Consider the following 72089-nt stretch of genomic DNA (forward strand, 5'->3'; position numbering starts at 1 on the left):
TCTGTGTCTCTCTCTGTGTGTCTGGTGTGTCTCTGTGTCTCTCTCTGTGTGTCTGGTGTGTGTGTCTCTGTGTCTTTCTGTGTGTGTGTGTGTGTATGTGTGTGTCTCTCTGTGTGTCTGGTGTGTGTGTCTCTGTGTCTCTCTCTGTGTGTCTGGTGTGTCTATGTGTCTCTCTCTGTGTGTCTGGTGTGTGTGTCTCTGTGTCTTTCTGTGTGTGTGTGTGTGTATGTGTGTGTCTCTCTGTGTGTCTGGTGTGTGTGTCTCTGTGTCTCTCTCTGTGTGTCTGGTGTGTCTCTGTGTCTCTCTCTGTGTGTCTGGTGTGTGTGTCTCTGTGTCTTTCTGTGTGTGTGTGTGTGTATGTGTGTGTCTCTCTGTGTGTCTGGTGTGTGTGTCTCTGTGTCTCTCTCTGTGTGTCTGGTGTGTCTATGTGTGTGTCTCTGTGTGTCTCTATCTCTGTGTTAACCCTGCGACGAGCTGGCCTCTGTCCAGAGTGAACCCCGCCTAAGGTCAAAGTCACTGGGAGGGGCTTCTGTGTAAACATTATACTAGTCTGTGATTCATTATTAATTAGTTTTTGTTTGAAATAATGCTATGGAAGTTCAAATCCTTTATTTTATTATTAAATAAATTCTTACAACTACTAGTTGAACTAATACTTCATGTTGAAACAGAATATATTCCTAACATTTATCTTGATCTACTTGTTGTGATGTGTTAAGGGAGGATTTTAATCCTCCAAACTTTGAGTGATTTGATACAAGCCAAAGCAGGAGTGTAAACGCCTTCACAACTTTTCCCCTACATGTTGTGATGTGAGATTATTTAAATTGTCCAACTTAGTCATTATTTGACACCAAAGTAGGAGTTCTTGATTGAAATGAAAGCAATATAAAATACATTATTTGTTGACTTTATATTATCAAATAGGCTGAATACCTAACACAACTATTTTGTCTTTCGCTCTGTTGTTTGTGTGTAGTGGGAGTTACTAAATACTGCCTCAAGGTCTTGTAAATAAAAGCAGGAATGCATTGATTATTTTCAAATCAAGAGTTTATAACTACTGTTCCTCCCTCTGATGTCTATGGATGGTTGAAATGTGTAAACCTGTGGGTGCACAGAGAAAAAAGGATTACAAAATAGTTCAACGTTGTAATTACACAACAATACACACAAAGTAGGAGGCCTTGTTGAACTGACGTTGACATGTCTTAAGATCAAAACCACTGTCTGTCCTTCTCCAAACAGCACCGCTCCCAGGACGCTCTCGCTCTGCACATTTCCTCTGGCTGAAGTCATCGCGCCCGCGGCCAAGAGTTAACAGTTTAGCATCTCAATTCTGGCACTGAAACGATGGAGAAACATGTTACGATTCAAAAAGCGCTGACTCTGTGATTCTAAGTGTGGCGAGCGATAACGGGAAGTAAACACTGACCACACGAATGAAAAACACGAGGTGGATTTCTGTGGAATGACATTAACGCAGGTCTGTGTCCAAATATGTGAAAGAAAACATGTCAAGGCCAGAAAGATACGAACGAGAATGAGATCTGGGCAAGCAAACGTCTGCTGCAACAAAGATGTATTTAAGATGAATGGTGCGATATATGAAGTGCAGACTCTGGGAAAATACAACTTGTGACCCCATGATGAGTAAAAAGCATTTAAACAAGGAAAACAATGAACTACAACTGACACTAACATATACTAGACCCTTTAAAATGCTCATCTTTGTTCCTAAATGGAGGCGACTGGAGGAAAAATTGAGTAAATAATATTATATTTTGCTTAATCAATGATAAAATATGTAATTTTTCTTGGTTTGTTTGTTGTTAGTTTGCACGGAATGTTCCACTGGGTAGGATTTAGCGTATCTATCTCCATGAGGACAAGCCAGACCAAGTTACAGTGCAGATCTGTGGAGAGGCGAGCCCGTTCACATGGGAATGCATGTTTTTCAAGGTATTTTTTGAGCAATAAAAAATCTTAAGACATAAAAAAATTAAAAATAAAATAAAATAAAATACAAGAGCCCAATTTCTCCATTTAAATAATGTTCCACTTCACTTCATCGTCTATTCCAAAACGTACAATATTTTTGTTTACAATCTGTTTATAAGTGTCTAGAAGCAGGATATAACAAGGCTACACATATTAACTTATTGAAATGTGCAGGATATCTGACAATTAGGTTGTGATAGTAGAAGAACAATATTTGTGTGTGTGAAATAAAAACAATAAAAAACACACTACTTGGTCATTTCCAGACAAAAGTTGTTGTGAAATTGAGTGTAAATGAAGTCACGCTTATTTCCCATGGCCATGTGCATAAATCAAGTGCATATTCAACCAATATCCTTCATACTTGGTTGTCACTTTCTTTTTATGATGATCTGAAATGAATTAAAATCAATAAAAACAACATGATTAACCTTTGGAGCTGTTTGAGTTTGTTTCTCTGCAAAAATCCTGCAAAAACATTTGACCGCGAAGTAGACGCACGTTCTCCCCGCGCTGCGTCACCAAAGATCGTGTATAAACAAGTTATTCTCTCCCGTCTCATTTTACCGTTCATATTTATACAGATTTTCATATTAAAATGTATACATAATATATTTATAATTTGAGTAAGTAAGTTCTAAACATACTTAAATGTAATATCGGAAGATTTGTTTTAGAAAGCGTGTGCAAAACAGAGTTGTATATCTGCACCTTTCATGATCTTCGTAGCCATGCACGTTGCGCTTCCTGAGAGAGTTGTTTTGGATTTACAATGGACTAAATAACTCAACTCAACAACGTCTTAAAGCGGTTTAAGTTGTCTTTTTGCTCGTTTAGACTTAATAGCTTGCTGAACATGGCGGGAGTAATAAAGAGACTGGAGGAGACGGTTGTGAACAGAATCGCTGCAGGAGAAGTCATCCAGAGACCTGCGAACGCCGTCAAAGAAATGATTGAAAACTGGTAACGTCGATTTTCCACTTCAGTAAAACACGAATAAAACTACTTAAGTTTGATTTAATCGTCTGTTTCCAGCCTCGACGCCAAGTCCACGAACATCCAGGTGACGGTGAAGGACGGAGGGCTAAAGATGCTGCAGATTCAGGACAACGGCACCGGGATCAGAGTGAGGGACAAAAACAAACACATTTGCACTTAATAAATGCATTAAACAAATCTAAATGTACCTGTTAATGTCGTGGTTGAGGTTCAAGTATCGCATGAAACGTAAATGAACCACAAAAGTGCAGAAATATTGCTGTGTACTCCTGATTTATGAGATTACACAAGAATTCTGTTTATTTTTGTAGTCATTTTAACAACTTTTTGACTATATTCTCTATTAGTTATTCTAATTTTCATATTGCAAAACTATTATTGCGATATGATCAATTAGCAAATCACATTTTAACTATGTATTGGTTTAAAAGAAAGATACTATTGATGTGCCAATTGGACAAAGTGGAAGATAAATAAATAAATAAAAAGTTTGCAGATAGCGCGCTGATATGGGAAAGAATCAATCTAAAAGTGATGTGTCCATCCCGGAGACGCTTGTCATGCTGGCAATGTCAAATAAATATGGGAAAGAGTGTCTGGAATGCTCTGTATGTGCTCTGTGAGTTTAATGCACTTTTCCTGTTGTGTGAAGCACTTTGAATTGCCTTGTGTATGAAATCTGCTCTACAAATAAACTTGTCTATTTGTCATGGTCATAAACGAGGCTGGATAGATGGAAATGCAGTATTATTATTAGCGTAACCTACGTGTTATTTGGTGTGTTTCCTTTTTGTACAGAAAGAAGACATGGAGATCGTGTGCGAGCGATTTACAACCAGCAAATTACAGACGTTCGAAGACCTTTCCACCATTTCCACCTATGGATTCAGAGGAGAGGTGAGGCCTTTTGTCCGACATGTTTACACACGTTTAACTCTCGTATCTTATTGTAACTTGGACTCTTTGATTTTGTTCTCCACCACAGGCTCTGGCCAGTATAAGCCACGTCGCCCACGTCACCATAACGACGAAGACTGCTGACGCCAAATGCGCTTACAAGTACGGGGAAAAACGCACTACGAAACTACAGTGTGCGACGAAAGAAAGCCGCGATCGCGATACGGCAACGTGCTCATTGAAAAGGGAGAATGAATACCGGATTTTCCGGAATATAAGTCGCACCTTTTTTCATAGTTTTGGCCGGGGTGCAACTTATACTTGTATTCATACTTATGTACTTATACTCCGGAGCGACTTATATGTGATACTATTTGTTATTTTCACACTTGCAACCGCATTTTATACTCCAGTGCAACTTATATGTGTTTTTTTTTTTCTCTAATGTGCATTTTTTGGCTGGTGCGACTTATACTCCATAGTCCGGAAAATACGGTGTTTGATTCGTCAAAGGGAAATTTGACCCAAAACGTTTGTGACTATTCTCTGTGGGGTTTGTCCTTTAGATTTCTACATCTATTATCTTGTATCGCTGCATTATGTTTTGACCTTTTGGGACGAACACGATCCAGGCAGGTTAACTCGGCACGTAACGTTTGTATTCACGAGTAAAGTGCATTATTGTAGTTATTGTTATGTATAATAATGGAGCATCGAGAGCTAGATTCCCCTTGGTTCATGCAGTTTTAAGAACGTGTGTCCACTTAAAAAGCACATTATGAATCCTAATGAAATCGATTTTTTTTGGTAGAATTCAGCAAACAAAAATATACCTGTTGACTAAAAAAAGAGGAAATCATTGGGTGCGTAGTGAGTAACAGTTGAACACGGATTTTTTGTGACAATTTTTCTCGTTGCAGAGCTTGTTATAGCGACGGTAAACTCAAAGCACCGCCTAAACCCTGCGCCGGAAACCAAGGCACACAAATCCTGGTAACTCAAGTACAATTTTATTATAATTTGTCACATTTTACATTCGGCTTCATTTGATCCGACGGCACAGTTGAAAACGAGACATGGCGATGTTTATTTGTGTGTTTGTCTTCGTACCTTTTGTTTTGTGTCCTTTGTCTCGCCCGCTTGTCTCCATGGAGATGGAGTTATTTCTTTGCCCAGTAATGTATTTTCCGGACTATAAGTCGCACCTTTTTTCATAGTTTTGGCCGGGGTGTGACTTATACTTATATTTATACTTATATACTTACACTCCGGCGCGACTTATATGTGATATTATTTGTTAATTTCACACTTGCAACCGCATTTCATACTCCAGTGCGACTTATATATGTTTTTTTCTTCTCTATTATGCATTTTCTGGCTGGTGCGACTTATACTCCAGTGCGACTTATAGTCCAGAAAATACGGTATGTTCCGCATTATGGCATTAAATCTCTTGAGATAAGTGTGGAGCGGCCCATTCACAGTCAGAGTGTCGTTCGAGGTCATTTCTTTAGGTTAAACTTGATAATTGAATAGGTCAGATGTGTTTAATGCTGTACTGCGGAACATGAGCAAAGCCAGACATCCACCAGAAAAGTGACACTGTGCACCTTTAATGTGTTGGGACTCCTGTTTTAGGCGGAAGATCTGTTTTACAACATTTCAACCAGAAGAAAAGCTTTGAAGAGCCCGAGTGAAGAGTATTCAAGGATCGTAGACGTCGTCAGCAGGTAAACAATATCATACTTTAATAGTAACTTACTCGCTAATACAAGTACACAGATTGTACAGTTTCTTACAGTATGTGCAGTCCATACGGTAAATAGTATATTGTTGTTCTGCAGATACGCCATACACAACTCTGGCAAAAGTTTCTCGGTGAAAAAGGTAATATTTGGATTCTGCGAGTATCATCTGGCGGTGTGTTTTATATTGTATTCCGCTTTTATTTTGGCAGCAAGGAGAGACGGTGGCAGACGTGAGGACGCTGCCCAACGCCTCTGTGGTCGATAACATTCGGGGGGTTTTTGGGAACGCAGTCAGCAGGTAAAATGTGTAGAAACATTAGAGCTGGGTTTCGATTCAAATTTCAAGAATCGATTCGATTCCGATTTTTACGTTTCAAAATCGATTTTTTTTTTCCCCGATTTCTCAGATTCCATCCGATACGCTCCGATTTTCGATTCGATCCGGGGGTTAATGTTATTAAAAATGAAAAACGTATTTGAACCGTTTCCTTCACTTCATGACTGTGTAGAGAAGCAACATATTACAACTAGTATTATATCAATATTAAACAGCAAATCTTACAAGTATTGATAGTTACTGATGAAAAGGTCAAGGGTCAATCTACCTTCAAGAAAGATAATCCAGGAGTCCTGAATTATCTTTCTTGAAGGTAGATTGAAGTTCACTGAGGGAAATGTAGAAAATAATTTTAATAAAAAAAAAATAAAATAAAAGATCTTTGGACGTACAATCGATAATCGTTCATTAAAGGCGCAATGGACGATTTTTCGGCGATTTGAGAACGCAGGCAGAAGTGCACATGCCACTCCCCCGTGTGGACTTCATTTTGCCCCGTACACTGAGGGAACTATATTATGATAGATCCATGCGCTTAGGCACGCGGAAACGTGGGGACAAACCGCACGCGGCTGCAGGTGAGCGGTAGGTGCGTTTTATGATTGATACAGTGGCAGGACAAATGATTTATCCACGCCACGAGGAAATATGATAAAAAATTTACTGAAAAAAATCGTCCATTCTACCTTTTAATATGCAAATCGATTAAAAATCGATTATTTCAACCCAGCTCTAAGAAACATTGTGATGATACGATTATATTAGAGTTCAGGAGGGCGTGGCCCGAGCAGCGACGAGATCACGTGTGCTTTTGTTTTCATTTCACATTCTGTTTTGGTCACGTGACACTTCCTCCTCCACTTGTTACAAATCTGTCCAGAAATTGGCATGTGCGTGTGTGGCCCGTGTTTGGCTTTATTAGACAGGACAGTGCAGTGTGAAGTGGGTATGAGACTGGGGAAGGACATACAGCAAACTGTCGAGAGCCGGATTCAAACACAGAATCGAATGGAACGCACAAAATCCTCTATTTATTAGTTTAACTCTGGGTAAGTAACTCTGGGTTAGTACTAGATTAACTCTGGGTTAGTACTTGTTTAACTCTGGGTAAGTCACTCTGGGTTAGTACTAGTTTAACTTTAGGTTAGTACTAGATTAACTCTGGGTAAGTAACTCTGGGTTAGTACTAGTTTAACTTTAGGTTAGTACTAGATTAACTCTGGGTAAGTAACTCTGGGTTAGTACTAGTTTAACTTTAGGTTAGTACTTTTTTAACTCTGGGTTAGTCACTCTGGGTTAGTACTAGTTTAACTTTAGGTTAGTACTTGTTTAACTCTGGGTAAGTCACTCTGGGTTAGTACTAGTTTAACTTTAGGTTAGTACTAGATTAACTCTGGGTAAGTAACTCTGGGTTAGTACTAGTTTAACTTTAGGTTAGTACTTGTTTAACTCTGGGTAAGTCACTCTGGGTTAGTACTAGTTTAACTTTAGGTTAGTACTAGATTAACTCTGGGTAAGTAACTCTGGGTTAGTACTAGTTTAACTTTAGGTTAGTACTTTTTTAACTCTGGGTTAGTCACTCTGGGTTAGTACTAGTTTAACTTTAGGTTAGTACTTTTTTAACTCTGGGTTAGTCACTCTGGGTTAGTACTAGATTAACTCTGGGTTAGTACTTTTTCCAGTTCCAGTGTTGCAACACAGATTAGGCACTGAAGTAAATAATAAAAAACAGATCACTTATAAAAACACTGTTGTAGAAAAACCCCTTATACTTTTAATAAGAATAATAACAACACCCTTATTTCTTTTATGCTCTTGTCATGCGTTTTAGAGTCTTTGTAATCCAGATAACTATTGTATTTATTCAGATTATTATTATTATTCAGACTTTTGGAATGGGGTGACAGACCAAAAGACACATTACTTATTACATTATTATCATTTTTTAAATATATCTACGTATTAACCTTTATTTAACCAGGCAAAAATACATTGAGATTCACATTTCTTTCGACATTTCCTGCCTTAAACGTAATGAAATCCGTAAACGTTATAAATGTGAGTGATGTGGAGCTCCCGAGCCGCCGATGTGTTTTGAAGTGAGTATTTGTGTATTTGACAGGGAGCTGATCGAAGTCGGCTGCGAGGATCACAAACTGGCCTTTAAGATGAAGGGACACATCTCCAACGCAAACTACTCCATGAAGAAATGCATCATGGTCCTGTTCATCAACCGTAAGTCACTTCACGCTCACTCACCACTTACTCTTTGGTTTATTGGTACGTTTATGGCAGAGTATGTAGTACACTCATATAGTAGTATGTAGTATTTATTATGTACAGGGATATGTAGATGCAGTAGAGTAGATGCAGTAGAGTAGATGCAGTAGAGTAGATGCAGTAGAGTAGATGCAGTAGAGTAGATGCAGTAGAGTAGATGCAGTAGAGTAGATGCAGTAGAGTAGATGCAGTAGAGTAGATGCAGTAGAGTAGATGCAGTAGAGTAGATGCAGTAGAGTAGATGCAGTAGAGTAGATGCAGTAGAGTAGATGCAGTAGAGTAGATGCAGTAGAGTAGATGCAGTAGAGTAGATGCAGTAGAGTAGATGTAGTAGAGTAGAAGTAGATGCAGTGAAGTAGATGTAGTGAAGTAGATGCAGTAGAGTAGAAGTAGATGTAGTGAAGTAGATGCAGTAGAGTAGAAGTAGATGTAGTGAAGTAGATGCAGTAGAGTAGAAGTAGATGCAGTGAAGTAGATGTAGTGAAGTAGATGCAGTAGAGTAGAAGTAGATGCAGTAGAGTAGAAGTAGATGCAGTAGAGTAGAAGTAGATGCAGTAGAGTAGAAGTAGATGCAGTAGAGTAGAAGTAGATGCAGTGAAGTAGAAGTAGATGCAGTAGAGTAGAAGTAGATGCAGTGAAGTAGATGTATTGAAGTAGAGTAGAAGTAGATGCAGTAGAGTAGAAGTAGATGCAGTGAAGTAGATGTAGTGAAGTAGATGTAGTGAAGTAGATGTAGTGAAGTAGATGTAGTGAAGTAGATGTAGATGCAGTAAAGTACATCAGCCTCAGCTCATTATGAGCACAGGAAACAGTATCTGGTCTGGTTTAGTTTGCGTCTCTTTCAGATCGTCTCGTGGAGTCGAGCTCCTTGAAGAAAGCCGTGGAGACGGTTTACGCCGCGTATCTGCCCAAGAACACTCACCCCTTTCTGTATCTCAGGTGACTCCACGACAAAACAACCTTCAATCAACTAAAAGAATAATCGTCAGACTAATCGATTTCTATAGGGATCATTAGTTGCAGCTCTAATCACGTTTTCATAGAGCCAGATTACAGTCGATCAGATCACGATTCATGTGCAGTTAGCGTCCTTAAAATTAATTTAACTTACATATTCATTATATCAAATCAATGAACACAACACCTGAAACACTTAACGAAGCAAATTAAACAAAGAAGTCAGTTTTCTTATTTAAGCTTGGAAAGATCAAAAGATTAAACTAAACAGTAAAGATTAAACTAAAGATTAACAAATGAACTAAAGTCATCTACCGCTTCACTGCGATTGGTTAAATCCACCTGTCACTCATGCAGAACTTTACAAAGACTGACCAATAGGAGGCCGAAGTGGGAGAAAGTGTTGTTTGAGCTGGATTAAATGGAAAACCAGTGAATCGCAGTTATGATGTCAAGATATGTAAAACTTTAGTGTGACGATAATTGCGAGAAAAACATCACAATTTGACGAGATTTGTTCACAATTATCGAGATCGTGACCAAACAACAGTGAAATATATAATTGTCTTTCATTCTCATTGTCTAACATGTTCCTCAACTTGTCAGTGTGTGAAAAAATAGAAAAAATGCCAAAAATGTGTGGTGCTTTAGTCCAAAAAATGCATGAAAACGTAACGATTGAATTAAAAAAACACTTAATTTTGCTTTAAAAACTGTCACGATTAGTATTTTTTATTTCTTACGATTGACTACGTTGTGACCTGAATAATCGCGCTCATCGATAAACCGAACAAACCGAGCGTAATCCGCCGTTCTCCGCTCGCAGTCTGGAGATCGCCCCGCAGAACGTGGACGTGAACGTTCACCCGACCAAACACGAGGTCCACTTCCTGCACGAGGACGCCGTGATCGAGAGCGTCCAGAAGCACGTGGAGAGCAAACTCCTGGGCTCCAACTCGTCGCGGACGTACTTCACTCAGGTATGAGCGGGAAACCAACGCCTCGGACAGCAACGTCTTTGTCATTCTGTCACGGGAACTATTTTAACGAGACGCCGCGCCCTGCGAGCTGGTTCGGCAAATGGAAAACACAGGCCTAATTATGTTTGTCATTGCAGTTTGGCACAAGAAACAAGAAACGGTAGCAATAAAGCAGGACTGTCACAAAAGAAAATGCATTAAAACATTCAAACTGCTGCACAATGTAATTAGAAAAGTTGCAATAAATAAATAAATGGCTAAATGAAAGTAGTTAAAAGACTCATTATAGATAATGAATGATTTATTTGACCTTTTTAAAGCTCAAATCAAACTAAAATAACAAAACGTTCCGCACTAGAGCAAAGAAAAGCTGTCATTTACTGAACGATAAGTCGATATAGTACTTATTGTGGCGTATATCGTGTAGTTGGATGAATAAGTTACTACTGCTACTTTGTTTTGGTCAATCGTTTTTATCCAGATTCAAAAACTTTTATCTACTTTACGAGAAGTGGTTTTCGCTGGTGAATTCCTTTCATGTTGCAATTTGTAAAACGTTTTTCCGTAAACAAAATCGGCATTTATCGTTTTAGTTTGATTCAAATGTTGCTCTGCAAAGAACCACTTTCTAGTTTATTTTTACGTGTTATTGAGGACAGAAAGCGTGCTCAGTAAAGTTATGTCTAATTAGATGATAATCAGGAACTAATCGATAGGAAAATAGTCTCAAAACTTGATACTAATTTGTAGCTTTACATAAAAAAGTGCACAAAAAGGACAGAACACAACAAATCTTAAATAGTTTTCGAATGGTCTTAATTTAAATTAGACGTTACAGAAGATCACATGTAAATCTTAAAGAAAAACTCAAAAAAAAAGTATTTGAGTCATAAAAAGGTGGTATTTTTATGTTTTTTTACAAGTTTGTGTTCCTGTTTCTTTTTGAAAAATGAGTCGCTTTATGTCTTTCCTCTGCAGACTTTACTCCCAGGTCTGTCCGTGTCCGATGGCGCCGAGGTCAAACCCTCCACGTCAGAATCCGCCGAGCGCGTTTACGCCCATCACATGGTGCGCACCGATCACCGCGCACAGAAACTGGACGCCTTCCTCCAGCCCAGAGACAAACCCGCCGCGCAGTCGCCCAAACCCTCCCACGGTTTGGACGAGCAGGACGATTTGGATCTGCTGCAGGCCGCGGAGGAAGCGGAGATGCAAACGGGAGACGGAGAGCGGGACGGAGGAGGAGGAGGAGGAGCGCAAAGGTCGGTGCAGAACGTAGGACAATTAGGGCTGCAACAAGTTTATATTAAATGTGAATTACAGAAATAGTTGTCTTCTGTTTAAATAATGGAATAATTGTAAACTGGTCTGAACTCGGACTCCAAATCGTGCCGTGATCGAAGAAAAGAAGCTTTTGTTACTCAGACTGAGCAAGAATCACATAAGAATCCAATCCAACTTTATTTTTACAGCACATTTTACCAACACAAAGTCACAAAGTGCTGCCCAGAGTACAAAACAAGCAGAAGTAAAATATGTTCAAAATAAAATGAATACAATAATAAATAAATACGTACAAACCGAATAAAAACTAATTAAAAACAACATAAAAGACAGCCAGAGGACCACACAATTCTCAAACCGGGTTAAAAGCCAGTGAATAAAAGTGCGTTTTTAAACAAGACTTAAAAGCATCAACTGAAGGTGCATTAAACATGACACGGGAAATGTGTAAATGTTGTTTTTTTGATGAAAAGTCCCGCAGGTAAAACGGAGTAAAAATCTCACATTCCCTTTTCGTTCCAAACAACAATTTAATAATATTAACCGCTAGACTAATCCATTACCCAAATAATTGTTTGTTGCAGCCCGACAATTAAGACTATATTAAGTCTATCTTGAAAAATGTATTCAAATAACATCAGATTTAACGATCATTCACGATTACTGATCACTGATGACCAAACAGCAGTGAAATCTTTAATTTTCCTCAAGTTTGTGACCGGCTTTATGAAATGTAAACTTTCTGAAAGACTAAATCAAGTGAAACGTGACAAAGAAATGGTGATGAATTTGCGTCGTCATAGCCCTGTTTCCACACCTGCAGGTTTGGGTCACGACGTCTTTGCCAGTCTCGGGACGATTCGCTCTTTTCGCTCGATTACTCGGCGCCTCGAGTGGTCCGGGACAGGATTCGTCTTGTCAAATTTAAGTTCCAAAAAGCAAAACGAGCTCAAACATTCCCCTGAAGCGAGTGAGTCAGAGCTGTCGAGTCAAACGAGTGTCATAATCTGCCTCCAGGCCAATCTCACTATGTTGTCAGCTTTACAGAGGAAACCAGGTCAGTGCAATAGTTTGTCTCTGCTGCCCCTCGGTGGTGCAACACGGAACTGCAGTTGTATTTCACGGGGAAAAACACATTGCTCCTCTCTGCTAGAAAAGCTCTCAAAACTATGAAGTATTTCCACAATCTGATCATTTATCCCTGACCCAGAACACACACAAATGATCTTATTATTGCGAGAATTTAGTCAACATAAACTTTACATATAGAAAAGTACAAAAAAAACAAGAATGAATGGATCTGTCTCTACAAAACTCACAGTGTGTCTTCTCCATTTAGTTGTGGTCAGTGTAAATCTTTATGATCCCAAGAAACTAAACTAAAGACTAAACTTAAAGGTCTAGTCCCGGTTTAGGGTCAAATCCATGTTTAGGTTACAGTAAAGTCCCAGTTTAGTACCAATTAAATCCCGGTTTAGTCCCGGTTTAGCCCCGGTTTTGATTTGGTGTGAGCAGAAGTGTGAACGCGGCTCTTGGTAATTTACTAAAGTTGTATCATAATTATACATTTAAACTTATAATTAGAAACTGGAACTGGCATCTTTCTCTTCTCAATATAAAGTATAAAATAAGTCATTTTTTATGAAGAACAGATGGACCTGTCTAATTTTGTCAGTTGTCCAAAGTTCCCTGGAGGTGCTAAAAACATTTCTCCACATAATAAAACAAATACTTTCGTGTTTGTGTGTTTGTGCGGTCGATCCAGGAAGCGTCCGAGGAAGGAGCATCAGTGTGAAGAAGAGGAGGAGGAGCAGCAGGAGGAGCAGCAGGAGGAGCAGCAGGAGGAGCAGCAGGAGGAGCAGCAGGAGGAGCAGAAGGAGGAGCAGAAGGAGGAGGCGAACGCAGCGGAAACTCCAAAAAGACGAGTGATTAAACTGAACAGCATCAAAGGGCTCAGAGCAGAGATCACGGACGACACTCACAAAGGTACAACAAGAACAGAAGACGCAAGAAACAACTCATTTAGGCTCAACTTGAGGTTCTTTACACACAGTTTATTCCAGACAGAAGAATAGAGTATTACTTTGGACCAAACACATGTAAATATAAGTATAAAACACATATTTCCTCGTTAACTTTAGTAAGGAAACATTATATTCAGTTCATGGTTGTTCTGTCATCGTTCTACAAGACAATGTTTTAGGCCACGGTCAACAAGTTCAATAACCCTTTACTAGTTAAATATGTAAAGCAAATAAAACATGAATCAATTTAAATACATTAATACATTTAAAACACAAACGTTACAAGTACTTATGTTCCGTTTTGTAATTGTGAAATGCAAAAATCAGCTTCAAAATGACGTGAAATGTGTATTATGTGTATTAGTGTCAAGTCAATGATTGTAAACTGAAAAGCAGCCACAGTCGTTCCTCTTTTTGATTCGAGGCCTTCAAGAAATGCTGCAGAATCACTCGTTTGTGGGCTGCGTGACTCCACAGTGGACTTTAATCCAGCATCTCACCAAACTGTACCTGCTCAACACCACCAAACTCAGGTACAAACCTCCGCCTCCGTTTTAGTCCTCTTTGCGTCCCGTTGGTCACATTCGACACGTCTCACCCGCAGCCAAGAGCTTTTCTACCAAGTCCTCGTGTACGACTTCGGCAACTTCGGCGTCCTCAGACTCTCCGTGAGTAAAACCGCTGCCGTCGTCGTCGTCACACAGCGAGACGCCCACTTCCCGTCATCGTTTGTGCCGCGTGACTTTCAGGAGCCGGCGCCGCTGTACGAGCTGGCGATGCTGGCGCTGGACTCGGACGAGAGCGGCTGGACCGAGGACGACGGGCCCAAAGAGGGACTGGCCCAGTACATCGTGGACTTCCTCAAGAAGAAGGCGGAGATGCTGGAGGAGTATTTCTCGCTGGAGATCGATCAGGTCGGCCCCGAGGAGGCGCAGCGCCGCCCGCGTCCGGGTTCTGACCGCTGACCGTTGTTTCTTGTGGTTGCAGGAGGGTCGCCTGACGGGTTTGCCCATGCTGCTGGACAAGTACACGCCCGTCATGGAGGGGCTGCCCATGTTTGTCCTGAGACTGGCCACTGAGGTGCTTTTAACATGTTTGCAGTGTTTTAAGTGCACGGTTCAAGATGCTAATGACATGTACGTCGGCGTTGCCAGGTTTGAGTGACGAATCCTCATATGCAGAGGCTTAAGTGCTTCTTTTAGTGCGAGAGAGAGGAGGAAACTCCCGCTGAAGCTTGCCTGATGCACACTCTTTTCAGTTCAGAGTAAAATAGGGATGTCATGATTATTAGGTAAATCTTGACAGTTGTGGTGGTTATTCAGGTCACAATATACAACCAAAAAAATAAGAATTGTGGTGATTTTAGAAGCAAAATGAAGAATCTGAAGCCCCAAAAACACAGCTAATTGTAAAGAACTTTTGTTATCTGGCTGTTTTTGTTCTTTTGTCTTTCAGAAAGTAAAAATTTGTACAGTAACACTTCAGGCCACGAGCATGAAAGATTTCACTGTTGTTTGGTCCTGAATAATAGTTAAATCCTAATATAATCATAACACTCATATTTGTTACTGTGACTTCCCTAGTTTAAAGTCAAATTTAAAGATCACATGTTTTTTTGCAATGAATTATTTTGCATTTTAACAGCAAAACTGCTCTACAACGGTTTAGTAACAAACGGTTCCATTGACTTCAAACTGCAGAACTGATAAGCCCCGCCTCTTCATAGTGTCACATGTTTTAAGCGTTGAAAGAATGTTACGTGGTTAAAAGCTCATTATACGTCTCTTTAAAGTTTGCGTGATACGATTTGAATAGGACTTTAGACTTGGTTTATTTCTGATGATATTTGGAATCTATTCTGGACATTCCTGACAGATCTCATGGCATTTTATGAACTCTTAAAACTCGAGACGTGCTCCGTGTTTTGAGTGAAGCGCCCTTGTTTTCCAGGTGAACTGGGACGACGAGAAGGAGTGTTTCAGAGACTTAAGTAAAGAGTGCAGCTTCTTCTACTCCATCAGGAAACAGTACATCCTGGAGGCGGAGTCTGGGGAGGAGCAGGTCAGTGTCACCAGCTTCACCCCTGGATCCCGCCCTGGCCAAAGAATTGGGAAATCGAGGAGTCTTAAATGCATCAAACACTAGATAAACTTGAACAGCATCAATAATAAATATAGCCGCAAGCGGCAATGATCGGCCCTCGCCACGCCGCCGCCACACCGCAAGAGGAGGGGGCGCTAACGCGCCCCAATTGTCCTTTTATTACATCTACTGCTGAATCTGTGACACTGTCACATCTTCTCCCCTTTCTTTTACCATCAAAAAGCAATTTTATTTTGAATTCTTGGCAAAATGTGCGGCAAAGCCGCACAGAGACCGTGACTCTTTGAATAAAAATGTGGATAACTTTTGATGGTCCACCCCTGAAGATGAGTCTCACCAAATTTCAGGTTAATATGTCTAACGCCCTAAGAGGAGTTCGTGAAAGTCTAAAGTGTAAACATGTTCTGGCGATTTCCCCATTGGAATAACATGGGAGGTTTTGGTCATCGTTACGGCAAAGCCGTAACAATTATGACATGGGTCTCATTGACTTTTTTGATGGGGCCAAAATTGAGTTGTGTCAAATTTCATATAATTTCGCAAAACTAAATATTTAACCTCCATATAAAATCTGTAGGGGGCGCTGTGGCTCCAAATTAATTTATTTCACTTCAAGTAGGTTTAGGGCAAAAAGTTTAACAACTGATTCTAATTTGACGCAATTCGGACTTTATCTGCGCAAACGGCAGAAATGTTAAATTTGGGAGATTTCTGAAATTCTTGCTACAGTTTGCGGCTTCGCCGCTCAGAGACCGTGAGAGGTATCAATGTAATTTGGATAACTTTTGATGTCCCACTCCTCAGTAGCATTTTCACCAAATTTCAGCTTTTTAGGGCCAACGCCCTGGGAGGAGTTCGTAAAAGTACGACGTTGGAAAAACTCCGAAGTCATGTTTAGCCATTTTTGAAGCAATATGGCCGACATTTGGTTGGGCGGACGGCGTTGCCGTAATAATATTTTTTACTTCTCTTGTCACCATCTACCTCTGCGCCAAATTTCATGATTCTACGATCAGATTTTTTTTGGGTCATTTCCCATCTCTCAATGCATTTTTGGTACATTTGGGGGCGCTGACGCGCCAATTTTTTTTATTTTAGAAAAGGGAAATAGCCAGAATGTAGAGAGGCACGATTTTTAGAGGTGTGCAAATTTTTGTGACTTTTCGTCAATGTTCACTGGGTGAAAAATAGGGGGGTTGGTCCCGAGAAGAAGAAGAAGAAGAAGAAAGAAAGAATAATATTCCGATGCGAAAACAATGTTTCCCATTTTTCAAATATCATAAACTATACATTTTCGGAAAGCGCTCGCGCTTTCCTACCTCATGGTGTGGGTCCCTGGTCACTGACGGGTACCTTCGTTAATTTTGAGTGGGCTCCGCCCACTTTGTGTTTTTGGCCCTCTATACAGTAATAATATTCAATTTTTGCATTACATGCTTATATGCACGGAACATGCAAGAGATGGGGAACGTATTCGTGAGCTACTTAGCGCAAATGAGTGCTTTATAGTGCGCACTTTTGCACGGGCTTCGCCCGTTTACAACGGTAATGTTCCATTTTCCTACTACTAATTAGTATGCACGGGGCGTGCATGAGTGAAGGAGTGCGTTAGTGAGTGTTTGGAAGTGGGCGAGCGCTTCGCGCTCGATTTCGTGCGCACTACGTGCGCACTTTCGCAGCCGTGCTTTGCACGGCCTTACGAGATTAATAGGCCTCTCGCCAGCTTGTGGCGCTCGGGCCTAATAATGAGACGCTTGTTTGGCTCATCTGCACTGCCCTCTGGTGGTGAAACTAATAACGACAGACGTGTAGGTCAAAGCAGCGGCGTCACTTTAAGATATATTAAATAACTACTATAGATATTTGATGACTATTTTGGTTTAGCAGCGTCCAGGAAATTCTGGAGCTATTTTCCCTAAAGCCGTCCGCAATTACAAATATCAAAATTACAATGATCAAATAATGAATGATCCAGATGGTTTCGGGTGGTATCTGCCCATCACCAGGTCAAAGGTCAGAGGTCAAAGCCTAGTTGGTAATGATCAGGAGTTTACTGTACACCCTGAACCACTCCAATACCAGGCCGGAGTGAAACATTTATATTTAGTTTGACTGTTCATTTAGCTTTGAGTATGTGCAATGTTTAATTGATTTCCCATCTCAAATCTTTAATGCAATTAAAATACTAAAACAGATCCCAGTGGGGACAGTGTACATTTGAATGAACGCATCACTATGAACAAAGACGGATTATACTTTAAACTAAAATTAATTTGGAAAAAAAAAGCTTTTCAACAGTGAGTTATAATAAAGGCTTTACAATGTCCAGTTGTGTTTTCATTCAAAAGCTTTATTATAGTGCAATAAAAATAGTAATCCATCAGTTCTTGTGCAAATCCCCTCGACTCTATGGCTATTAATGTGCGTGAAAGAAAATAAAACACAAACTCTTCCGTCATTATCGATTTGATTTTTTTTTATTTGCGTTCTGTTTTCCAGGACTCGGACTCGTGGCGCTGGAAAGTCGAGCACGTGATTTTCAAAGCCTTCCGGACCCTCTTCAGTCCCCCCAAACGGTTCAGCGAAGACGGGACGGTTCTGCAGATCGCAAACTTACCAGATCTGTACAAAGTGTTCGAGCGCTGTTGACCCGTCGTCCCTGTTGCTGACATATTTTTTTACTGTTTAATGTATATTTCGTCATGTAAATAAAATGGATTTCATGGAGTTTAAAAATAAGGTTCATTGGTCTCGTATTTTACTAATAAAAATATATGTGTTAGTGGTTTGATTTGTTTAGAGCAGTACAATTAATCACATTTTAATCATTTATTACAGCTACAGTCAAAAACACTTAGTTGTTCTTCTGAAAACAGTGGCTTTTAAAGATTCAAGGCAAAAGCAGCTGAAAGTTTTATCACAACTAATTCATAAAATAATTGTCGACTAATTTCATAACCCAATAATTGTTGAATCATTCAGACTAAAAAAAAACATGAAAAAGGAGGATTTATATTTCAGAAAGTGCAGGAATGACCTCAAAATAACCTTGTAAATCCATCGTTTTAGCTTCATTGTAAAATTGTTTATAAATCTTTCAAGTGCATTTTGTGATTAATCGATTTATCAAAAACAGTTTATTGTTATTTGCAGCTTTTAATCTGACATATCAAAACGGCGCAAATGAATGAAAAGCAATAACACTTCTCTTCTAAAGATGAACTGATGCAAAATTGTAGTGAATGATTTATTTGATTGCTTTGATATGATCTGAATTGGTGATTTTAGGCTGCTTTATCATTTTTTCTATTCCATGAACATTCATCTCCAACTCGAGTAATGATTCCTTATTAGATATAAATGAAAACGTGATTACCATTTCACTTTCTTTGCTTAAAATGTCCAAAATAAACTTAAAAGATATTCCCCAAATCATTTAAAATTCACTACAAAGCACCACTTTACATTCAAACGCTTTTATTTCACCTTTTGAAATCAGAAACAACCTGGAAAGTGTCCGCGAACGCCTGGTTGGGAAACACCGGTCCCAGTCACGTTCCAGTTCAATGCACGTTTTTGACAGTTTAAACCCGTTTATTTCCCGCCGCGAACGTCCCAAAGTCCAAAAAAAAAGAAAGACCCTCTTCGTCGACACATTTGTAAATTACACATTTATTTTGAAGAAATCTTGTTTTAAATATCTGAAAAACTTTCCAACGACACCTCGGCGGACACAGCCGTTCCACCGTCATAAACAGTTTCAGATCTGCGCCGTTTCCACTTTTTAAATACACACCGTCCACATTCAGTACCAGTTCACACCACCAGCAAATGGAGTGGTACGGGCCCCCAGTTTATCCCACTGCGAGAAGGCACTTTACTGAGAGGGAGGCTCCAGCGCGGCAGAGTCTAAAAAGCTTTCGTTAAACGTCATTCATGCAACTTATCAAAAAAAAAAAAAAAAAACGCAACCGAAACATATGCCCAAGCAGCACCCAGGCGAAGAAACACAGACGAGAGAACGAGATGTAGTACAAATACCTGTAAATGAAGTAGTGATTCAAATAAATGTCCAAAAAAAAAAAGTGCATCTCCCAGCAATATTACATGGTTCTTTTTTGGATTATTATTATTATTATTATTATTATTATTATTATTATTATTATTATTATTATTATTATTATTATTATTATTATTATTATTATTATTATTATTATTAATTATTATTATTATTATGTTTCTGAGTCTCCCAAACGCTGCCGGACAAAAATGAGAAAGTACTTTTGATTTTTTTTTCCTGTGCTACAACTGTTTTTTTGGTTAGCTACGAACGAGGGTGGATTACGGACGATGTGCTCCCGGGGGTTTGAGGTGCAGGGTTTACCATTCGCTTTTGTGTGGATGGGGGTGGGGTTTGGGGGGTGGGGTTTAGAGGGGGGGCGTGGCTCATTGTTGGGACAGTAGCGCGTTCCTATTGGCCTTCATCTTCTCCAGGCGTTTAACGAGGTGATTGTTGGTCATCTCCATCTCCTCGATTTTGTCCAGAGCCGTGCGCAGCTGAGACAGAAGAAGAAGAAGGTGGTCAGGATCAAGGCTGTGATGACATTTAATCGGTCGACTAAAAATGATGTCATTTCATTTAAATTAATGTGGAATGAGTTTAGTCTAACGTGTACATCAGGCATGTCCAAACTTTTTTTCACCAAGGGCTGCATTTTGAAACTTCAAGGGGGCAGAGGGCCACAAACAACTTGACGATGTTGAATTTGTTGAATGACAAAGTGAATCATTCGAAATTTAGCATTTGACGTAATTGCGATGAGCCTCCACACCTTTAATTAGACTTGGAACATTAATATAAGTTTGGTATAACATCAATATGCCTGAATTTTCCCAATTTCCCAATAAAGAGTACTACTTTTTGTTGTTTGGGCCAACAAAGCAGGAAGCTGGAGGGGCAACAGAAATTGGTCTGAGGGCCGCATTTGGCCCCCGGGCCCTAGTTTGGACATGCCTGGTGTACATACTTGACATAAATGCAGTGTTTACTAGTACTTTTCTGTATAAATAGTTATTCTTGCATGTGCAGTTTGAGTCGGATACTTTGAGATATAGTTTTATAGGTTTGGCCACACCCTCTTTGAGTTCAGGCCCTCCAAGTGACTGATCCAGGCCCACGAGCCACTTTACAAATATCAATAAGTATAATAAATGCTGTGTACTGGTTTAATTCTGGGTTAGCACTCGCTTAGACCTGGTTTGGTCTCAGTTAAGTCATCGTTTACTTCCTGTTAAGACCTGTTGGTTGTGGAGTAGTTCAGACCTGGTCAGTACTAGTCCAGTCCCAGTTCAAGTCAGTACTGGATGGGCAATTTCACAAAGCAATGTTTGTAGAGCATAATGTATCATTTGTGTTATTTCTCACAAGAATCTAATCCATCAGCAGTTATTGTATCGTTTTAGGTTTCATTTATATGTATTATATTTAGCAGTAGTGGCGTGTCGTGCACCTCCGGCCCAAAGGTCTTGACCTTCTGGGAAATGACCTGTACACTCTGCCATGTGTAAAAGGCACGTGTTTGTACAGACACGTGTGAAACCCTCATTGTCCCAGGGCAGCTGTGGCTAAGGCAGCACAACGCCACACACACATTTAAATAATCCAATTTCCTCTGCAAAGAACTAAATATCCCGTCTTTTTATAGAAACACTCCAAACATGTGATTATTGCATTCGTTTATCACTTCATATTCCAGTCTTCTCTCTAACGTTAATGCTCCTGGAGTCGTTTACAATCGCGCAGCCGTAACCGTGGCGATCGGAACATCCAAAAGCAGGGATTAAATGAGTAATTCCTACAGTGTGGCGCTTGTGAAGTGCAAAGCGGATGGACACGACGAGTCAACACGGGGATCCTTTTTTTTTACCTCTCGTTGTAGTTTTCGCTTTTCCGCTTTAAGTTCGTCTTCTACTTTCTCGGCGCTGTCGGCCGACGTCTTGTACCTGGCGACCTGCCCTTCAAGTCTGTTTACCTGGAACGCACGAGACGCGTGAGGAAAACACGAGAAACCCACAAGTCCACGCATTTATACAGACTGTCACTCACATTTTGCTCCATCGTACCCATTTCCTGTTCCGCTTTGGATAGCTTAAATTTATATTCACTAATCTGTCGGTTTGCATCTCCTGTGGGTAAAAACAGAGAAAGGATTACGGTACATTTCAGTCCGCGCGCGCTTAGCAACGGCGCCGTGTCGATCCCTCACGCTGCATCTCGATGTAGTGCAGGTCGGTGCCGTTCTCCAGCCGCTCTCCGTCCGCGGAGCCGTCGGTCTTGGAGTGCTTCTGCTTCTCGTCCTCCAGCTGGTTCTTCAGCTTCCTGATCTGCGCCAACAGCTCGTCCTTCTCCTCCGCCAGCTTCCGTAGCCTCACGTCTGGAGCAACGAGACAGGGGGCGCTGAGTGGGCCGCGCTCACGTCACAGCGTTTGAAATACACGTGTACCGTATTTTCCGGACTATAAGTTGCACTCTTTTTTCGTAGTTTTGGCCGGGGTGCAACTTATACATGTGTTCGCGGTGACGTCATACAGCCGGGACTTCCCCCGTAGCGGCCATTTTGAAAGGGGCACGCGACATACTAGCAACCACCACGACTACATCCTTTTCTACGGCATAATGAGCTACGAATACTTTGATTCTTTAGACTATAACTAAGGTACAGGACAAAGCTATTATTCCTTGGTCTGACAACAGAGCGATGTCTTTGCAGAACGCAGGTTGTTGGCATTTTGGCCTCATATACTGGATATTGTATGTAGTTGACGTGCTGTTATGCCCCTTTCAAAATGGCGGACTCGGTTGCTACTGTACAAGTTAAGATAAGTTCTCGGATGTGCAAACTCATGTATACTTATATTTATACTTATATATATATATACACTCCGGAGCGACTTCTGGTTGCAAGTGTGAAAATAACAAATAATATCACATATATTTCATACTCCAGTGCAATTTATGTTTTTTCTTCTCTATTATGCATATTTTTGGCTAGTGCGACTTATACTCCAGTGCGGCTTATACTCCGGAAAATACGGTTTATATATTTTAGGTTGCTTTTTTTTTTTATCATCTAGAAATGGCACAGCCTCTTTTATTACTCAATAGATATTATCATTATTATCATCATAACCATCATAACATAACTACTGAGAAATAAAGACTGGCTTCACTGAACTAAATAAATGGATTTAAGTTAATTTGTCCTTTAGACTTTGAGAAAATGTTAATTGTTCGAGGGTTATAAGAAAATACGTGGCAACAACAAGACCTACAATTCTCTTTCGGATCTGAAACTTTATAAACCACAAAGTAATTCAAATATATGGGCAAATTTTAAGTTTTAAAACGCTGAAAACAACCGTGTTTGGGTGAAAGCTGGTTCGCCTCCTTCAAGCCGTTAAACTCTTAATAACTAACCAGGCCAACATTATATATTTGTTCGTAATATTTTGCCAGGGAAAATAAATACAATTTTCTAAAAAGGATATCTGCAAAAATAATGGAAAATTTAATCCGGAATTTCCCGTCAGTATCGTGGTGTCAAGATTATGCGGTTAATCGATAATCTGGATTATTTTAGTCGCAATTTAATCATAAGAACTAAAAAATTATAATTGTGACTATTTTTGAAGCAGAATTAAACGGCTTTAATTAAACTAATCTAAATATAAAGTATCTGTGAAATGGCGTCAAGTAAATGTGACAAAAACAGCCAGTCACAGTAATAATGGTGAATAATTGTTAAATCGTGATGTTTTGTCTCAATAATCGTTTGACACGGTGACATCATTACCCATAATCCTCGGCTCAGAAGACTCCCCCAGAGGTCCTACTCACCCAGAGGTCCTTCTCCCGCAGACTCCAGCACCTGCGCCGCCTCTTGCGACACCACTGTGATCCCGGACACCGGCTCGTGGTTCAAGTCTCCGTTTGGCGTGCCGTCCGGGATGATCACCAGCCCGTGTTTCTGACAGAGGGGCGGGAACGCATTAGGGCCACGCCTTCTATCGCTACAGTACGCAGCTAAAGTACGCAGATAAAGTACACAGATAAAGTACACAGATAAAGTACACAGATAAAGTACACAGATAAAGTACACAGATAAAGTACACAGATAAAGTACACAGCTAAAGGACGCTGTCAAACTACACAGCTAAAGTACACAGCTAAAGGACGCTGTCAAACTACACAGCTAAAGTACGCCGCTAAAGTACGCCGCTAAAGTAGACGGCTAAAGTAGACGGCTAAAGTAGACGACTAACGTAGACGACTAACGTAGACGACTAACGTAGACGACTAACGTAGACGACTAACGTAGACGACTAACGTAGACGGCTAACGTAGACGGCTAAAGTAGATGACTAACGTAGACGGCTAACGTAGACGGCTAAAGTAGACGGCTAAAGTAGACGCTAAAGAAGACGGCTAAAGTAGACTCTAAAATAGACTCTAAAGTACGCCGCTAAAGTACGCTGTCAAACTACACAGTTAAAGTACGCTGTCAAACTACACAGTTAAAGTACGCTGTCAAACTACACAGTTAAAGTACGCTGTCAAACTACACAGTTAAAGTACGCTGTCAAACTACACAGTTAAAGTACGCTGTCAAACTACACAGTTAAAGTACGCTGTCAAACTACACAGTTAAAATACGCTGTCAAACTACACAGTTAAAGTACGACGCTAAAGTACGCCGCTAAAGTAGATGCTAAAGTAGACGCTAAAATAGACTCTAAAGTAGACTCTAAAATAGACTCTAAAGTAGACTCTAAAGTAGACTCTAAAGTAGACTCTAAAGTAGACTCTAAAGTACACCACTAAAATACGCCGCTAAATTACATCCATTCAATAGATAGTACTTTGTAGTTGTGTTTAGCATTTGCTCATCTTTCATTAAAACATTGAGGAACACATTTTGTTCAGTGGAATCACAAATAAACGAACCCTGAACCTCTATATCACGACAAACTCACACATGACCAATTATTTACTGGTTTCCATAGTATGTGAACGATTGCTTAATTCATTGCCTAATTCAGTCCCGGGGAGGAACCTTTTTCCACAGAGCCGTTGCTAAATGCAGAGAATTGCTAACTGTTTATTTCAGAGCCGTGAGCAGTTTCAGAGCTCAGTCTGAACCAATAAACTGCACTAATCACAAACGGCGCTCGAAGTCATGGTTACTGAGCTCTAACAGGAAACATACGAGACGACAGAGCGAGAAGAGCTGCATGAATCAGATCGAAAAACATAAGATAAAAGACGCAGGATTAACTACACTGAATAAAGAGTACTTAGGTTAAGTTAGGTACTTTGGTACTACTTGGGGCGGCAGCAGCTCAGTGGTAGAGTGCTTGTCTTCTGACCCAAAGGTCGGCGGTTTGACTCCCCGCTCGGTCAGAGGAGGTTGGCAGTGCGATCGCAGCTGCCTCATGTGAATACTAACGTTGTGTCCTTTGGCAAGACAATTAAGCCAACTCGCCCCCAGTGTCTGTGAACATCTGGGTGTGAATGTGGGAGTGAATGGGTGACTGGTTCCTTGATGTAAAGCGCTTTGGGTACCTTGACGGTAGAAAAGCGCTATATAAATGTGACCATTTACTTTGCTGATTAAGTTAATTTAGTTTCTTAAGGTTCATGTCAGCGAGGAAGATAAATAACATATTGTAAATTAAAAAACTGGTGTGAGTGAGAGTTTCGGAGGTGAAAAGTATACAAAAAACTAGATATTTGAGCAAGTAACAATACCAATAAAAAAAATAAAATCACATTAACAGGACAAAATTTGACCTTTACTGAACATGTTTAGTGTAATCTTGAGCTCTTTCAGAACTAGTTTAACAAAGAAAGAACTATTATTTTGTGTTGTCTATAGTATTACAGAAATGCTGTGTCCAAACTGTGGTCCGGGGGCAAAATGTGGCCCTCAGACCCAAAAGTAGTACTTTTCACTGTAAAATGTAAAACATTTTGCTTTCATAACCTAAATAACAAACATTTTTTGGGTATACTGGCCTAAAATGAATGTACCAAGCTTTACAATGTCAAATGCCATATTTTTAATGATTCGCTTGATTGTCATGTAGTTTTTGACCCTCCACTCTGTATACGTTTGAAAATGTGGCCTCCGGGAGAAAAAAAACAGCTCATTCATCCAGTGCTTTAATAATAAAGCACTGGATTCTTTATATGAATCCAGTGCTTTATTATTATAATTATTACACCTGTTCAAGACTTGACATGAAGAATCAGTGTTTTCAGACTCCACAAAGCCAATGATTTTTTGTTTTTTCCCAGTTTGCATTGAGAGTTTAATGTAGCGTTGTCTGTTATGTAAAGCACTTTGAATTACTGTGTGTACAATTTCCCGCCTTTGTCACTGCTCCTACAAAATTGTGAATAATGTGCGGACATTCGACTTCAGAGAATGTAACATGACCAAGTGTCTCGCCCGTTCCACAAACTTTCAAAATAAACTAAATATTGCTGTGATGTGCTGTGATGAACCTTTTTCACCGTGGACCTACCTCTCCCGCTTTGGCTTTCCCCTTGATGTCAGCCAGTTCATCTCTCAACTCATCCCTCTCATTCCTAATGCAATCAAAGTACTCTTTCTGCCTCTCTAGGGCCTGTCCACACGCACCACGGGGACGGGGAGAGAAAAGACAAGAGGGGAGGACATTTGGAGAGGACATATTTGACAGAATCACAGTGGGACATGCACAGACACATGCAGAGTGCAGCGTGAGACACAAACGGGCCTCACATGCCACAGGTCCGATAAAGCTCGTTAGGAAAAGTCATGTTTTTGCTTTGAAATATAACGGTATGATTTCAGTTATTACCACCAGATGGCAGTATCGGACCTATCGCGCCAAATATCTATCAAAAGTAAAGAAACTGCAAATATTAGCCATATTAGGGTCAATCATTGAAATATACTGGATGCAATGCCAAATATGATTGTTCTTCTTGTTAGTGATGGTTCCCTTTTTACTCATAATTCAACACGTAAAGACGTTTTATCTAAGACGACAAACTACTAATGACAGATGTTTGTGATATCATGTTGATCAGTTCTTTTTGCAGATGTTTGAAATCAACAATATGCCAAATATTAAAATTTAGCATATCTTTAAAACAACATTAACACTGTTGTTGATTGCAACTAATGGTTATTTGATTAGTCGACTAGGCAAACGATTATTTCTGTTACTATTTCTACATTTTGAGACTTTTTAAATACATTAACAACCAAATAAAGGTTGAACTATGAATGAATATTTACAAATAAAGTGTATTGATTGTTTTTTCTATTTTTATTTACTGGTAATAAGAACGCTGCAGTCTTTCCCCCCATTTTTTCATGTCGTTTTGAGTCTGTATAGACCGGATAACTATTAAGATCATCAAAATATGACTACAATCATTTTAGGTTGACTATTGCTCTATTGGTCGATGGAAAATTGGAATGATGCTTATACATTTGACCCAGTTTGATTGACCTCTGACATGCTTTAAACAGCTGAAGAACGAGGAGAGATGGGAAGAAGAGTCTCTGAGGAGGAAAACAATATTGCTTTTCTATTTTCTGAGCAGCAAACAATGAAACTAAAGAGCGTCATAAATCAATCTGCAAAACCTAATCAAAAATATGCTACAGGCGTCGTCTCATGCTACAAATAAAACAACTTCTGCAGCCAAACCGAGTAAATCTAATTCCAACCAAAACAAGCTCCAACGTCAACTATACTGGGTTAGTTATAAAAGTAAAGTCAACACCTGGTTATTTCAACATGCAAAAATCCAAATTAAACTTAAAAATCACTCTCTACAGTTGGGTCTCCGTGCAGAGGCAGCTTGAGAGGCAAAGAACATTAAAAGGAAACGCTCTTTATTAAAGGCACCGTTAATAGAGAGGTTCCCGGCTCGACCGCGCCCATTTAGGGTTCGTCTTTTGCCTCTCAGGTTCTGCCCGAGCTCCACGAAGGGACCTCCTACCCCGATCTTTTTGTCCTTCCAGTTTATCGTTTCCTGGAGGTCGAACACCTCGCGGGTCAAGGTGTCTAACTTAGTCCGCATTTGCTGGCTCTCCTGCGGCAGGCGGGGCCAGAGGATGGACGGAGAATGAGCGAGGGCAGATATGAACACAGAGAGAGAGAAAGAGAGAGATTTGGTCCCGAAGCCACAGAGCAGGGACGTTTACTGTGCATGGATTGGATTGACCGATCTTCCCGCGTTTGAAACAAGGAATAAAAAACAGAAAATACTGAAAAGTAACGACATTTTCCTGTGTATCGTGTCGGGTGGTTCCACGGTTCTTTTCTTTACATTTTAACGTTGTTCTTGATGCATTGCTACATCCGTTTTGCACCTTCGCTACTAAAGTTGTGGATTCGTCAATAACGGTCACTTTTAGAAACTCAATCCAGCGTTAAACTCTTGCGCTGCTGCTCATCTTCTTGCTAAACTCTTATTCATCTCAATGTCTCTGTTCCTGACTGAATATCGTAAGTACTTCCTTCAACAAATGCAGTACTTTTAGCCAGGGGCCTCACTTATAAACATAGAATTCTAAACTTCTCTTTTAAACTTTAGAGTTTTTGGACTGGAACTGCTCAATTCTACCCACAAACATAATGTGGAAAGTCATGAACGTAACATTATTGTACAAAGATGTAGAACTTGGGCTCTTGATCTCATCTTTACGTCTTGTGAGACTCACTGCAGATAAAAGGCTTTGATGCGTTCGCCGTCAAAACCTGTGGGAAACGGCCAGCTCGTCCGGCTTGTGCTTTATTGCCGATGGATGTCGTGAATCTTGCGTCTTTCCCCCCCGCCTCTTCCTGTTTTCAGACTATTGGGAAGTCTGTGGTCCGTGCGGGGTTGTGATTCCGGTTGAACCTCGACAGAGTTCATCTGGCAGTGGCGTGAGGCCCTCGTGTGATCTCGCTCCTGTTCGTTCACAACTGCCTAAACTCTCTACACTGCGGTTAAACGAACAAAAACACTTGCGTCTAAAAAAAGTGAATCCTCTCTAATAACCACGCCCTGATCTGGTCCTGTATGGTGGCCGGGGAGGATCAAAAGACAGGTGTTTTTTGTGTGGTCTCACCTCTATAAGTTCGTCCCTCTGGCGCAGCCCCTCTTTCAGCTCTTCCTGTTTGTGCGTCAGGACTGTGCACTGGTGCTTCTGTCTTTCTAATTCCTGGAAAACAGAAGAACATTTACTCATGGAAGTCACTTTTTAAACCCAAAGCCTAACATGCAGTTAACGCCCAAAAAGCTGATGTTTTGGGACCAAATATGATTTATTTAACCCAATTATATGACTCAAAACAAGTAAAGGACACTAAATATGTGGTTGATTTCAGGTTTTCTTATCAGTTTTATTAACCCTTTCCTAGTTTTCTGAGGAACCAGGGCTTAAACAATGTCATTGCCCAAACTCATCTTTTTCAATATATGCTGCATTCAATGTTACAGTATCTAGAAATTTTTTTATTGCTCATACACGTTTAAAAATTTTTTTGCAAATGAGATGAATCATGACAACGGTTGGTCATTCTTCCAGTTTTACAGTAAAAAGCCTCTTAAAGTCTTCACCTTGGACTTGTCCTGCAGCTCTCTCTTCATCTCGGCCATGTGCTCCTCCATCTCCTCGATGACGTCTTTGAGCGTGTCCGTTTGGTAGATGAGGTTGGCCTTGTCGTTGTCCAGCTGTGCGTTGGACACCATGGCCTTCTTGTACTTCTCCTCCACCTCTGTCAACGACTCCTGGTTTTGTGAGGGCATCGTTAGTGAGACATCGGGTCGTTGTTTTGAACACAACCCAGCCACTGCACATGCACCGAGACTGGGCTCTGTGCTAAAACACCGAACATGAAGCCAAAACGTGTTAGCCAAAAAAAAAGTATACATAGTCCAAGGTTTACAGTATTTTCCAAATACCTGAGGAGACTTTGACTTTGTGATTTAATGAAACGGACAAACTAATCAGGTTTCATTGAATCACACTTAAAAGGTTATCTGAATAAAATGTTCTACAAGAAAAAGAAGGCGAGACTAGATGTGAGGTGTGTTAGTAAACTACTGGTGCAAAACGCAAGTAGTAAGAGACTGTAAAAGTGCAAACCCCAGAGTCCGAACACTGGGGGACCACAGTCTACTAAAAGGTGCACTATAAACCTTTCTGGTGGTGGGTCCGGCACCCGCTCGTCTCCTTGGGGAGGTTATCGCTTCGTCTGGACATTTCCACAGTTTGACAAGTTTTAGATCTCAGCGTTAAATGACAAATACGGAGCTGGATATCACTGAAAACATGAAATACTTCACAGGAAATAGATCTTTGTGTCTTGATGCTAATGCTAATCTTGAGCCAACATAAATTTCAAATGAATGCCACAAACAAATGAAGTAATCTACTTATAAAACAATTGGATAGTCTTTACTTTGACATTTAATTGGTAGTTTATCTTATATTGTGTGTTTTAAAAGTTAGCATTAGCTTTGAGACACAGCGAGTTTGCCAGCTGAGCACATAAACTACAGTATTAAATTACAAATGTTGTCTAATATCCTTAGAAACACAATCCTTACTGTGGGTGTGCTCGCCTCTCCACATATCTGATCTGTAACTTGCATGAACATGAACTAGTAGCTTGTTTCCATGGAGATATTGTGGAACATTTTAGACATGCAAAAACCTCTCCATAAAGACAAGCCCCCTCCACCAGGAAAGTGCACCTTTAGGTTATGAAAATATCTTGAAGTTATATGCGTGTTCATCTGTTATAGGCTAGTTTCACAAATCCAGCACTATCTCCATGTAAGGAAAAGTGAGCCAGGAGCCATTTGCCAGCATGTACATTTTCTAAAAACAACACATGTGCGCATTTTCAACAGACCACAACCAGTGAGTTTCATCAAACAAGTGAAGACGGGGTCATGCAAAGGAATCTTTTGAGCGTTTCAGGCTGGGAGCAACCAAAGAAGACTATGGAGAGGAAGAGGAGTGAGGTTAGCGGCGCCACACTGCCCCCAGAGGGACCACAGGGTGATAGGAGGAGACAGAGGAGTTAAGAGGCATGCTGCGAGCTCAAGCCCCTCTACCTTCAGCTCTTTTAGCCCCTGCATGTACCGCCCTTCTACATCCTGAATCTGGTCCTTTAGTTCATAGATATCCTGTAGAGCAGATGGGGAGATGGGAGGGAACGGTTGGGAGGGAGTCAAGGAGATTATCAAGGAAGAAAACGAGACAAAACAAAGCCCGACGAGTAACAAGGAAGACGCGATCCAGCTGCCAGACACGAGCCCCACAGAGCGGCAGACATTTGCATACGTTATGTACACGACGTTAAAGAAGACGTGGGCAACATTCGATTCGTCCAATCCACCTCGTGCATGAAGGAAACGGTGCAGACACTTAAAAGAGGAAAGGCAGGAGGAAAAGCAGGAAGTTTCAACGGAATAGACACGGAACATCTGGATTAGCGTTCAGAGCTGAGAGAATGTGCTACGGCTAACGCTAACAGACTTTCAGACAGGTTTACATTGGCGACAATTAACATTTAGCGTGAGATTTTTGAGCTTTTCAAACTAAATAACTAAATAAATTGCTGTTTAAGTTGTTAAAAATGTTGAATTAGTGCCAGCAACATGTCAGCTAAAATATACAAATTTGTAAGCATGAAAATGTGTTAAATTGTTAAGTGTTAAGCTATTTTTGCTTACTATACAAACTAGAACATCAAATCCAAAACATATGTTCATGAAGGTAAATTAAAGGGCTGTAACCAAACGTTTTCATGTAATAAAGTAACATTACAGTACAGATGTAGTGTAAATGCAGCTCTTGGGGTCAGAATCAGACCGCTGTGTGCCGTGTACATCCAATAATAAAGCTTTGTATCCTCCGTGAACCAGGAATTGCGACGTTAGCATGATAGTTGTTTGTAAAGAACACTTGTAGACATATAACTTGAACATATTACATATTACATATTTCATTATACCAGGCTATATTTATATTGAGCTTTGATTTTAAACAGTTGTGACCAGACAAAGACAAATCAATTGAGATAGAAAAAGGTAATTAGGTTAACGGGTCTGTTGTTAAGCCGGTTACTACGTGAAATACAACTCACCCTCATGTCACTCAAATTGGTGTCAGGGTCATAGATGCTGCCCGTGTCGGCGCTGCCCCGTCTGGACGAGGAGCCCCCCAAAGAGGCCAGAGTCGCAGGCGAGAGCCCGGGGGTGGCACAGCGGGACGACGGCTGTGGAGAGGAAGAGAGAGAGCGGCTGAAGTGAATAAAACGATACAAAAACATCGACTCAGACGGCAACCCAACTCCCAAAGGGTAATTTAAAGCCCTCACGTGACGACAGGGGAGCGGGTCGTGTGTCTTTTACCACAAAGAGAGGGGAAAGTGGGCTCGAAGTTAAACAAATTTATTCAATGATTCAGAGGATGTCACGATATTACACTTAAGAGTTATGTTTGCATCATAACAATTATTTATCATTGTTGAAACCATGAACAAACCTTAACTTTCTTTCATTCACATTGTCTAACTGTCTAAACTTTTTGAACTATAAAGCAAAGTTGCATAAAAGTTGGCATAAAAAGTCAGATAAAAAGCACTTTACATTTAAGTTTACTTTTTAGGAATTGAATTGACAGAAAATTGCGTTAAAATTCTCAAAAAAAAGGACCTGAATAATCACAATTATTGATTAACCAGATTTAATCTCGACATCCCTATTCCGAATGGATTTACAAATTATTTTTTCATTTTTTTGTGCACAGTTTGAGGCTTTTAATAACTCCAATAATTGTATTCCTTCGTTGTATTACTGTGTTGTGTTATATTTCGTCTTTGTGGACAGCACTTGTTTTTAAAAGTGCTTTAAAAATATATTGTATTGAATGTTCTATATTGTGGTGGGTTTCGTTTATAGGCTTTGAAAAGCTTTGTCCATTTGATGAACGGTTATGGAAGACACCAGAAAAGGACCATAACATACTTCTTATGTGCGTTCTGTGTACTTACCCGGCTGAAATCTGGAAACTGCTTGTCACATTTGTCATCCAGCTGCAAAACAGACAATAAAACAATGTTAATTTGGTCTTTTTTAATTCCAACATGCGTTTTCTCTCATCATGCTCAATTCCTTGCGATTTCAATTCCTTGCGCTTTCCTGCAAAGTTATTAAGTTAATCAAAAGTGCTGCACGTTGACAGATTTTACCACACCAAAACAGTGAAAACAAAATACACTTTTCGTTAGTCACACCGGCATATTTCATTTGTTAAACACTTTTTATAACCATGCTGTTCGACTGCAATGCAATATATCATTTGTGGGTAAAAAGTAGACACCGTTATAAACAAGCATGCACACAAAAAGTCTTTCTTGTTGTCAAAATGCAAATCCATTCCTTTGCAGCGTCACCGCCGACTTACGGAATCCAAATCGGCCAAATCGTCGAGATCGGACACGATGCTGCCCCGGCGGTTTGTGCGGCTGAAATAGTCAGCGGCAGATTCGCTAATGTCCGAGAAATCAGACGACTGGCAACGGACGACATAAACATTTAGAAGAGAAAGCAGAGAGGAGGTAGAGAAGAGGGAAAAGAGGCGTGTCAGGGAGAAAGAAAAGGTTGGTAAATGTGTGGATTTGAATTGGCACTGGAGGTATTGAAACGGTCGAGCACAATACGGTTTAGGCAATAAAACTCATAAAAGGCCGGCGTGTATCGAGAGGCCGAGTCACACCCCGCTTTAAAACACTTCTCTGGGACCGGGCCTTAAGGCAACGTTTTAGTAGCATTTTATACGACGGCTACATCAACCGTTTTCCCCCTAAACCAATCATTTTCAAAACGTATTAAGATGCACGCGCTTGGATAAGTTATTACTCTTTATTCTACACTATAACCAGAATTACACTGTCACTTTAACCAGAATTACACTGTCACTTTAACCAGAATTACACTGTCACTTTAACCAGAATTACACTGTAACTTTAACCAGAATTACACTGTCACTTTAACCAGAATAACACAACTGTAACTTTAACCAGAATATAACTAACTTTAACCAGAATTTAATCACTCACTGTTCACCTTTTGCACTACATCTGTAAATTTAACTGTCAATTTTGTATACATAGTGATCTCATTTTTATCTTAGTCTATTCTTATTTTATCCTATAGCAGATTTCAATTGTTTTTCTTTTTGACTTTATATAAGTTGTTCTATCATTGTTCTTTGTTTTATGTTGCACCGTATCACCAAAGCAAGTTCCTATATTTGTGAATTGTGTTCATTAGCAATGGCAATAAACCTTTTCTGATTCTAATTCTGATTCTATTAACCAGGTTGGAACCCATTGACCCATTTAGTTTTACCAGACATCGTAAAAGCAATACATAAATCTGACCGTTTTCCTCGGCCTTCATCTACCATTTTATCAAAACCATGAAGAAATAGACATGTGGGCAGCTGTGCAACACTGTGGAATAATCGTGGGCTTTTGGTGACTGGATTGCGGGCCACCTCTGTTTCTTTGCCATCTGAAAAAGCCGTTCTAAAGCGGTGCATGTGCCACAAAATGATGCGCTCTCCTTGCTTCATGTACAGAGCTATTGCCCCGTACGTTGGCTGCAGCTGTTATGAACTCGCCGTCGTCGGGGAGTGGTTTACTCTCCGTGGAAAAATGACTCGGCATTTTCCGTGCCGAGAGCCAAGGTCGCGTTTTTCATCTGTGGGAACTAGTTCACTGGAGTTTGTGGGTTAGCTGCAGCCGGTGGCATAGATTTTAAGCATAACAAAAGGAACATGAGTCACGGCCGAGTTTGGGGTACTTTGTTTGATGGGATCCAGTAATTGAGGGTCTAATAAGTGCAGAGGGGGTTCGTTCATGACTTCGTTTTTATGCTTCTATGTAAACTGGGAAAGTGACATCGTTCAAAAGGCATTTTTATGACGTAATCCCATCAAGCATCCCTGAAGCGAAAGAGAAGGTTGTAACTTTTATATACCGTGAAAAGCTAGGTGTGAAAGTAATAAGAGTTGCTCTGCTTGCGATATTAGAACAGTTAGACTTAAAACAAAAAGGCTTTTTCCTAACACGGCCACATTTGAGTTATAACGGGTTTGAAATGATGAATTGTGTCTCACTAACTTCTGCTGTGGTGTTATTAAAGTTAAAAAGGTGCATTTTTAAAGGATTTACAAGGGGATTGTACCGTACGCTTAGAGTTGTTGTGTCAGAAGGACATAGTGTGGTCTTGCCGTCATATTTTTGATCATCTGTGTATTCTTCCAAACCAAAGTGATATTTCTGGTCAACCTTATGTTCCATTCACGTTTTAAGCAATACTTGAATCTCAACCACAGTTCACAACATTTACAGGCACATTTGATCACATTCTTGACGCGTTGTGAACATATCGTCTGAATATCGTTATCGAGATGACGCAAAAAAACAGAGATTCGTATTCATCACCCTCGCTCTCCCGTACTTTGAATATAATCCAATTTAGTTATATATTGTCCAAAAATCTTAATCTTGATGTAAATACAGTGAGTGGACTTGTAAAATAGCACATCAAATGACATATCAGTGATGTAATTGTGCCAAGCGACTGTTTCGAGGTACATTTGAGAAAAGCAAGGGTACGACTTAGCCACTTTAATAACCTAGAATGATTTAGACGTTTGTACAATCTTTCCCCCCTGGTCTCACCACACTGTCCCTGCGTCCTCGGCTGCAGCGCTCCTGGGACACGCTGCTCACGGTGTCGTCGTCAGAGGACTGAGAAAAACCACACACGCACACACAAAAACAACACCAAACGCATACGGCAGATGAGAATGACAGTTATGTACGATGACTGCATGATAAACGCACACACGCACACACACGCACACACACGCACACACACGCACACACACGCACACACACTCTTAGTTTGAATAACCGCCCGAGACACTCAACCAGGCTTTCTCTCAACGAGTCCATTCACAAAGCACTTCTCTCAAATGACCAGGCATGCCATCCTCTAAATTAGCTCTTTGTCTAGTGCGAGGAGGATACACTTAACATAAACTGAGTGCGTCTGTTGTTCGCTCTTGATACGACCTTGAACAATGTCAGTGTGGCCATTTAGTGAATGAATGTTGACAACAAGTACACATTTCATATGAATACACAACAAAAGGCCATGTTTCTCTTCAATGGTTGAGTTTTTCTTTACATCATCTACTTTGCACATTGTAAATACATACAGAAGACATCAAATATATGAAGCCAGATGTATGAAACTATTTAGAAATTAAAGATTTTTTATTTATTTTTTTAAATCAATGAAAATAATGTCTATGCATGTCTATATAATTATGTCTATGTTGTTTTATAATAGTTTCTATCAGATCTCCTTTGCGCTGTAAACCCTTGGCCCTCTGTCCAAAAGCTTCACCATGAAGTCTTTCCTGAAAAGTTTTTCACTTCACTGCAGGTTCAGTAGTGAAGCAAAGAGCTGTTCTAAAATATAATATAATAACTGTTTTTGACTTTTGTTTTACATTGTGTTGCTTTGACGCTTTCAATAAGAATCCACAATGTAAATAGTTTGAAAATAAAAAAACAAATGAAAAAGTGTGTCCAAACATTTGACTGATAATGTAGTCAAATGGGGCTATATATGGTAGAGAACAGTCAAACTGTGCACTTCATACAGGCAAGATCTCAAAAAACAAAGTTAGCCGTATTGGAGAGTGTAGACTAAAATAAAAAAACACTACTGGTATTTACAGATAAACAAAAGCTATGCAAATATCATGCCATGGAGACTTTACACATTCCCTCAAATTAAATCCAACATACTTGTAAAACTTTTTTGAAACACTGAGAAAGTCCACATGCTAGTGCTAACACGTTCACATCTGCATATAAGCTTAAAAATGTATAAAACACACTCCTCATTCAACATACCACAAACACATTATCCAGGTTCTTAAGTACTTTCCAGCATCTCTGTTACAATCACCAGCCCCAAAACATCTGCAGTTCCCCAGTACATTTCCTTAAGTAACCTTATGTTTTCCATTTTTATCCATGGTTAGTAAAAAGCCGCATGCTTGTTCCAGTCCGTGTTAGCGGTGTGGATGGGTATGAGGTGTAAAGCAGACGTCATGCGGTTTTGGGCAGTGGGGGCTCACCACGGGGCTGCTGCGGGTGGAACTGGCACCAGACGAGCACCAACTGTATTCAGACTGCGGCGGGACACGACATGGAGTGAATGCACAGGGCCAGTGCGGAGGTCTCACTAAATTACCTTTAAATATTCTGATGCAATAGCCATATTATGCAAATAACGTTAAATGCAAATTTAAGTTATAAAGACTTCTTTCTAACAGATTAAGTTTATTTTAAATATAGATTCTTCCAATTGGTTAAATTATGTACAGGAATCAAATTTACAAGTTTGACCAATTCCCTTGTTTTATTTTAAGATGTTGACTTTGACACTGGCTGATCAATAACGCTGGGTGTACACCTAATGTGAGGCGGGTTCAGCAGGTATTTTGTAGTTACCTGCAGACTGCCTGTTACACCAACTACAGTGCACTGCGGTGTGTATTTGGCAAACGCAGCTCAGATTTACACAGATAAGCACGAGAGGACCTGAGGACCTGAAAACCTGAGGACCTGAAAACGGCTCCTGAGGCGTCTGGAAAAACTAGACGGATTACAGAAACTCTTACAGATTCTTTCTGCAGCCTGAGAGGTCTGTGGAACAGCACTCGCAGAGCTCAGAAGTCAGCGTAACAGGGTTTATTGATTTTAATAATTGCTTAAAGTCTTGCAACTGCACCAGCCTCGCATTAGCTGTACAGTCGGTGTAAGAGGGAATTGTCTTTTAGGTTAATCGATTTCGACTTACAGTAAAATGGCAAAACATGGTTATAATTTTTACATTATTCTGCTCTGCTAAATGTTGAACTTCTGGGGGAGGGACTTACAGCTCGTGAACTGCAGCCTGAGCCGTACAGACCAGCGTTGTCTTCATAAAGAGAGGCCTGAGGGGCAAAACGTGGGAGACAAAAGAAGAGTCTCAGCAAAACACAAGAGAAGCATGAATCAGCATGAGAGGCATGAGACTTTTGCTAAGCAGGACCAGGACTGGGACAAAAACATTATTCCCCAAATGTACAAGACTGTGCGTCACTGGTGAAATGTAAAAAACACAAATTATATGGAATTATGCCATTTGTCACCTACATCTACAGTATTTCCTTGCAATATCAAAGAATATGTCCTTTGGTCTTCTTTGCCTACATCTAATTATTCTTCTATGTGGTGTTATATCACTTTCAACATACACTCTGGCTTGGGACCACCATCATTTCAATATGAACCTACTACGTGGCAACTGGTAAAAATATGTGCACCAATCTAGATTTTCCAATATCAATACTTGGGCTTTGATGTAAAAACTCAATATCATAACAATGACAGGGCAGTTATACTATTTATACATTGATTTCAAATGGCCAGATCACACACTAACCTTTATTTATTATGTACTAATATCTGTGTGTTATCAAAATATCCAATGAAGAAGCAATTTGTACATGGATCAGAATAAACAAAGACGAGCTTAACACAAAGCCGAGCCATATCCAACTCAAGTGTGAATCTTAAGCCCGTCGAGTGTCCTGGGGCTAAATATAACCACTCCTGACCACTGTGGTATTGCGATCAGATGAATGCGGGGTCGGCCCGTCACTGTACGGGAACTAAAGGCGGAGCTTTAATAGATGCTGAACAACAGAGTGCACCGGACTGACCATGCTCTGGCTGCGGGGCAGTGAAGTGCCGGCAGTGGAGGCGGCAGAGGAGGTGGTGGTAGTCGCCTGTCCAAAAAGAAGGGAAAGTTGCAGGGGAAATGTCACTGTAGAAGTTAAAAGGACATGACAGAGACGTGAGGTGACTAGAACTGCTGCGGTCAGTGGAAAAAAGGCTTGAAATCTGCTGACAGAGAAGCGTTTAAGGCCAAAAGGAAAAGTGAAAACATGTGATGTTTGTGTCAAGGAGAAAGGTGTTACGTTTATTTGAATTAGAACTGCCTTACACAACTTCACCGTGGTGGTGTCATTACTGCAGTGGAGAATTTATTAGATACAAAGAATACTTTTTTTTCCAAATATTGGACTTACTTAGATGCAAGTTACTGTTAGAGTGAAAGAGTCTCCTGGTTTATTATAGTAGGGCTGCAACAAACTATCATTGATCAACTGATTAAGCCAGTTTTATTTAATATTATTTTGGGTTAGGGTTAACCCTTATCACAAAATATCTTTATTGATTCTGACATCGATGAAGCTGAAGTGACATTCTGCCTGAGCATATTTAGAGACAAAAGGGTAAATATGAATTTTCTGATTCAATTTATATTGCACACGTCATGGTTTTGGAGCTCAGTAAACTAAACCTTGCTACAGGTTGAGATTAATTTATGTACTTGTTGCTGCCCTATATTATAGTAACTAGGGACATCGTCAACCACTATAGTACAATTTACGTGGATATAACTCAAATTAACTACACTTCCTCAAACATTTTAGAACATTACATACAGTATGTTAAAATTGGATTGTCTTCACTGAAAATCTGTCTTCACTATATTAGAAAAAATAACTATTGTTTTTTTTATGCTCTTTAAATCACCACAAACCTAAATTTATTTCAATGCCAAAAAAAAGCAAAGTGAAAACAAAAGTTATGCTCTGCTCAAAAACCCTATGAACCTTCTTAAAAGCTAAAACTTTTGCAGGAAACTGGAAATGTATCAAACCTTAACAAATGAAGTGCCTAAACCATTACTCTTATGGCCACGTTGAGCACAACCCCAACAGATTAACTGAACCAAAGTTAAAAATCAATTCCCTGCTCTGAAACAACCCTATGACCCGTGTCTGCAGATAAAAGCGCTGGTAGTGGAGCACCGACCCGCGGCTGATAGGACGAGGTGGAGGCGGCAGGTTTGGTCTTCGTTAGACTGGTGTAGTTCCTTTGATCGTGGTACAGTCCCGTCTGCAAGTAAAACATGAAACCGCCTCAAACACAACACGACTTAAATCTCTTCAAAAGGCATCCGCACGGCACAAGACAAACGACCGAGCGTAAACTCGGACGGAAACGCCACGCTCATGCCACGTTACACAATGTAACTGTCTGTTATTCAAAAACACATTCAAAACGTCCGACGACACGCGATGAATTTAGCAGGAATAATATCGAAAAGTCATTAGAAATCATTAGACAATCCTTGAATGTAGTGAAATATCAATTCAGAAACAAGCAGCAAAAGCAAGCAAGTAAATAATAATAAGCCTTAAACGTGTTGGTTTCATGCTGTAGTTATGCAATTTCACAAGCAAAAAAAAATCATTATGAACCAAAAAAGAAGGCTACAAAATATATAAAAACTAAACAATATTTTAGGTTATTTTCACATTGCCATACGAGTCAAACCCATTTAAGCTCAAGGCCAAAATGTACATCCTTTTATTCTATCAAGTGTCAAACTTCTGTTAAAGAACAAAAGTTAATCCATCCAATCCGAGGCACTCCTTTGTACAGCAATTAACAATTAGGTGAATGTTAATCAACACAGCAAACCACAATCTTCATTTCAACATTTCAAAACCACATCTGTGCAACAAAACAAGCACTGACCAATAAATCTTTCTTGGATGAAATGGAGGAAGCCTTTCTATGGCCGTGAAGGTCATTGTAAACGGAACTCTACAGTCGTCAAAAGGAGTAGACGAAGCAGAACTACGATAAGTGGAACTAGAATAAGTGGAAAAGCACAGATTGACAGGTACATACAGTGGAGCGGGAGCTTTTGAGGGCCGAGCTGGTGGTGGAAAGGCTGTCGGACTGAAGAGAAAGGAAGGACATTAAACAAAACTCATGGAAACAAAAGGTTTAGTGAGAGTTAGTCGCAGTCACGAAACAACAAATGAGTCATCAGTGAAAGTACGTATCCACGGCACGAAGATGTGTCTGGTTTACTCAACAACCACTACTTTTTACAACTACAATATCCCCATTTATCAATTGTCAAAATCAAAAGTTGCTCTGTGAACATGGAGGCTTCAACGCGTGGAGATGTTATTGCTTTTCCTGGAATATTCTTTTATGGCATTAAATGAATCCATCACCATGTAAAGTCACGAAGGTCATGCATGTTCTAACTTTTTAAAACAACGTGCAACTCTTTCAAAACACCAACGACGCCGAAGCTATTTTTAACCTCGAACGCAAAATACATTTTCTCTTTCTAACTCACACCTTCTGAAATAAAAAACTCAGAGCTGAACTGGTTCCAAGGAGGAGCCATGAGCTAATAAGGAAAATATGTCTCCCATTAAAAAAAAAGTACACGGTATTCCACAGTATCTCATGACATTTCTTTACACAGCAGCTTCTTAACTTGTGGAAAAATGTAATCTATATCACGAGGATAATTTCAAGACTTAGATGTCATGTGAAAAGACACTAATGGTTTTTACGACAAGTCACGGCCTACGGTGGGTGATATTTGAATCGAGGTCCACAGTTAGTAAAAGCTTGAAGAAATTTGAGATTTGTTTGTGTTAAATGGAATAAATGATGCAGTATTATCCTTTATCGCACACACGACACACACTCCACGCACCAGCAGGTCTTTTTTACGTGAAGAGGAGCGACTTGTATAGGAGCCCAGGTTCTGCAGGGCCGAGGAGGTGGACTTCAAAACAAAAGACACAGCAATGTCATCAACAGATCGCATCTAAAACCAGTGAATCATGTCAGGAGTCTAAATGGGGATTAGCCTATATGTCATTCAGACACTCAGGTTTTAGCGGGGCCTTTATAAACAGCAGCTGACACACATTAGCAGGTCTAAGCGGGGGAAAAAGGAGTGAATAATCCTGGCAGAGGGGTGTTACTGTACGCACCCTGTAGCTCCGCACCGACATGACGTCATCGTCTTTGCCCTGTTGACGTGGAAAGACCCGAGTCAGCAGCAGAAAACCAGACGAGACACGAGAGTCCAGGGATTAACACAAGGATTAAAGCGCCCCTATTGTGCTCTTACTGGACTCTTAAACTGCTTTTAGAGCGGCACAAACGATACAACTCCTACCGTTTCCAAATATTCTGCAAATTTTATCTTGTAGGACTTTGTGGTACGAGATCTTGTGGTACAGTAAGAGATGTGGGGTGTATAAGAGATGCAGATACGAGCTTTGACACGGTGTAGAGGTATTATACTGCTTTTTAAAATGAGCACACCAGAGTAAAATCCATTAAATGCGTCTTTTCTAGAAAACAGAGACCGGAAATGGAGGGAGAAAAGGAGGAAGTGTGGTGGTCAGATACAAACCCGGAGATGATTGCGGCTGCTGGACCGGCTGCCACTCGAGCCTCGGGCTTTCTCTGAATCAGCCTGGAGTCAGGAAGGAAGGACGGGAGCGATTACACGAGGACAGAGCAGGAGCAGGAGGAGATGGATGGAACATGACAACACAAATGACAACGCAGACCATGCACACGCCATGCAAAACTGGGATGATTCAAAACACAAAGCGTAAAAAGCCATGTCTTTCCCAGCAGTTTAAATATTGAATCATAAAATAAGATGTGATTTGCTTCTTTCAGATCATCATTGCACATGTTGTCATTTGTAAACTGCAATATTGATCTAAAATGGCTTAAGAACAAGATACAACACTAGTGACTTCCTGTTCAAAACTGCAGAACTGGCAGCTTCCATTGCATTTCTCAGTAGCAAGCAGCGTCGGTTCATTTACGTGTTTTTATTTTGAAAAGTGTCTAGGCAACATGACTGACGGTGAAAACGTGAGGCTCAAAATGTATGACCACAGGATTACTCAAACATGCACGATAATGGAAGATACTAATAACAAAGCACCATTACGGCGTAGAACACTAATAGAATAGTCATCACTAATAGAATAGTCTGAGGCATAGTGAGTGAAGCGTCTCCAATACCAGCAGGAATTGGACTCAAACCTTCCAGTGAGTGGGCGACAATCAAGCAGCTTTTAAAACAGGCTATGATCTAACCACGAGAGCAATAAACAAAATGTGTTAAACTCCATACAAAAATGTTTAAAAAAATCAAACACACATTCTGCATGCAACAACATTTCAAACGTTCAGACTCTTTCCAGTGGTGTTTGGATTCACGTTGGGCCCGGCGTGAGGTCCTGACCGCGCTGCTCACCAAAGCCTAAATACAGGCAAAGGCCGAGGTCCGGTCCACAAACACGCAACACGCACAGAGTTTCGGAGTATCCAAAGCAAATAAACACATTTTTCCACAGTGAAGTTCAGAGAGAGTCAACTCTGTGGCTCTGAGCGGTAGGACTTCACATCACAGGCTGTTAGTGCAGGAGGTGGGCAATGCAAGGGTACGAGGAGATGTTGAATAGAGCTGTACAATTAATCACGTGCCAATCAGGAGTACAATTGTCACGTATTATTTAATAGTGTTCTGAACAATATGAGCGCGAGTTCTGCTCCTCAAAACCTGGAGCACTGGTTTAATCTACAGCAGCTTTAAAAACATGAAACCTCAACATTACTCATAAATGATCATAAATTATTTAATCCACAACAGGTGAAATAATAGTCTTAAATAACTGATATTTAATTATAATGTTTTTCCTACATACGAACTCTTTCATCAAAATTGTTAATTTGATGATATAGAACATTTAAATATCAACTGTATTATCAATAAGGACTGTGCACTAGTTTAAATCGATTAAATTGTGTAACCGAGATAGTTAAGATTTACCCTTAAGAATGTTTATGTAAGCATTTCATAGAGACTTTTAGAGTACGTTTACAATAGTGTATTTTATTAGTTCTGATCATTTTATGCTCTACTTTCCCTCTCAAAATAATAATATGGATCATTGTGATTTCAATTATGTTTAAATAACTAGTATTAATATTTCTTCCATAATCTGCCCTGTCAAACTGTCATAAAGCAGCAAAAAAGAGAGAAAAGATAATACAAAAGAAGACAAAAATGCAGTGTTATTAGCGTAAAAGGAGATGTTTCTGAGTGAAGTATAAGTCAGATTATTATATTGTCAGTTTGGTAATATTGCCCAGCCCTAGTTAGTGCAGTTCCACTCCATAGACCGGGCCTACCATCCACTGGTGGATCTGACCCCATTTTCTGTTACTGCTGCTGGAGCCCGAGTGGTGGCGGTGGTAAGAGAGCTGTGCAGAGAAGGAAAAGTGCCAGGAAAAACATACAATCATTGGACCGCTCAGAAACTGCTGAAGTGAACAAACCGGCGACATTTACGTCAGGAATAGAAAATCTGAGTTTATCTGTGCAGCACTTTCCATCATATTCTCGGTCGTGCGTTTTGACATCGGTACAAAATAAACGTCACAGTCTCGAAAAGGCCATCTGCGAAACACTCCAAGCTTTGGGACAGTCAAACTCATCGCACTGAGCTCCTAACTGGGCAATACCGCCTTTCCAGTCTTCAAGCGCACAAGAGAACGGATTCATTGACCGCACCAAATCAGACTTCTTTACATGTGGATTGTTTTAGCTTGTAATTCTAATGTAGATGAACACATGAAGAATCAATTGGGTAAAAAGCACTGATCTGACAGCACTGGCCTTTTTAACGATTGTGTAGAGCTTAGCCCTGGTCTTTCTTATAAAACAACTTAAAATAATGTAGAAATTGGTGATTTAACCAATGAACAATCAAAGGCAAACACAAAAAACAATCACATTTGCATATAAAATGTTTAGTTTAAATTTAAACAATATCTGCAGACACAATGACTCACACTTTAAAGGCCATTGCCACACACTTCCTGCTCGTGGGCGGCGCCACTATTTCGGGATTGTTTTGTGCAGGTCATTGAAATTTTACAAAGCTACAGTTTATTCCCTGCCCTCAATACAGTATAAAGGCTGCACAGACTAATATTTATACTGTTTTAACTGGCCAAAGCATAACGCAGCTACCTCAAGGTGTTAAAAGTTGTGTTTGGTCGGGTGTGAATCACCACTCAGACGACCTTCGCTTGATTGATGATTAATTGATGTCTAGGGAAACTATGTCCACATTTCATCGTGTTAACATTTCTGTACAATATTTAATGCATTATGGAGAGACTTGGAAAAACAAATTAAACACATAATTTGTACAAAAACATCCTTGTGAACCTTAAACGCATTTGCTACCGTCTCATTTTGAAATAATGAATACCAAATTAACATGTGAAATCCACTGAAACGGAGCAAAGGATCATGATCAGTGTAGTTTCCTCTTCTTTATACGTGACTGCAACAAATCAGTGCATTTTTGACCCAGATGCTTATAAAATTATATATTGTAAAACTTTGTTATTATTGTTACACATTTTAACGATTGTTAACCATCAACTGGACTAAAAGAAAAGAAGAAGAAAAGAGGCATCATTATATATTAACTACACTTTGAATGGCCTTAATAAAGCATGAAAAATCCATTTATCCAGCCAATTAATTAACACCCAAAGCCTAAACCCTTGATTAGCCGTCAAGTAGTTATTGTTAATGTTTCATTAAGGCAAAAAAAGTGTAATTGTACCAAAAAGATGTTTAATCACAAAGGCAGGACCAATCCAACAATGATTTAAATATAATATAAATAGTTATTAAGCCTGAATCATTCTCAATAAACTATTTGTTCATTGCGAATAAAGTCTTTGTTCATGTTTTATTAAGGCAAATAAAAAGTGTAATTGTACCAAAAAGATGTTTAATCACAAAAGCAGGACCAATACAACAATGACTTAAATAGAATAGAAATAGTTTGACAGCTCCGACAGAAACAGTGTAATCTGACTGCAGTCCGATTGTCCCTCGTGTGTTGCCGTACCTCTTTCTGTTGCCTCTCCAGCTCCCTCATCCTGATGTCCCTGGCCTCGGCCCGGGCGGCCCTCTTCGCTGCCAGCCGCGCCTCCGCCTGTCACACAAGGATGAACACGACAGTCAAGAACCAGGAAATAAATGAACAGGAGTGTTTTATAGAGACACGCCCAGTATCAGATATAGATAACAGATCTGACACGACGACCTGAGACGTGTCGCTTTAATGGCACGACTGGAATATGAACATACATCATGAAAGAGCTCCTCGTGTTGTGGCGACTGAAGACCAATCAATCACAGTGTATTTGTATCGCACTTTCCATCAGCCAACAGGTGCTATAAAAACATTTAGTAACCTTGACATTCATTCATAAAAAAATAAATTTATAGATTTAAAAAGAGTGTCAAATGCCTGCTTAAAGAGTTTGGTCTTTTTGTGCAACTTAAAAGGAAAAGCGAGTTTATTTGTAGAGCACAATTGGTACACAAGACGATTTAAAGTGCTTCACACAACAGGAAAAATGCATTAAAATACAAAATAGTTTAAGACATAAAAACAGATGATTTGAGCGAGGTGGACTAATGTAATAAAGTTTGCTATGACTTTCAATCACATAAAATGTGATAATAAACTAATGATCGTTTAGTATCCTCACATCTAGCCTCAAACAACTTTCTATAACCAGTTTTTGTGGATTAGGAGAGATACGAGGAGCACTGGGTGATATGACAAGATTATATCAAATTTTAGATAGATAATATTGTGAATGTTGTTTGAAGATATCTAACATTTGAATATCAACTATATAGTGTGTAGGGAAAAAAAATGCAACAAAAAGTTATGTTGTAATCGTTCAAATAAGCTGATAGGTCCCTGTGGTAAATATTTATATTTATATTAAGTCAAAAATGACAGGAAGTAGATCCAAGTCGTCATAAAGCGACACTCCATCCAAAATACAGGGACAATTTACACGCAACGGACACATTTTTCAGACAGTTTGAACAATATTTAAGAAAATAAAAGGTGCTCTTACATATTATTAGTTGTCCGAGCATTACTATAGTATATTTTTTCAGGATGTTGGCTCTTTTACAACGTGGTTGCTAGGTAACAGTTGCGGAATTACCTCCAACTATGTCACATCTGCTGCTCATGTGCAACCAGGAAGTATAAACATCGCCAAAAGTGCCAAACTGGGTTAAAAATAGGCAAAACCTTTAGTAAAATCTTAAATATCATTATGTTTTCGGGTTGCTGTGTCATGTGCACGTCAAGCTTTGTCACTGCTGCTCATCTGTTGACAGTTTTACTCCACAAAGTCGACATTGGACCCGAGCAGAGGGATCACATTATCAAAACAGCATTCAACATGTCGACATAAACCTCCAACAAAAACAACAACTAATCAAATTGTGAAAATCAATCCAGTGATGCTTTTCCCCCCAAATATAAACGATAAAAAAGCCATTGTCTATTGATATCTTCCAGATTGACTCTTATGGGCTCGCTTTGAGTGCGTGGGACGTCCCGTCACTCACATGTGGTACCCATCAGGTTCAGGGGGGTTAATTCGATGACCTCTTGGGGGGGGGAAATTCCAGCCCCGGCGCAAACAAACAGCGCTGTACCAATGCAGCGCAGGACTGGGCTGGTAAACACTGGCATTTCACAACGGGACAGAGGAAACTGGAACCGATCGAGGCCAAAACAAGTGTCATAAACCAACTCCAGGGAAGATTTAACATCATTTATCCCCAGCAGAGAGACATTTATTGACTAATTTAGGGAAAATACCTCAGAAGAAGAGGAGAGTCGCTATTTCTGGAAACGACTATTAGTAAGAGACCATGAGTTCAATTCAATCTTTCCATTATGCCAAATTATTGTTAAGAATGCAAATGTTTTAGGGGTACCCAGGGAAAGATTTTAAGCTTCATTCACTTAAGACACAGATGTTCACAATTTAAAATACAAGAACAAACAGCAAACAGACAAATAAAACAGTAAAATATACAAATTGTACAATACAACAGGTCACCCCATAAAATCTAGTTAATTAAGGGACGTATCAATGAGTTTCAACCAAAGTTACTTATAAAAATTGACTTTTAACTTCAATCAATCCACTTTACCAATGGATCGTTGAAGAGCACATTCATTTTGATTTATTATCATCATCATGTTTAGCACCAAGGAAACCTACGCGGACAGAGAGTGGAAATGCTTCACTGAGAATCGTACCTCGTTCCTTCCTGCTTTGAGAAGAAAATCTTAGCTAAAGCGACACCATTTTACCTCTTTTGTTGTTGCTGTTTTATGGCGGTTGGTATCCAAGTGTTGCATTACCGCCAGACCGCCAGATTGTATTCCTTAAAAGGGCTGGTTCGGCATGTATTTGGCCTACCTCTTTATGGATGGCACTTCAACACTTTCTGGACAGTCCTGTACATGTCAGAGTTGCTTTGTGACTGTCATCAAAGAGGTTTTTTTTAATTTTTTTTTTAGCCTTTTTACATCCTGAAATACACTGCTAACAGTCAATAACGTCGGTAATGTAACACTTGGATACCAACCGCCATAAAACAACTACAACACATTTTAAAAAGCCGTTATTAATGTTAACTGTGCTTTCACTGAGCATTCTTTCAGCCGTTTAGTCGCTTCATTTTGAGGAGCCGCGGTTGCTTTTCTGGCCTTTTTCCTCAAAGACTTTGTCGCTTGTTGCCGTTAGACGTGTGGCAACCCTGGAACCTTGGTAGAAGACGCGGGTATTATTTTTGGCATCAACATTCGCACAGGTAACTATGCTCGCAATCTCCAATTACGTCAAAGCAACACGGTGGACATGTCGGCACTCAGAACCCCCGCCTTCCCTCCAGCAAAGAGTTGAACACTTTTATCTCTAGTTGAAGACGGTCCATAAATACCGTAAGTATATTGTACGCAGTATCTCCGCACTGCATTCCTGCTCCGTCTTATCTGCAGTGCCAGAGGCCTGTGGGCATAGGTCTATTCTCATCCAGCACGAGCCAAGAGAGAACCAGTGTGGTAACAGCAATCGATAAGAAAAGACATTTCATGCACTGGGTATGTGTAGAAGTAACAGGATCAAACACTACGGTAGCTTACAGGAGAGTTTAGTTGTGGTTTTAGTGGTTGGACAGGACAAAGCGTATTGTTTCACAGTGATAAGAGCTGCAAAGATGAGTCACAATAAGGCAGGATCTAGTGCAGCTCTTAAGCCTCATTTACACTCGACACAGGGTTGGTTCGGCATGTATTTTGTGGGTTACTTGCAGACTGCTTTTCACATCAACTACGGTGTACTGCGGTGCATATTTGACCAACAGGTTCATGTAGGATCACGTAAAAACGCAAATAAGTACTCGTCTAATTCTCTAAAGTAGACCACTGGCAAAGAGTGTAACCCCCAACAAAAGCCCACTTTACTGGTTCCTCACGTCCTCAAATGGAAAAAAAAACTTGAAGACACCAATAGAGCCATGAAAAATACCCTCAAACCATTGATATTTTATTGTACCTAAAAACAGTGAATGATTATTGATTGTTTAATACTTTTTTTGTTTTGTTTGCAATGTATACTCAAAGTCAAAATGTAATTCACATTTTGGCTTTGCAGTAAATGTTTGTAGAGGGCTAAATCTACAAAATATTTGCAATTTTCCATTTGCAGTTCTGAAATATGGAATATCCGTTTGAGTTTGAGTGAGATTCATTTTGCAGCCCTGATCATACAACACAAAACCGCTCAAGTTCAAGATGACATGCAGCCCATCCCTCCAGAACAAATAGAAAGTAGATAGTTCTGAAAGCCCGGTCAGATGGGCAGGACCTGCACCTGTCACTCTGTCTATGTCTGTGTCTGACCTGCTCCACAGCTGAGCTCCGTCTGAAGCCTATCTATAGCCTCTGGTCCTCCACTGCATCAGGCACCGAGAGAAGAGGAAACATGAGCAGCAACAGCAGCACGCCCCCAGCACACCTCCAGCTCACGACCAGCTCACGACCAGCTCAAGACCAGCTCAAGACCAGCTCAAGACCAGCTCAAGACCAGCTCAAGACCAGCTCAAGACCAGCTCAAGACCAGCTCAAGACCAGCTCAAGACCAGCTCAAGACCAGCTCAAGACCAGCTCAAGACCAGCTCAAGACCAGCTCAAGACCAGCTCAAGACCAGCTCACGACCAGCTCACGACCAGCTCACGACCAGCTCACGACCAGCTCACGACCAGCTCACGACCAGCTCACGACCAGCTCACGACCAGCTCACGACCAGCTCACGACTAGCTCACGACCAGGAGAAGACACCACTACAGTAGGGCTGTAGGCCACAAAACACAGGCTCTGTGCAGCTATTATTCAACTTAAGCAGTAAAAACAGCTGCAGTACATCCAGAACGCTGCTGCTCGGGTCCTGACTAGAACCAGGAAGTACCATCACATTAGTCCTGTTCTCAGGTCTCTGCACTGGCTCCTGTGGCTCAGAGAATAGGCTTTAAAGCAGCTCTGCTTGTATACAAGTCTCTCCATGGCCTAGCACCAAAGTACATCTTGGACATGTTAGTGTCATATGAACCATCTCGGACTCTGAGGACCTCAGGGACCGGCCTCCTGCTGGTGCCAGAGTCTGGACTAAACATGGGGAATCTGCGTTTCAGTTTTATGCAGCTAAAATCTGGAACAGTCTTCCTGAAGATGTGAGACAGGTTCTACTCTGACAATGTTCAAATCTAATCTAAAACTGTTTTGTTTTGCTGTGCATATGACTGAAAGGATCTTTGTGCACTCTTCTCTTTTATGTCTTAAACGGTTTTGTGATTTCTGTAATTTGAATGCATTTTTTTTCCTGTTGAGTGAAGCACTTTGAATTGCCTTATGTATGAACTGTGCTCTACAAATAAACTTGCCTTGCCTCGCTTTGCCTTACAAGTCAACCATAGAGCATTGACAGCAGCACCATTAACCTCGGCCAGCATCTTAGTCAAGAGTAAATATCAGAATCGTCCACATTTTATCAGGGTAATATATTGCAATACATTTAATCTCGTCATAAGGATATTTGGCTTGGTTGAGGGATTGTAGCAGCAGAGAAGGCACTTTTTGGGATATTTATGAGTGCATTTACTTATTAACTGAGCCAGTAGCGGCATTCTCTAACAAAATATATTGCGTTTTAAAACATACTTGTGTGACAGGCCTACTTTTACATTCAAAAGAAAAGCACTTTTATATTCACTGGCACTTGGTTTTATTCGGTGATGGAGAGTGTTTAAAATAAACTGCGCCAACTGCTAAAAGGCCTGCATTATCAGGGGATGAAGAGGCTCAGACAGTCACAGTGTGTTTACTGTGCGCGAGTGTTTGGAGCAAGCCCACATAAACAGACACTGGACAATGATGGAAACTAATGGGTCAGACTTTATGAAGCTATTGAGGACAGATGATATCAGTAACAACAAAATGATATGGACTATGGACTTCCACGAAACACATGTCCACATGAATACATGGATGAATGAATGGCCTGTTTGTGTGAGGGGGAAGCATGAATGCTTAATATCATAATGCTACAAGTCATGTTTTTATCTTCAAAGAGTAATGCGTTGGATTCTTCTAGACTTTGTTTACTTGAGTTTGGTGGGGGAGTTTGGACTGGGTTTATTCCCCGTTTAGTCCTGCATTACACTTGTACCAGACCCATTTCTAGTCCTGGTTTGCCCTGCACAAGATTATTCTCAATTAAATCGAAATTGCAAAAATTCCAAACAAGGAATTGCAAAAGCTGCAATTTTTTGAGGTACCATTATTTCCTCTACAAACGGCAAACTATTTAGTTTTATTTTACATAGAAACTGCTAACCCTGTGGTTTGGATCTGTAAAAGCACCTCAAATACACAGCTTGTCTTTTTGACAATTCTACTGAACTTTGAACAGAATCTGATTATCAAAAAACTAATCACAATCGCCATTTAATTTCCCCCAAATCATTCAGCTCTCGTTCCAGGGTCATTCAAAGTTTATTCCAGGTTTAGTCCAAATGGCCCTAATTTGACCTTATACTTTGAGACTCGGTTTACTTCAGATATTGTTACTTTGAAAGCCAAACTTTTCCCTTAAGTGATTCTTGCTGTAGTAGAGCTTAAGAATCATGTAGCGTGGTCACCTCCGGCCTGCTGCAGGTGGCTGGTAACATAAGAGGCGTCTGAAGTGTGCTGTGACCACGCAGGCGACCACGCAGGCTCAAATTCATGCCCAGCAGCGGCTCATGCCAGCCCTGAAGAGGTGTGTTACTAACTCCTATTAAAGTAGACGCAGAGATTGGAGCGACTCATCGGGGAGTGTTGATGTTCACCAGTGCCAGTACGATGACCCCATGAACTCAAAGTATAGTTGATCTAATCTCCAGTTCACTGTGGCACAAAGTCGTTTAGAGTTTAGGAGGAGCAGGCTGGGAGTGTCGGGTGACTCATGTTTCTATGATTGGACGTCATGACTATAACGAGCAAATGGAGCCTTGTGCGTTCAGTCTGCAAGAATGAGCCAGTGAAACACTGCACAGAGCAGAGTCAACTCAAACAAGTCAGTGACAGTGTTATTTCCATGTAGCACCTGAAAATATTTGACTTATTCTTATAAGCCAAACCAAAGCTTAATCCGGACCCCCCAGCAAGTTTGTTTTTTAATGTTGTACTCAATTGTTTGGTTTACACATGATTCAAAAGAATTCAAACAAAAACGTTCAAGCACAACTTCAGGCTTTTGCCTCTATAGATGTAGCTTTATCTTTAACAAAACATATTGACACTTCCAAAACTTTATCTGGATAACATTTTGCAGAGCAGTGCTGTTTAAGTTGCATGGATTTAGACTTAAGAAACTGTCTGCAACAGCATGGCTGCAAATCTTATTTATTGTGTGAACTCTGAATCAGACATTTTTGGAGAATCTGTTGTTGGAGGTTGATCGTGCTCTCACAAGATGTATTTGCATGCAGTTTCTAATTAGCTGGGTGGATTTTTAAGTATAAAACAAGTTTCTTGTAATGATAGTTTATGCAATCAGTTTTAAAGTTTTAGTTCATTCTAAATTAATTAATTACACCTAGAGTCCTTAAAAAACCTCTGAAAATGTGAAGGCAAAACGAGTGACATTTAAAACTAATCCAGATGTTAGTATTGTGTTACATACGTGGATATCTTTGCCTCAAAGATACAAAATCCGTCACACTTTGAACATAATGAATTTGCATTTTGCAGCAGTTGTATTCCGCCTGTGAAGCAAGCCAAAGGAATGGCAGGCTGTTGAACCAAATGGAATAATCTTGGGCAAGTTGTTACAGGCCGCGCGGCTTCTCCTCGGCCCGTGTTTTTCCCAAAAAGAAAAACACTAAAAGTCATGTCAGCGCCCCCGTGGTCCATACCAGCTGTCTCCTCCTGGTTCAACCATACACACGACAACTAGCCAAACCTGTACCGCCACATTTTAACTTGTACAACACATTTCCCTGACCACCACACCTGAGTTTAGTGTCGCAAAGCAAACTTCTTCGTCACGTGACAAAGCTAATGTATCTGCCAGGTAAAGAAATGCTGTTACAAAGATTGGAAAGTAAAGTGCAAAATTTGAGAGAAAACATGTTCTGGCTTACAAAGAAAAAGGGCGGGGCAATGAATTGAATTTGAATCAAAATCAAGATTCAACTGTAATAATAATAATAATAATAATAATAATAATAATAATAATAATAATAAGTTCATGAAATCAATATTGAAAACCATTTTAATTGTAAAAGAAAAATCAAGATTGATCATTACGAAGGGAAAAATCGTGATACCTTTTTTGCCATATCACTCAGCCCAAGAATGAACCTAAAAAATAATGTGTTGCAGCAGAAAACAACATAATAAGCTGAAGCATTAAAAAAATCTATTAAAAGAATATTAAAGTGCGTGCCAAGTCTTAAAATCCAGTAATGTATGATATCGACTACACTTCTTATGCTCTTGGATGTAGCATAATCAATGAATTAAAGTATAACCATACCAGCTTTTAGATTATTATTATTTTAGTCTGACCGGTAATGTCTGTTTAATGGGCAGACAGACAAGCTAGCTAAAGCATTTGGATTGATTTTGTAATTTTCTTGTTTCTAAACGGGGCGACATCATCCAAGAAGACCGCCATGTTTATGAATGGATATATATTTGGCTTACCTCCCGCGCGATACTACTCAACGCTTCATCTTCTGCAGAGAACCGATCTTTGAGGGGGGCACGCTTCCTGCCACAGCCTTGTGTCCCCATGGTGATGACGCTCCAACTTCCACCAGTGATGTAGTGTGGTTACGCTCCCAAATGTTTATTAGAAACCTGAATAACAAAAGAATAACATGATAAGACTGTATAGTGTATTTATTGTAGATAGTACGGGCAGTTTCCTTTCCCAAACAAAACATAGCACCCCTTCTTTATCTCCCAGTCCAGCAAAAACATCTCTCACTCATATTTGGCACCTTCAAGGGCTGTGGATAAACACTTGTAGCCGACAGTTTTAGAACGAACAAGCACAAAGCTATACATCACAGCTTTTAAATAACGTACAACAATTGGGCAAATATTTGGCAAGAGACGGGGAATGGAGGCATTTTCCGTGTCACGCCTCTCCCTACAAATATGTTAAAAAACACTAAAGTAAAGTATACAATAGTGAGGCATGTGGGGGGGGTGAACATACAGATGTGGTTGAGTCAGAGGAGACTAAGCAGGCACAAGACCACCTGGTTTATTTCAAAATGCATAGGGTTTGGAATAGAAGTGAGAGTTAAACATAACAAAATGGATAATACCGCTATTGTTGATTTGGAGATATGTCAAATTAGAATATTGAGCATGTCGTCTATATTTAAAACAATTACAAGCGGCATAAAAAGAGAGGGAGTAATCGTCCAAACGAGGATGTTTTTATGCCATTTTGTGGTTCATTTCATTTATGATCCATTTACGTTTTGTGCTGTGGAATTTAATCTCAACCAAGACGTCTACAGGCACATATAGCACATTCTTGAAGTATTGTATCAAGTATTGTCTGAATGTTGTCATTGAGAAAATTGAGAAGTTCATTTTTGTCAATATCACCCATCACAAGTTTGAATTAAATTGACAGAACTGACCAAAGCACAAGCCAAGTGAGTAGGAAAAGGATTTATCCACCATTTGGCACCTCATTGTTTGTTATATTGTTGATGAAGAGCTTATTATCCTTGCAAATTTCCAATGCAAATAGTTGTTGATAGTGAAAATGGGAGCGCAGCCAAAAACAAAATTTACATTTATCATCCAGCAACGTCCGATTGTCAATAATCAACATTTCCATTCACGACCGGTTAATTTGAGCGGTGTTTTATGGCAATTACACGCAATTTAACCTTGGATTTTACGATTTAGCTTCTGATAACGATACGTATGGACAAAAAGCCAAGGGACATAGATTCCTAGTCAAGATTGAGCCTAAACTTAACAGCTAGCAGCTCACTGAGGAGTGGAGACTAGCTAAACGGATTCGTTTTATTGAAATTCCTATGATTATTAGCATATTAGCTCAGGTTATGCTACAGACCACAGTCACGGTTTCCACAGCAGGCAACACTGAACAAGAATAGACACCACATATCCGGCTCGTTTCTTCCAAGTCTCCACCACAGAAGACATTCCCAGAGAGCTAAATAATGCTAGCTGACCAGTTTAGCAGTGGGTTAGCCGGGGTTAGCTTCGGTGGCTAACCTCGGTTCTCCCGATAGGACGAATGGCACGGATCCTGTTATACCTTTGAACGCCGCTCCGGTCCAGCAGCGACGGTCCCGGGTATAGTCCAGTTTGTGTCGCGGGTTTATTAGTGATCCATTGGGCTGCTCGTCAAGGATTGCCAGTGTTTTTGTGCGCTGACAGCTGTCATCAGCCCGCTTTTCCTGCACCGCTCCACACTGCCCTCTTTACCCACTTTACGCACGCACCGCTCCGCCGACAAGTGCCCGGATGTGGGAGGGAATTTGGGTGTGTTGCGCATGGATCTATTAAAGGAAACAAAGAGGAGTGAAGTCTAAAGAATAAAATATATAAAGTCGAAATAATAAAATATAAAGTCTAAAGAATAAAATATATAAAGTCTAAATAATAAAGTCTAAAGAATAAAATATATAAAGTCTAAATAATAAAATAAAAAGTCTAAAGAATAAAATATATAAAGTCTAAATAATAAAATATAAAGTCTAAAGAATAAAATATATAAAGTCTAAATAATAAAATATAAAGTCTAAAGAATAAAATATATAAAGTCTAAATAATAAAATATAAAGTCTAAAGAATAAAATATATAAAGTCTAAATAATAAAGTCTAAAGTCTAAAGAATAAAATATATAAAGTCTAAATAATGAAATATAAAGTCCAAAGAATAAAATATATAAAGTCTAAATAATTAAATATAAAGTCTAAAGAATAAAATATATAAAGTCTAAATAATAAAATATAAAGTCTAAAGAATAAAATATATAAAGTCTAAATAATAAAATATAAAGTCTAAAGAATAAAATATATAAAGTCTAAATAATAAAATATAAAGTCTAAAGAATAAAATATATAAAGTCTAAATAATAAAATATAAAGTCTAAAGAATAAAATATATAAAGTCTAAATGATAAAATATAAAGTCTAAATGATAAAATATGAAGTCTAAAGAATAAAATATAAAGTCTAAATAATAAAATGTAAAGTCTAAAGAATAAAATATATAAAGTCTACATAATAAAATATAAAGGCTAAAGAATAAAATATATAAAGTCTAAATAATAAAATATAAATTCTAAATAATAAAATATATAAAGTCTAAATAATAAAATATAAAGTCTAAAGAATAAAATATATAAAGTCTAAATAATAAAATGTAAAGTCTAAAGAATAAAATATATAAAGTCTAAATGATAAAATATAAAGTCCAAAGAATACAATGTATAAAGTCTAAATAATAAAATATAAAGTCTAAAGAATAAAATATATAAAGTCTAAAGAAGAAAGTCTAAATAATAAAATATAAAGTCTAAAGAGGAAAGTCTAAAGAAGAAAGTCTACGACGGTCTAAATAATAAAATGTAAAGAATAAAGTAGGTGGTGGTAATGTAAAACTTGGATACCAACCGCCATAAAACACCAAAGAAGAAAAATGAAGTCTGAAGAATGAAGTCTGAAGAATGAAGTCTGAAGAATGAAGTCTAAGATGTACAACTACAGTAGGTGGCGGTAAACACTTGGATACCAACCGGCATAAAACAGAAGAAGATGTACTGAGCGATATTATCAAAAAATAATGTCGCAATTTTTTTTTTGCCTCTTGATAACAATATTTGAATGATTGATATTTGCAGTATCTCGATAATGAAATATGTGTGTTGCTGTTTTCAGGGGACAGAAGACGCTTGTATCTCTTTAATGAATTGTGGATGTTTTAAATCAAACTAAATAAGTATATCGTATTAAAAGGTTTGGAGGGCGATATCGTCAAAAATGAATATCGCGCCAAACATAATTTACATTAACTCGATAACTAACACTCTCTGTAAAAAGTGCCTGTTAGAAAGTGCAGAAATACCAGGACAACATATGTGTGGGAAATTACACTAGATGTTTATGGCACTTTATGAGGTTATTTATGTTTAATAGTTGTAATTTTATATGATACACAATATTCAAATTTTATATTGCATAGCATTTTTGATATATTTCACACCCCTAAAAAAATACATTAAGCATTTATTTTTTTTAAATACTACACTCTATAAGAAAATCAAGTAAAAATAAAAAGTCCATTTATTATCATACTACACTATACTATATTATTCAGTATAGCCTACTTTTTAACTGCCTTATAAACCCTAAATGGTCACCACTAGCGCTATGACACAAATGTATGTTACTGACATATCCACAAGGGGGCAGTAGTGGATAGGGTTTGAGTTTGAATAAACGTCTCTGTGGTTTGAGGAGCAGGACATAGTGTGGATTTGGTCAAGTTATTTATTTAGACTAAACTTTTTATTTGACAAATGTTCCAAAACGTTGTTGTGTTTAGACAATCATTAGAAAAAGAGCTTCACTACATAATCATAACCATGGCCTTGTTACTATACGTGTCATGCATGGATTCAAGGGGACTTTGATTTTAAATGTGTTTCATTTAGTCTTACTGCATACTTTCCAGTTGCTAAATTTAATTTTTCTTTAATTCTGGATGGATAAAGAAGAAAGTTGAAAGAGATCCCATGCACATTATTGAACAACAGAATAAGCAGCAGGAGTGCACAATGTATAAGGAAAACATCTCCAGGGTGTGTACAAAGTCACACATATTCACATGATCAGAAAACACGGGTTATGTAAATGACAGCACTTAGCCTTAAGGTAAGTGTTAAAAGTTGGGTTAATCCAAGCGAAGTCTCGTTCCCATCACAACAGTATCTCCATGGGTCAGTGTGCATTTACTTCAAAGTCCCAGTACAATGCAGAGTCACCGTTTCTGGGGGCTTTCTGCCTCATTTTCAGGAGACTAATGACTGTTTTGTCTCTGATCACCTCTGTGTGCTCCTGTGCAGAAAGGGCTTAGTGTAGGCTTAACTCAGAGACACCAGCAGCCATCTAGTCTGCACTCCTCTGGAACCTCTCCAAGCTCTTGCCTCTGTGAGCAACAGTCACATAAAAAAACAAGCATCGCAAATAAGGGTGTGACATAATACTGAAAAACGGATTTATCGTGATACCGTATCGATGTTGCAGACGGTTTTATATTGGCATGAATATATTTGGCATATTTCACAAAACAAAGTGGTGAAAGCACTACAACGTCTTTTATGAGGCCCAGGAAAGGGGAAATCTGTTTATGTAATACACTTTATACTTTATATGGATAGAGTTTTTGATCAAAAAGAAAATGTAAGCTTTTTGTGGTAAATGGCACTGATCAAAAGACTTGTTTATGTTCGATCAATATAAAAAACATGAAAAACTGAAAGATTGCCATAGCACAGATGAGGACGTGGGTGAGGAAATAAATTAAGTGTGAAGAGAGGAAAGGCGTTGCTTTGAGCAGGTTATTCAAGAGTTTATAGAGACATAGAAGGTTTCCATGCACAGAGAGGAGGAGGACGCAGTTATCTCCCTCACTTCTAGCATTTTGAGCGGTGGTGCTGCGTACAAATTGAACAAGTTCCAGACCTGACACAGACTTTGTCGCCTCTCCATGCATGAGAGGAGGGCGCTCCACCCAACGATGGGTTTGGAGACGATCTCCTTTAGTGCAAGGTGCATCTCTGCATCAGTAAATTAGGCCGTTCCTCGTGCATATAAAACAAAGTTTACTGAAGATGTGGGTGGATAAAAGGCCTCGAGATAAAAAAAAAGATCATGAGAAACTTTCATAGGATCTCGAGAGAAAACTTCTCAGAATCTCAGAATACTTTATTTATTTCCTTACATATGGCCCATGTGGTGCTCCGAATCACCCAGTCCTAGTTTTGATGAAGAAGGTGTGATACATACATAGTAGTATTATCATCATGTGATATTATATGTTTCATGAATCATGTATTGTTCGCTGCCATCACAACATTGACTAAATAAGAGAGCTCAGGTTTGCAATTTTACAGTGGTATCCAATCCATTCTTTACAGAATATCAAGCAGAAAATCCACTTTACACTGTAACATGTGAGAGGCCACTTCTGCGATCAGTAAACCATGACTTTGAAGCTGTACAAAAACAGTTTAACACTTAATTGGCTCAAAGAATTACAAGAACAACGAACAACCACATACCCATGACATGAACTTTAGAATTAAAAATACTGGCTTTGTAACACTTGAAAAAGGAAGCAAACTCACTATTAAAAATCTGAAATAGCAACAGTTTGCCAGACCAGCTGTTCATTAAATTGTTAATAGTCATAAACCTTTTTTCACATCTTTGCAAAAGGATTTTTTAAATGTTTTAACTTTTTAGTTTTTTTCTATTGCAATATACATTAACAAGTCAATAAGTGAACTGTAATTGACCTGTGAGTGCAGAAATGCCATTGGTGCTCTCATTTACGGAGTGATAATGCTGTCGAAATTAGGGCTGTACAATTTTGGGGGTAAAAAGTAGGATTCTGTTTCGAGTGCACATTAGAAACAACTCCAGGATATTTAACATTTGAGAGAAGACTGATATATGAACTGATAAACTAATAAAAGACGTTTGAGAAAATTTTTAGAGGTTTAATCTACAGCATTTGCAGAGGACATAATTGCGATTTCGATTGCGATATAGAAATTGCTAGAAATGTCAATGCACTACACAATTGAAGATGAGGTGGAGGGAAATTACAATCTATTTTGGAATTTTGCATGCATCACAGTTCAGACCTGTGAGTAATAAATTGGTGTGTTTGGATAAAAAGTAATTCCAAGCTTAGATGTTAATTGCATGAAGTCTGAAATGAGCCTAAATTGCCTTGTTTTTGTTCGTGCCGTGTGATGATTCAAAAAGGTGGAAGTAGCAGAGGAAAAACAACAGGCCTTTAAGGTATCAAGACAGAGCTCGCAGTGTTTGCTTAGTTTTATGGCCCTTTGAACTAATAAACACTCACTGCACCACTTGTTTTTTTGGGATGGACAGGCGTGTACTCAGCTGCACCAAAACAACACCGTTTTTTTTCATTTTCTCATCTCTTATTCCTCCTACCGTTTGTTTTTTGGTTCCTTCATCCACTCAGCATCGGTTATCTTATATGTGTACTATCCTATAACCTCAAAAATGTAAATCCTGATCAATCAAGCTGAAGTGAAATGAAGAAAATTTAGATAATGAGCATGCATTTTTCTTTTCAATTCATTGTTTTATCATTTGATTTCAGTTTCTGATGGCAAAACAAATTGAAGCGGTCCTATTGTCAATGTTTTTAGCAAATAGCCTCTTCAAAACGCTGATAGGGGGATTTTGGCTCTTTAAGGTAAGTTTAAGATTTACTTCATTGTAGGGCAGAAAAATCACAGTCGAAACAAAAGGGCTGCAATTATCTAGCTAACATAATTTCCTTTGCAAGCAATAAATAGTCTTGTCTTGTTTTATCTCAAAGCTGCAAACCCTGTCGGCGAGACCGCTGTAAACATGTTAAAAATGTGTTTATCAGTTCAGATTTCAGTCTGGCAAGTTTAAGTTTAAAATGTGAACTTTGAACACAATCCTACTATCAAAACATACATCGCAGACTGAATCGTCATTGCAATACTTCACAATAAGATTTTCCCCCAAACGCTCAGCCCTACTGTAGTGTCATTGTGTATTTGTCTTGTGTAAAATGAATGATCAGGCCCAATATTTATGAATTTTTCTCAGTGACATTTTTCAACACAAGTAATAGTCCAACATAGAATCTTCAGAAATCAATGGAGAAATTGCAGAAAATGTAATATTGAGAGACAGATGTGCTTTAATGAAACCAATTACCTTTCCCCGTGAACACATGTAGTTAGATTTGTCTCATTTTGTCTGGAACACACCACCAGCTCTGGGACTGAAGCCCCCCGCTGCGCCAACGGGACGAGCTGAATCGTTAACTGGCTCTGCCTTTGAGCCCCAGTCTCCACAGAAATAAGGGCGTATGGAGCCTCTCCTCAACATATAATTACCCCACAGAGGGCAATGGTGCTCCTCTCTCTCAGTCTTCTCCCGGGCCTTTGAAGCTCCCCATGGGAGTGAGTGCTAATCAGATGTGAGTCATTGATTACTTCTTTGGGGTCTTCCAGGAACATTGGACAGACACAGCAGGGGGAGGGGCCACAGCAGCCGCCTGGACCAAAGGTGGAAATGCAGTAAAGCTTCGAAGGTGCATTTGCATTCTCTCTCGGTTAAAGTTGTAGTTTACTGTCTATGAGCAGAGCCATATGCCACGAAGAGACTGCAGCCTGTCCGTTCAGCCAAACTCATTTGTCCAGTACCTAACCCTGGTACATTATAGGGTTGTTGCACTTGAGGCTAAGGGGGAATGCAAGAAAAGTATAGCTATAAATATAGGCTTAATAGTAGAGAAAGATTCAGTTGTTCAATGTAGTTTTCTACAATGAAACACTCCTGGACGAATGAGGGATTACACCGACATGGTTCTAAGAATTATAGGCTTAATACTTTATACATAATATTCTAATATGTTTTGGTCAAAGCTTATGAAGGTTATCAAACCATGAAAGGAGAGGTATGTATTTAAATAGTTCAAAGCTCACATATTCTTTTGTAGATGGTTAAAACCCACAGGTGCATGCACGGCTGAAGAACAGCTAACTTCATATCTTGAAATGAAAGTTCGGATCGCAAAAGCACAATCAATCAACCAATCAAAAAAGCAATTGATAAAATATACTATACTATGTACTCGTCTGTTTTTGTCACAAAGTGCTGATTACAATAGCTTTATCTGTGTATTGTGAGTACTGCAACTTTAAGAGGTCACTAAGAAGGCAAGAAAACATTAGAATTTCATTAATTTATCCCATGTGTTTATTTTAAATATTGCTTTTCTTTGATAGCTGATTGAAACATTGAGAAAATATGTATTCACATTCCAAATAAACGTTGGCAGGTTTTCTCTTCTATTGGGCCAATATGTGGACCCTTCTATGGGTGTGAATTTACAGATATAATTTACTAATCTGCTCACACATTTTCAATATTGATGTCAATTACTTACCATACAATGATAGGCCTCTAAAAATGGTGACAAATCAATCAATCATATATTTCATAAGTAAAATGTGTTTTTTACAGCCCTTTGGCTCATAACAGCAAATAACTACATTCATTTGATAGCTTAGATCTTTATTTTTCCAATCTCGTGACGGAGCAGAAACAGAAAACATAATCAGATGGGAGTGGTCCCTATGAGGACGACCTCTGACCCCGGGGCACGAAGGGTCATCGCTCGCTTTGATGAAACCCAAAACGATGACAGTAAATTATATGCAACGACATGAGCAGTCAATGAAATTATGCATTGTTATTGGTTGTTGTCATGAAAACAGATGAGAATTGTCACAAGCGACGCATCTTCTTAGATTATGTTGCTTGGATATTCTAAAGGAAAAACAAATTATATTTGAAGGATATATATATTATTTTAGTATTATTAGTTATGTTACAAGATGCTACTTCATGATACAGGCACAAAAACAAATTTCTGAACAAATATTGCATATATCTGTGTACTAGCTTGAGTTTGCACACCAAGTAGCGCTGCACAATAGAATAAAATCACAACAAAAATGCAAAGGCTGCCATTATTTAGGTAAAAACAACAACACTATAAACAGCTAAACTAGCCCTGTATTTAAGATAAGATATCACTTTATTAATCAAATGAACTTCTTGTGCCAGAGAAGCCATTAAATGCATAAAATTATTAAGATTTTTTTAAACACAAAGTGCTATGTGTGTATATAAATGCCACGTCAGATTTAAATGTGTGCAATTTTTTATAAAGGTTAAGCAGTTCATATTTACGCTCTAAGGTTAAAATGGACATTGTGACATTAATACAAATGTGCAGTTGTTTTAAAATATTGTCTTCATACACAATAGTACAACAATATAGGTACAAATAATTGTGAGAGGCATTCATGGTCTCTCAAAACATGGCCAATACAGTTTCAATACAAAAAAAAAAAAAGCAACATATCTTTTTAAGTGGCTAAACTCACATAAAAGCCGTCACAAGACTCACTTCAAGACAGACAAAACCCACTCCCTCGGCTCTTCCTCTCAACATTTTATCACAGTTGTCCAACTTGCAGGAAGCTTTGTGCAACAATGGCCTGGACATCCCCAGAGAAGAATGGCTGAAGCAGTGGACCATAAAAGGATCATAAAAATGCCTTTTGATGTTGGGGCCTGGACGGTGGACACCTGTGGGGTGAACTCTCTGTCCCAGCTGAGGATGAGGACACATAATTGGATCATTTCTGTCAGAGCTGGGACCACATGAGCATTTCCACACAGACACGCAGAGAGGGCTGTTCAAGCAAATAGAATGTAACAGATAGATATGATAGCAATTAAAATGTGCATGTGACATTAATGCACAGAGCATGTAATATGTAAGGATGTGGTATAAAGACATATATACAGCATTTTTTTTCTATTTTTAACACAATCATTTCAGTTATATCAAAACACATATACCCTAACCCTAACACATGTTTTATTACTCAAACTCAACAGAGACAAAACCAAGGATAATCACTGCTAATTTAGGGGCTAATATGGAAAATCATAAATAAAATCAGTCAGTTAGCAGCCTTATAACATTATATTTGGATCTGGATTCACATTGACACAAATTACAAGCTTTACAGTGATCAACATTCGCTGAATCGAAACCCAATTTTTAGCCATATCAGAAAGAATCAGAAAACTTTTATTGCCATTGTCAATGAACATAATTCACAAACATAGGAACTTGTCTTGGTGCAACATAAAACAATGAACAATGAATAAGTCAAAAGAGAAACAATTTAAATCTGCTATGGATACATATAACAATAAGCTATGAGATAAAAAATAAGATGTTGGTGTAATCCCTCATTCGTCCAGGAGTGTTCCATTGAGGGAAAAGATTCAGTATCATCTGGACTCATCTGTTTTTAGAAAAAACGATAAGTTTCGACTCTCATCCAAGAGTTATTCTCAATCTGCGAATTAGGACCGGGAACTCAGATATTTATGCTACTGTGGGTAGACCCTGCCCACCGGGAAAAGGTGTTTCACCAGAAAATAAACCTCTTTGTTTCCTATCAAACTAGCCTCTTTGTTCACTATCAGTCCTTTAATGGGCTATAAGCCTTATATTGTCCCTGGCTCACACTCTCCCTCCTCCCTGTGTGGGGGGCTGGAGAGCCAACTTGTACTTTTGCTATAGCTGCCGCCTTTGCCTGTAAGATTATAATTTATCAGGTTTTGTATCTAGTGTTTTCCCCTTTACAGTGAACGGGTGAATGAAAGGTCTTGTCAAGGTCAGCACAATGCTTGGGTGAACATGCGTAGATCCATCTGAGTTTCGTGCGAATCATTTGATATAATCCCTTTGTCCTTTACAGTAAAAAAGAAAGAGAACCGGCTTGTGTTTTCAGTTAGCTGTCAGCGGTGATCGATGTTTCTATCAAGACGCCCTATGCATTAGCACTCAGGCGTTTGGGCATCTCTTTCTTTCTCTCTCTCCGCTCGCTCCCTCCCCTCCTCATGTCGACATCACAGAAAGAGCATTATTAGGTGTGCTTCTTCATTTGGCAGAACAGGAGGAACCAGGGGAGCGTGGAGCCGCAGACGGGAGCACACACTCGCTCTTTGTCAATGGCCACTCTGCTCCACGCCGCGCACGGACGGCCCCGAGCAGCGAAAGTTCAAATGTTACAGAAGGAATGCCGCGCGCTGGTCAATGAGCGCTCTGTGTGGCGTTATCAGAAGACATGGAGACCTTTTGAACTGTGGAGGAGATGGCAGCAAATTTCCTCCGCCGTCCGGCACTATCTATATTGTGATAGAGGATCCTTAAGTCAATAGATAAGGTTCATCGGCTTAACAGCTGTGAAAACCAAATGCTTCCATTACATAGGCCTTGTATGATTAAGCTACACACATTAGATTATTTTAGGTAATGCAGTAGGGCCAATATATGCATTGTTCAGTTTTGTATTTAATTAATCTTATGGATGGGGATTTGTCAAAAAAAACAGAAAAAAAAAGAAAAGAAAAAAAAAACCTGATTACGAGAAAAATCTTGATTTGATTTTTTTGGAAACTCACAAAATGAGTAGAGCACTGCTGATCCTACTTGACTTTGAAACTATAAGTGTCTTGAACACTCCAGCAATGGAAACAATAGATGGATACCTTAAGAATGTACTTTTGGCAATAGGGAAAGTTTTATTTTTTACCAATTTACACAAATTGGAAGTAATCACTGCTTTGAGAGTCAGAAATAACTAATGTGCTTCAGTTTTTCTGCTCCAAATAGATATTAAATCATTTTCTACACTACAACTGTACATTTTAATGTAAAAGTTGTGTACATAGTAAGCCCAATATCCTATAGTAGGTTCAAAATGTTTTTCTTTAACGCATGCCCTTTATATGGGTTGTTTTATCATCACCGAATCACCATGACAAGCTCCGATGTTTGGGAATTCTGTTAATTGTCAACGGCAATAAACCTTTTCTGATTCTGAAATGAAAGGATTCTCTACAGTATATTTTTTAGCACTTTCTTTGGTTAAATCTGTTGTGTGTGCAGCTTTGAGTCCTAACTTTAACTATGCAATTCATTACACACTGACTAACATACTGTTAGTTTAAAACGCCTTCCTTGTCTTCGTCCCAGCGCTGTGACTGCCAGACGTGGCTCTTTTATTATTGTGTATTTGTTGGCGCCTTGAATGAGTTGCTCTATTAACTCACCGGATTAGACATTATTGATCCCATTTGTTTGCCCCATTAACACTTCTTTGTCACTATAATATTATGTCCAAACACACATTTGAAAAACATTTCATATCATGTGTATTGCATGTGTATTGGTCAGTCTTGAAGGATCCTTAATGCTCCCTGTTTGTCTTTTACATGAGTCTATGAGGAGCGGTGCTGTTTAGACCTCTTCATTCTGTGTTGACATTCATTTAGCGCCCCCTCGCTCGGCTTTATAAAGGCAATAGCTGGACTAATACAGCTTATTCTGAGCCGAGGTGCTGTTTGCATTTGGTGAAAGGGTGCGAGGTGCAGGTTTGGGTCACACCATGAGGTCCGAGGCTCGCACCAAGCCAGGCCTGTCCCGGGTTGAGTTTGTGTGCAAAGAGGAACTCGTTTTACCACCGTCTGCTCAGCTGCGCGTCAAGTGTGCCGCGCCAGGCCATGTTGAGTACGCAGCGAGGGAAGAAACGGTGCACAGGGGCGAGTTGGGCTTAAAGACGTATAAAATTATATTTTAGCTGTAATATCTAAAGGGAAAACAATATGATCTTTCAAATAACAGCACAAGAATGTAATTTCCATTAAAGACAAGTATAGAATAAATTGTACTCAGCCCAAATACTAGCTGAAAATAGAAAGTAAAACAATATTACTCATTATTCAAAGTTCAACTGTAACTTTAAGTATAGGTGGGCAATATATTGGAATTTAGATAATATCGCAAATGTTTTTTTTTGAAGATTATGTACAATTTGAATATGTATGTAAGTATGAGTACATAATTTATTGTAAAAAAGGCTTAAAAAAGAGCTGATTAAAAATAAAAACGACAAAAAAACTGTAAAATTACACATTTGTCCAACAACCAAACCTCAACTGATACGTTTAAAGACAACGTTTTATATGGCCAGCCCCTAAATGTAATTCAATTTGATGTTTCTATTGTATAATCCGACAAAACAATGTTATTCTTGATGCCTTTACAAAGCATATAATTAATTACACATTTTTAAACCTTATCCATAACTTTGGTCACACAGAACTGATGTCCATTTGTTTTAAATCCAATACAACAAACTGAATGTTTCTCTCATGTCTGTATCAGTTCCTCTCATCGGCTCTATTTTCTGTTTTCCCATTATTTTGACAGCGTAATGGATGTAATGACACAGCAATAACCTGTATTTTGCAGCTGTTATCTTCAGCATTATCATTAGAAAAGGCTGGTTTAGGCTGATTACACCAAAGTGCACCCTGTCATTACTGCAGTGAACAACAAGATGGGTGTGCACTTTTAGGAGACACAAGTCCAACAGACAAATTACGGCAGTCATCGGCAAGTTCCCCGTTGGCTTTATTATTACAGCATTTTTATCACAATAATTAAATAATACTTACTTATTTGCTTGATGGGCGTTGTCGTTCAACCCAGAAAATTGTAAAATAGATACATTTGTCCACAATGTCACAGTTAAACCTCTCAAACTATATCACTGTTACAGCAATTTTACTTATTGCTTTTTACAGTTGTGTGTAATCTGTCATTAGCTTTGTGAGGGGGAAACTGTACGAAACATTCATATCTTTGTACGTGCACATAGGCTAAGATAATGATACTTTATTGTCATAGTACAAGGTATTTACCACAAATTCATAGGGGATCAATTTCATGCATTGCCTATTGTACCCTCGCTAGGTGTTAAAATATAAAGTATTCAATACATAATAATTCAGACGCTCCACTTGTAGAAATCTGTTCTGTGCATCACTCCTGGATCGAGTTCAAATCAGGGCTTGAGTGGCTGCTCCTCTTTGACACGATGTTGCTTGCGGCGAAGAAAGTTTAATCTCCTCAACAAACACACGAGAACAAGCAACTGCCACATAAATGCTTCTGCTTTAACCAAGCTCACACAGGCCATAAAAGTGAAAACATTCTGTCCAACACATCATCTTGTGTCAAGTATATCACTTTCTGAATTCAAAAATGATCAATAACCTAAAATAATGGAATAATAATGGAAGAAAATAGAAAAGAGTAGAATAAGACAATTTTTATCTCAATGTTTTTACCTCTTTTATGTTATATCCATGCACACAATATTACATATTTTGAATGGGCCAATGTCACCTTAAAGAAAGCTGAAACCGAATAACCTATTTGATATTACAGCTGTTAGTTATTAATAAATCTGTTATTTTCCTCAGTGTTTCATGTCTGTCTTGTCTATGTCTGTATTTTTTCTGTGTTGTCTGTGTGTCCAAGGTTTATTTCCTGTGGGAGAAGTAATCTTGTGTTATATTGTGAACTAACGTGTCCATGTAATTTCCCTTCAATAAAGAATCTATGTCTTGTCTGAATCTAATTGACCATCTCACAGAATATAAAAAAAAGTTACATTTGATTTAGTTGTTGTCACTTCCAAAATGTCACTGATTTCACTTCTTTTGTCACTTTAAATAACTCACAACAACATTTGATCTATTCGCACGGCTAATTCATTGTGTCCATGCTGAATATTTTGCATTTATATTCAAGTATATTTTATTTAGACACCTTGTTTATATTCGACTTATATTCTATATGTTTTATGTTGCGTCACGTTGCCAGAGAAAATTCCTGGATTGTGTATTTTGCTATCTGACAATGGCAATAAAACCGATGACTCTACTCTCACTTGTCTAATCCGTATATCCTGAGATGCTTGAGTTCACTGATCTGGACTGGGACTAAACCGTGGACCGGGCTTCATCTGCGCTCTTAAGTTCCCACACAGTTTCTGATCCTTTGAACAGTAAAGTGACGGTGGTTGGATTTTGCCTCGGGCTCCAGTGAAGTCATAGGTGCCTCATTAGACCCAGTGCGTTTGAGCGGGACGAGGCGCAGCGGGAGCCGTGCTGTCACATTCACTATATTCACTATATTCACTGTGTATTCTACATCTTCCACAGGAGCGGGGCCAAAGAGCCCGGGTGTAATACAAGTCAGCTGACCGCTCGGTCCAGGCCGGCGCTCTGGTGATGACTTCATGCACACACAGGCTTTGTTGAGACTTTAGACACTACTATAAATGGATTAGATGAAGCAAATAATCACATTTGGTGACTCATGATCGAATTTGCTTGTGAGTAAAATGTTCTAAAAAAGAAACAGCTTCAAATCAATTAAGTGACAGCAGTGAAACTAATTCAGACCAAAATAGAGGTCGACATAAAAACACCGCTTGCAAAGAGCCAAAATAAGTCATTTAATTAAATAATCTGCAGTTTTATGGAGGCTCAAGAACCGATTATGGACAGTTTTGAGGTTATTAAAGGTTAGTTTATTTTAAAATGAGTTTATGAAAGTCATATGAAAATAGCTACATCATGTGATTTATTTCTGATCATGGTGTCTTTGATTACTCATATCAGATTTTGGTGAGCATGTCAACATAGTGTGGCACGTACATGTTTTTACACCGTGGCTATGTTTACATGCACCCCAAAGTATGATTAATTATCAGATTATTGAAATGTTATGTGAACGGTTACATCTGGATGCGGGTGATCTGAACTGTGCAGATTTTGACGAGAAAAACTGTGCAAAAAATGTGCAAACTAATATGGCAAAGACAAAAAGGAAAGAGAAAATGTAAAGATTTATGTTAGAGTTATGTAAAATTCATTGCATTTTGTCTTTCAAATACAACAGTTATGCTAAAACGCCACTTACACTTGTGTTTTAGATTATCTGATTTCTCTTGGGCATGTAAACACAGCGATAATCACATCTTATTATTGAGATATCTGATTATTCTACTTATCTGATCGTCACTGGCCATGTAAATGTCCCATTGTTGGCTGTTCCACTCTCATTTCACTTTGCCTCGTGGCCTTAAAACCTTTATCGTTCTCTCCATGTGATCGATCCTTCAGAGACATTTAGTACAGATTCTATGCACTCAAAAGGAGTTCATTACAATAAAGTAAGTTAATCTGTTCCCTCAGATTTTTTGGGGCCAAACTGTGCCCTAGTTATTAACCATATCTTGCGTCACCAGTTTAATCCCATGGACAGACACAAAAACAAAGACAGACAAATGAAAACACGCCGTAACCTACTTAGCACTGTGTACATAATTGCGTCAGACACTCCCATAAAAACAACATTCACATTTTTAACCGTGTTGATTATTGGTGTAACGCGTCGTAAATCGTGTGTCTGTGTATTTGCTGAAACTGAAACATATTGGCCCCAGTTTTTTGGACAGATCCTTGTTGTAAAGGTCTCTTCTGCGGACAGAGGAGCAGCGTGGCCTTTCATTATGCTAAGCGCTTACACACATTGCTGCATAATTGAGCTGGTGTTGACAAAGGCTGATGGATGACAATGATTCCCCTGACACCACTCTAGTGTCACTAATGGGGCATTTTTTTTACAGTGCTGCACCATGTTACACTAAAGGAGGGCGTTGGGACGGTTATAATTTGGAAAATATGTGGCACAAAAACAAATAGTGAAGGGTGAATATATCTTCTCCAAATGTCAATATCAGGAATTACACATGTTTAAAAGGATTGATAAAATAGCCTACACCAGATACTAATTGATACAAAAAACAGTACAGAAACTAAAACACCAATTTGAACAAGAATGGTGAGAACTAGCACAAGATCATGTGATAATATTAAAAAACCTACTGTTATCCTGGGTCAAAAATGGCAGTTTCCTTTTAATGGCATAATGGTATTGAGTGTCAAGCCTTTTCCTCAGTATCCTGTGTATCCTGACATGTGTCCCTCATTGAAAGGCTTTGTCCATTCATAAGTTACATTTGTGTATAACTTTTATCATGTTTCCAAATTTTTAAATGAAATATTTAATGCAAAACTGACTGTTTTGAGCTTTTAACCATGTTATACCAATGTTCCCGGGTCAAAAACATACCTGCAGTTGTATTTCTCTGAATTCGCGCTTGTTTCATTAATCTTCTTACAAGGTCCTCTCCCATTAAGCACTCAGAAAACACTCTGTTGAAACTTTCCCTGGATTGTGACATGAAAGGTAGAAGTCCAGAGATCTATTGCACTGTTTTGTCCAAAAATTCAAATCCCAAAAGAGTTCTTCTTCACCAAATCGCATTCAGCACAACTGCATGCGTACATTAGCATGCCGGCTAAACGTTGCTAGAATAACAACCTTTCATTTTTTTCCATGGTAATTCCAACAGATGTCGCTCTAACAGTCAATCCAGATGAGGGAGCACGTAAAGTGTATTTTTAAAGTAGAATGTTTGCAGGATTCTACAGTGGAATTATTTAGCATTGCATAAATACCATTTTGGTTTTGTTTATTATCATCTGGATGATTTTTTATGGTCAACTCTACCTTACATTTCTTCCTTGAAACGATTTCCCTCGGCCTCATGCTCATACATCAGGTATTTATAGCCAATGGTGTCAATTTAAAACCAGCGATTTAGCTCCTTACATAAATACAGCGTAGTTTCCTGGTTTACAAATCCACTTAGGACGTCCTGACCTGTGCATGCGATCGCGAGTACTATCTCACGAGGAGGAAGAGGCTCGGCTGTAGGTGACATAACCGCCCTGCTTCTCACACTATTGTCAACAAAGATTAGCTTCTTCTGAGCCAAAGTCGTCACTACTAAAGCTGGACATTGTAAGTCAAAGCATCACTGTGCAGGAGCCAGGCCTGTCCCGGGACGCTACAGGGTAAACAAAGGGCCAATGCAAACCTCTGTTAAAATACTCAATCCGTGCTGTGTTTTGGAGCGGTGCCATGACAACGCACAGGATTTCCTAGAGATGTTTCGGTTTGTTGGGAGGCTCCACACTGAGATGTGCCCAGACCGTGGCCCCTGTCTGTCC

The 72089-nt window shown here is 39.2% G+C and overlaps 2 protein-coding genes across 11 annotated transcripts; one reads left to right on the plus strand and one right to left on the minus strand.

Annotated features, from left to right (window-relative positions):
* Nucleotides 1-2784: 2784 nt before the first annotated feature.
* On the plus strand, nt 2785-18295 carry mlh1 (mutL homolog 1, colon cancer, nonpolyposis type 2 (E. coli)). Its single transcript, XM_072437136.1, has 19 exons — nt 2785-2964; nt 3037-3127; nt 3799-3897; nt 3986-4059; nt 4818-4890; nt 5536-5627; nt 5742-5784; nt 5855-5943; nt 8105-8217; nt 9108-9201; nt 10046-10199; nt 11178-11461; nt 13249-13469; nt 13932-14040; nt 14112-14175; nt 14257-14421; nt 14495-14587; nt 15458-15568; nt 18110-18295. The coding sequence occupies exons 1-19, from the start codon at nt 2858-2860 to the stop codon at nt 18257-18259; spliced, it is 2226 nt and encodes a 741-aa protein (XP_072293237.1). The 5' UTR covers nt 2785-2857; the 3' UTR covers nt 18260-18295.
* Nucleotides 18296-20034: 1739 nt separating this feature from the next.
* On the minus strand, nt 20035-55716 carry lrrfip2 (leucine rich repeat (in FLII) interacting protein 2). 10 transcript variants are annotated; one of them, XM_072437236.1, is made up of 27 exons: nt 55506-55716; nt 53897-54052; nt 45667-45753; nt 43925-43996; nt 42123-42185; nt 41695-41733; nt 41412-41483; nt 40580-40630; nt 40424-40492; nt 39695-39778; nt 38533-38598; nt 37705-37761; nt 36901-36954; nt 35426-35494; nt 33139-33246; nt 32726-32767; nt 31817-31948; nt 30783-30854; nt 29277-29447; nt 28786-28878; nt 27672-27764; nt 26198-26299; nt 23508-23637; nt 21877-22044; nt 21717-21796; nt 21538-21642; nt 20035-20167 (listed from the first exon to the last, which is right to left on the minus strand). In XM_072437236.1, exons 2-27 carry the CDS (start codon nt 53984-53986, stop codon nt 20057-20059), a joined length of 2280 nt encoding a protein of 759 aa, XP_072293337.1. In that variant the 5' UTR covers nt 53987-54052; nt 55506-55716; the 3' UTR covers nt 20035-20056. The 10 variants fall into 10 exon arrangements, with proteins under 10 accessions (XP_072293337.1, XP_072293338.1, XP_072293339.1 ...); XM_072437237.1 differs by lacking the exon at nt 36901-36954 and having other exon boundaries at nt 38533-38600; nt 39688-39778; XM_072437238.1 differs by lacking the exons at nt 36901-36954; nt 38533-38598.
* Between the last annotated feature and the right edge of the window lie 16373 nt (nt 55717-72089).

This window comes from Eucyclogobius newberryi, unplaced genomic scaffold, assembly GCF_026437365.1.
Source record: "Eucyclogobius newberryi isolate DKJ021-1_F unplaced genomic scaffold, fEucNew1.0.hap1 SCAF_8, whole genome shotgun sequence".
Lineage (NCBI taxonomy): Eukaryota > Metazoa > Chordata > Actinopteri > Gobiiformes > Gobiidae > Eucyclogobius > Eucyclogobius newberryi.

What these genes read in the sequence shown, in the direction of transcription:
- mlh1 (XM_072437136.1), top strand. Translation starts at nt 2,858, where the DNA reads ATGGCGGGAGTAATAAAGAGACTGGAGGAGACGGTTGTGAACAGAATC. An exon ending in CACCCCTTTCTGTATCTCAG is followed by an intron (nt 9,202 to 10,045) that starts GTGACTCCACGA and finishes CTCCGCTCGCAG; the next exon opens with TCTGGAGATCGCCCCGCAGA. An exon ending in CGCGGACGTACTTCACTCAG is followed by an intron (nt 10,200 to 11,177) that starts GTATGAGCGGGA and finishes TTTCCTCTGCAG; the next exon opens with ACTTTACTCCCAGGTCTGTC.
- lrrfip2 (XM_072437236.1), bottom strand. Translation starts at nt 53,986, where the DNA reads ATGGGGACACAAGGCTGTGGCAGGAAGCGTGCCCCCCTCAAAGATCGG. An exon ending in TGAGTAGTATCGCGCGGGAG is followed by an intron (nt 45,754 to 53,896) that starts GTAAGCCAAATA and finishes CTTGTGTGACAG; the next exon opens with GCGGAGGCGCGGCTGGCAGC. An exon ending in CATCCAAGAAAGATTTATTG is followed by an intron (nt 39,779 to 40,423) that starts GTCAGTGCTTGT and finishes TTTTACTTGCAG; the next exon opens with ACGGGACTGTACCACGATCA.